The 72089-nt window shown below is 37.1% G+C and overlaps 2 protein-coding genes, 1 long non-coding RNA gene and 1 other non-coding gene across 4 annotated transcripts; 1 reads left to right on the forward strand and 3 right to left on the reverse strand.

Moving 5' to 3' along the window:
- Positions 1-27759: 27759 nt before the first annotated feature.
- On the reverse strand, positions 27760-31802 carry LOC113361892. Its single transcript, XR_003365404.1, has 3 exons — positions 31653-31802; positions 31399-31472; positions 27760-27931 (listed from the first exon to the last, which is right to left on the reverse strand). It is a non-coding gene; the product is annotated as an uncharacterized LOC113361892 (long non-coding RNA).
- A 414-nt stretch (positions 31803-32216) lies between these two features.
- Positions 32217-37301, reverse strand: LOC113358018. The gene is made up of 2 exons (XM_026601520.1): positions 34001-37301; positions 32217-32783 (listed from the first exon to the last, which is right to left on the reverse strand). The coding sequence occupies exon 1, from the start codon at positions 36519-36521 to the stop codon at positions 34008-34010; it is 2514 nt and encodes an 837-aa protein (XP_026457305.1). The 5' UTR covers positions 36522-37301; the 3' UTR covers positions 32217-32783; positions 34001-34007.
- A 12162-nt stretch (positions 37302-49463) lies between these two features.
- Positions 49464-52061, forward strand: LOC113358019 (probable L-cysteine desulfhydrase, chloroplastic). The gene is made up of 2 exons (XM_026601521.1): positions 49464-50984; positions 51728-52061. The coding sequence occupies exon 1, from the start codon at positions 49617-49619 to the stop codon at positions 50979-50981; it is 1365 nt and encodes a 454-aa protein (XP_026457306.1). The 5' UTR covers positions 49464-49616; the 3' UTR covers positions 50982-50984; positions 51728-52061.
- Positions 52062-71324: 19263 nt separating this feature from the next.
- TRNAN-AUU lies at positions 71325-71398 on the reverse strand. Its single transcript has one exon. It is a non-coding gene; the product is annotated as a tRNA-Asn (tRNA).
- Between the last annotated feature and the right edge of the window lie 691 nt (positions 71399-72089).

Below are 72089 nucleotides of genomic sequence, written 5' to 3' on the forward strand. Positions count from 1 at the left end.
AATAAACACCTGCACACAATAACTTGAATTTCTTGTGATCAATCACAACACAGAACGGAGTCTGTTAACAATGGATTATCACAAGATCGTCTTTAGAACTAACAACAGTCTAAAGACCCCTGTCGAAACTCTGTACTAGTTTGAGTGAATCTTATATCAGAAGAGAAGATTCTCAAGCATAAACAAACTAGGTGCAAACATATTTCAACCTCCGTTAGTCAATCAAATCAAACAGGAAACAAAGATAAACCGCAATTATCTAGTTTCCCACCAACGGGTCGCGCTAGAGCTTCTCAATACCAAAGAAGACTTTAAACTGAGCGGTCGTAAGAGATTTCACCTGATTAGATTACTCTCCTCTCCGATAGGTGGCTACACCAGTAACAATGACAAAAGAGTAAGTCAAATTGTTTTGTTTTTTTATCGGCAAAGAAGAAAATGTATTGATCAAAAAAGAAGAGGGTATAAAAGAGTTATACCACCCTTAGTTACAAGAAGAAAATGTCTTTAGAAACAAGGACAAAGAAAGATGGTAACAGGCTACCAATCTTAAATGGAAAAGCAAATTGTAGACCAATTTATCATAACAGTATTTCCTTCCACATACTCAAACTCTTTTATGGCTAAGGACCAAGTAAACAAGCAATAAACTGCTTTACTGATAACATCTCTAACAATGCTACTCTTGTCATTGAAAGCTCTGGCATTTCTCTCCTTCCAAAAACTCCACATAATTGCTGCAGGAATTAAGCACCAAGCAGCTGAGCTTGCTTTAATGTTTTGAGTTAGTCTCCAGGCTTGCAGCATTGTAGTTATATCAGCTGGCATAGGAAAAAACCAATTTAAATGTCGAAAGAAATCATTCCAGACCTGTCTTGCAAAGGTGCAATGAAGTAACAAATGAGCAGCAGATTCATCTTCATCACAGAACAAACAGCTTTGTGGTACTTCCATCCTTCTCCTTCTTAGAAGATCTCTTGTGGGTAATCTGTTGTAAGCTAATAACCATAAGAAGAAACCAATCTTAGGTGGACATTTAAGCTTCCAAATAAGGTTGAAAATTTGACCAGTAAGAAAAGTATCATCATTATCATTGTTTTTATCATAGACAGAACTAACAGAGAACTGCTTAGATTTTGGAAGAGTCCATTGCAGCTCATCATAAGCAGACATATTGAAACTAAAACCATTCAGATCAGCAAGCAGGAGAGAATACTCAGTTCTTGCAGCAGCATTTAGTCTTCTAGGAATATGTAGATTCCAATTGATTGTGTTACCAACAATATTCCCCATAGCAGCCACTGTGAATTTTTTTGCTCTAGAAACTGCATACAGATTTGGATAACAAGATTTGAGAGAGTGATGATATAGCCAGTTATCATCCCAAAATCTGCAAAGATTTCCATTGTTTACTTTGAACTGAATAAATTTCAGGAAATTAGGATGATACTTCATGATTGCTCTCCAAACTGACTTACCATTAGTACATTTGGGAATTTTAGAAGCCCAAATAACATCTCCAGAATCATATTTTTCTGCAACTAAAGATCTCCATAAAGATGTATCTTCAACTGCATATCTCCAGGACCATTTAGTGAGAAGAACATGATTTACATGTTTCAAATTCTTGATGCCCAGACCACCATCTTTCTTTTTTCTTGCTAGAGCATTCCATTTCACTAAGTGCAGCTTTTTCTTGCCTTTGTTGTCATACCAGAGAAAGTCTTTCATAATTCTTTCAATTTTCATCAAGATTGAGGCAGGCATCTCAAAAAAGGACATGTAGTAAATTGGCAAGCTTGCCAAAACACTATTGATAAGAGTGATTTTACCAGCTATAGATAAGAGTGGTTTTTTCCAGCCTGCAAGTTTCTGAATAAATTTTTCAGTGACCTTATCCCATTTAGCAATACCACCACATATATCACCCAAAGGAAGACCAAGATAAGTAGTGGGTAAAACACCACTATAGCAGCCCAAAATTGAAGAAAAAACTGATAAATCACCTTCATAGCCTATTCCATAAATTTGACTTTTTTCAAAGTTAATTTTCAAGCCAGTAAGCATTTCAAAAGAAAGAAGAATGAGCCTAAGACTTTTAACCTGCTCCACATCTGCATCAAGAAAAATTAAGGTGTCATCTGCAAATTGCAGGTGACTAATAAGCATTCCATTTGGTTTAACTTGAAACCCTGAAATGAGACCTTGATCTTGAGCTTTTTTGATCATGAAAGTTAGAGCTTCTCCAACCAAAAGAAAAAGAAAATGTGAGATGGGATCACCCTGTCTGATTCCTTTCTTGCTTTTATAAAAACCAGTTGCACTGCCATTAATGAGAACAGAAAATTTCACAAACTCAACACAACATCTTATCCATCTTCTCCATTTGTCACCAAAGCCCATGAGCTGAAAAGTTTCATCAATGAAGTCCCAATTAACATGATCAAATGCTTTTTCAAAATAAATTTTACAAAGAATTCCTGGCTTGCCACTTCTCAATATAGAATCAATCAATTCATTTGCAATCAATAGACCATCCAAGATTTGTCTTTTCTTAACAAAAGCAGACTGTTGTTGAGAAATAATGTGAGGAAGGACAAGCTTGAATATTTCTGCAAGAATCTTAGAAATGATCTTATACACACCATGAATTAAACTTATAGGTCTCAAATCTTTAATCTCTTCAATTGAATCTTTCTTTGGGATTAAGGCAATAAAGGTGTTCTTCAATCTCCAATCTAAAAAACCTTTAATCTGCAACTCTTTCATGACTTTGAGAAAATCTTCTTTTATGAAATCCCAACAAATAAGATAGAATTTGACAGGAAACCCATCTGGTCCTGGTGTTTTAATTGACCAAAAAGCTTTATTGCTGCCAAACATTCATCGTCATCAAAGTCTTTTTGCAAGGCTACATTCATCTCATCTGAAATTTTAGTGAAGTTCATGCCATCCATTGAAATGTTTCTTGGACTTTGGGTTTGAAAAATATTTTGAAAGTATGACACTATACCATTTTTTATTTCTGCTTCATCATTAGTCATATTACCATTTACCTTGATGGAACCAATAAAACTCCTTCTTCACTACAAAAAACCGGAGTATTGGAAACCATACCAGTTTAGTTTCCTAAATGAGATTTGTGTTGCCAAACAGAAAGGAAACTAATGGTAGTTGCGTTGCTTAAGTTGTCGTATGGGGTGTTTCCAAATGTTAAGGCAAATACCAAAATGGACTAGTTGCTATTCGCACCTATGGCAACTTAGGTTGTAGTAGCCAAGTACTTTTGTTATTAAATGCAATTGATTCGCCCCACTAATTTTTGTAGTTTCCAGTACTTGCCAAACATTCTAAGAACAAACTTCTTACTGTTGTCAGGTGGTTGTCGAACATTATAGCAACTAAGTTTATATGTTGTTGCGAAATAATTTTGCAATTAATTTGGTAGTAGCCAAATATCTTGATTCATAATTGCAATAAGCTAAAACAACTAATTTGTAGTTGGCACATTTTTGCCGAATTGTTCAACAATCAAGATTTGCAGTTGACATATAGTTCCCGAACCATTTGGCAACTAAGCTGAGAAACAACATGTTTTCGGTTGTTTTGAGAGTTGAAACTACATTTAATATTTAGTCAATTGTTTAAACCAATGGAAGTCTGGTTGGTTACTGTGTCAACCGTGTTAGAGATTAAGTGTAAAAACAACATTAATACAAACTAAATAATTAATTGGTCAAGCATTTAAACCAAGGTAAATTTAAGGGAGAAATACGGTTTAATCCAAAATCCCATTCAAATATATTATTTAGTCCTAACCCATTCAACTAGATACAAATTAGTCCTTTTTATGGAAAGTACACAAATAACCTTCTGATAGACGCATTTATGTGTCTATTTTGCTCTTAATTTTCTGTATTGTTAGACTCGATTAAGTACTTATTGTGTTATTTTGTGTTCTTGTAAGAAATTTTAGAGAAATAAGCCCTTGCGGTGAAATGGGCTCAAAAAGCAGTGTTTTACACCCCGGAGAAAATTACTAAAGGCACCCCATAAATGTACCATAGGCACCCCAGAAATGCACCGGAAGCGTCCCAGAAATATCCCGGAGGAACCCAGAAAATTACTATTTCCACCCAAAAATTACTATTTCCACCCCAATTGATATTCGCACCCAAGCACTCTGGATAAGGGGCACCTTCTTCAACAATTTGAATTTGTGTTTTTGGCGGGAAATGAAGTTTTCAACTGGCAGAATTTTGATCGTCAAAATGAATAGGTTAGAGTGCGATTCAATCGCTGAAAATTGGCAGAAAGATGTGATTTGGCATAAGGAACAAAGTTTGGGTGGTGGTTTCGATCAAATTTGGCTGGAATACGTGTTTTGATTCTCGAGTTCAAAACAGGGCAAGCATGCACTGGAGGATGATAATCACGCGTCATGGAGAGTTATGGACGTGTTCTGATGATGTGGAATGGCTCGAAAATCACTTTGGGTCGTGAAGAATCGATTTGGAGCGTGGAGGGAGGAAGTTTACGCAAGAAATTCCAAGTTTGGTAAGAAAATATTCGGAAAATATTGTTATTCACTGCCCGCATAATGAAGAATTATATTGGAGTTATTGGCGAGATTTGGAGCTGTTGTTGGGTATAAATAGGCTCTTTGGGTCTACTAGAGAGGTGGTCGAGAGTTTGGGGAAGCTTTGGAGGCTACATAGTGAAGAAAAATCGAGTTGCAGATCCACCATTTCTGCTGCTGCAACTCAAGAACACGAAGAACATTATACAACCAGAAACAGTCGTTCATGCTACAGTAACAACGATTGTCATCTGAGGCTCGTAGTATTCCGTATACTACAACACTTTTCAATTATCGTTCTTTGTAACGGTGTTTGCAACAATTATAAACGTTGCAAACACCCGATTTTCATTATTTTCTCCATTTCATCATTTGTACACCTCTTTTGAGCAATGAAAAATTCCTTTGAGCGTGTTTCCAATATGCGGAGCTAGAACCCATCACTAGGACAACGGAGGAAGCAACTTTTCATGATTGTGGTAAATGAATTAATTCTTTATATGACTTTTTGCATAGATTTAATTGTTTAATGATTTCTATTAATTATTTGTTATTTTGTCTGATGTCGCATGCTTAGTTTAAATTACTTTTGATGCGTCATGCTTACGGCTTACAGATAATGTTTTATGAAATCTAGTTTTGGCAAAGAATTAGAGTCACAACTTCTTTTGTTTGAGCTATATTGTCTAGAGTTAATGACTGAACCACAAGAATATGAAAAGTAGTGAAATTCAGCGTCCTAGTGTCTCTTCACCATTGTTAATATTTTTGTATATATATTTTTAAATCTAAAAAATTATCCTTCACAAGTCCGAGAATTTGAACCTCATTACTACAACCCCAGAAAATCCATAATCATTTTGGCGCCGCCGACACGGACCTGTGCTTAGGTAGAATTTTTTTTAGGTTTATTATTTTTTTTAGAATTGTTTGTTCCTTTTTACGTTTCTTTTTGTCTTTATTTTGCAGGTTCGAAGTGGAACACTAAGGACTTGGAGAGGAAAAAGCTTAAAGCGAAAAACGAAAAGAGAAGAAAAGAAGACAAATAAATTTTTAGGATTTAATTTTAATTTTTTAGTTTGTTTTTTTTAGATATTTTTATTTTATTTTTTAGAGTGTGTGAGGAAATCTGTAATTTTATTTTTCTTATTTTTTTTTTGAACTTTAAACACTTGGACTTTATTTTATTTTTTTAACCCTACGGAAGGGTATTAATAAAAAAAAAATATTAAATTGTGTGCAGAGAAGGAGGGTGATTACAATATCACCTCGGCCCCTCAGGTTCGCACACGGCATAGGAGTCGTGGCCCGAGTCGACGATAACGGTTCATCCCCCGTCTGGTACGGGAGGTAAGTCCAATCGAAACACTCGCGAATCCCCTGCAAGCGAGTTATTGTACTCCTTAAGGTGCTAATTGTTTGAGGACGAACCGGACTGTCTTTATTTTCCTAGTAAAGGGCAAGGCCTGGCCTAAACAGATAAGGGTTTGGATTTCATCACCGCTCCCTTCTTGCCCGCTTTAGGAGAACAAAACCTAACGCGAACCCAAGCTTTAAAATCTGATTAGAAAGAGACCTATAGGGTATCGAGCTTGTTAGGAAAAAATTTCGAAGAATATTGGTCACTTTTTAAGCAATTTCAAAGTTCATGATGACTTCTGGGAGTTGAAACAAGCCTCCTAGTAACGCCGGTGAGGCCTTGAGTATCAAAGCTCCATTGATCCTCGCCTCAGTTTCATCTCACATTAGCTCGGATTGATCCAGAGGGGTTGCTCAAACTGTAACGAATTCCCCTTCGAAAGATAGAAGCTAGTCTAGAAACAATCTAAGGGAGCCATCATGCTTTTTGTTTGCTAGATAAAATAGGCTTGTTGTGGTCGAGTCAGCCTTCTTTGTGCTTGTTTAGAATTCCTTTGCAGTTAAGATGTCAAACTGGTATTATAATAGCCATCAGAATGAATATGATTATCTAACTGAACAATATGGACATTATTATTTTTATGACCATAGTGTGAATAGTGGTTGGGAACGCCAACCTTTTGAAGGTTATGGGTCATACCATGGTGAGCCCAATTACTACCCACACGTGCATCAGTCATACGAGCAAGAAGATTATAGTACTAGTTCTTCGTCTCTATAGAATACAATCAAACTATTGAAAAGTAGTCCTTTTTATGATCCTTCAGTTCCTATTCCTTCTCTAGAAGAGTCTCTCAGGAATTTAGCAGAGTCATCACGTAAGTTAGCTGAATCGACGTATAAATTAGATGAGGTGAACAACGTAGTTATGGATGAAAGGACTGCAACAACGAGTGAGTCTTTAGAAGATATCCTAAATAGATTAACTCAAAACTTAGATCCAAAACTAAGGGAACTTTCTTTGGAAGAGACCCTTGAGAGGATAGCTGAGTCGACACGTAGACTTGAGTTAGAGACGAACGACAGTATTGCTCGAAATAACTTGAATTTCCAATATAGTGTATCCAATAATTCCTTTGAGAATGAAGATAGTTATTCACATAATCAAGATGATGAGGTTAGAATTGGTGACACTACTTTTTTAGATGAGGTTCAACAATTTTCATATTATTATGATTATGATGAGGATAGTATTGATAAAGAATCTGAAATATATAGGCATAGTGATAAGGAATTTGTTACTCCAATTGAACTTAATAATGATAATGTTTCTTGTTCAAATCCAAGTAATTTTAATAATTATTCACTTATTCAAAAGGACGAGGATTTGACTAGAGATACTCTCGTTTTAGACGATGTAGTATTTCCTTATGATTACGAAGCCAATGATAGTTTAGAGGAACGAGTTTATTCTGAGAATATTGTTTTAGAGTCTAGCGATTTAGAAACATTAGTCTTAGACAAAGAAGATGAACTCGTAGAGCTTTTAAATATGAGTGAGGATGCATCACCTAAGTATAATCTACACGAAGCAATTGACCATTTTCAGGATTCCGATGATCTAGAAATTAAGGAAATTGTAGCTAGTCTATCTATAGACACCCAAAACTCTAAGTTTGGGGGTGAGTATCATTCTCCTTGTGCCTTACCTTTAGCTCTTACAGAGATCCCTCACTTGGGACTTGATATTTGTTCCTCAAACATTGTGTCAGATAATCTTCATACTAGCTCTCCCGAACCTAATAATGTCCAGGAAGAAGTCCAGTTGTTAGAAACCCATCCTCTGGTTGATGTGGTTAACCCAGGCTCTGATACCATGATCGACTTTGTTTTCCCACCAAAAACTTTTCTTCCAAATGTGGGAACTTATGATTTTCAGATGTGTCGGTTATTAAGTTTTGAGACTGAACCTAATTACTTTAGGAGAATAGGGTCGACACATCTTCTTAAGGAAGACCACCTCTTTCATTGTGGTCAGCTATGTGAGTCAAATATGAATGACTTAGAGGATCCTAAGTTATTCAGGATTTTGTTATGCGCTTATAAGTTCTTACTTGAGTATTTCCAGACTCTTCAGCCTGATCTTCAGAATGCCTTTGAGGAAATCCAACCAATGAAAGCTTTTTATTTAGACCCTTTTATAGAGCCTGAACCTGAACCACAACTAGATGTAGTTGTCTTAAGCAAGGGTAGGTTCGGTATCTTCTTGGTACTTTGCAGTTTCCTCTTCTTGTGGGTAATACTTTTTGATTCAGATGACCCACAATTATTCCGGATACTACTATACGATTCTACGAGGTGACTAATTCTTCCAATGTCTGGCTGAAGACTTTAAACTTAGCACTTCTTGGGAGGTAACCCAATCTCATGCAACACGGTAATATCTTTCCTAAACTCTCTTGCTTGAAGCGTTAACAGTTTCTCCTTGTTCATGCTTTTAGTTTTATCTTTAGAACATCGAGGACAATGTTAGATTTAAGTTTGGGGGTATGGGAGAAACTTTTTAATTGCAATAAATAAACTCCAGAGCCTAGAAATTTATGCTAGGCACTAACCAATCTAAGTGGATGGAAACATTTTGGTTGTAGGAGTTGAGGAACCAATCTGATTAGATGGAAACATCTAGAAGAGTCTATTCATAAAAGCACAGAGCTCAGGTGTTAGGGAAACAAAACATGGTAGTTTCGCCATATCCTCGTGATGGAAACATCGAAACAATCCTGATCACTTCTTTTTGTTTTATTTTTACCATTGCTAGGGTGAAATAGAGTGACTGAGATACACAAAAAAAAAAAAAAAAAAAAAAAAAAAGAGAAAAAAAAAAGAAAGAAGAAAAAGACCAGACCACCAGACCAACCGGAATAAATACAATAAAGTCGTCCACTGGTACCCTTGTATATGCCAGCTGAGTTGACCTAGAGTTAGGATTATCGACCACTGGTTCCCTTGTATATGCCAGTGTGTTGATATTAGTCCAGACCAGTATCTCAGTACATTAGGATAGGTTCACCTTAGTCAACATCATCCATATTTTTCTCTACATCCATCTTCTTAATCTATCCATGTGATTGGTTGACTCCGGTTTATGATGTCCAGAAACTATCTGAGTAGAGCTCTGTCACTTTATATGAATTTTAGTATGCTTGAGTGCAAACTCGTGTACAACAATTGGAATTTCGCATCAGGGTACTTCCTCATGTAGTCAATGATTGTATGCCAACCAAGGAAATTCTTTAGTGCCTTCCAAGGTTCTGCGTAGATAGCTAGGGTCTGGAGTAAAGGTTTTGTGGGTACACCTCTGGTAAACCCTCCGGAGACAACACTCAACCACTAGGGCCACCTAGGGGTTCAAATGATTTTCCTTTATAGAATAAATTTGCTCGAGGACTAGCAAATAATAAGTTTGGGGTATTTGATAGACGCATTTATGTGTCTATTTTTCTCTCAATTTTCTGTATTGTTAGACTCGATTAAGTACTTATTGTGTTATTTGTGTTCTTGTAGGAAACTTTAGAGAAATAAGCCCTTGCGGTGAAATGGGCTCAAAAAGCAGTGTTTTACACCGAAGAAAATTACTAAAGGCACCCCAGAAACGCACCGGAAACGTCCCAGAAATATCCCGGAGGAACCCAGAAAAATACTATTTCCACCCAAAAATTACTATTTCCATCCCAATTGATATTCACACCCCAGCACTCTGGATAAGGGGCACCTTCTTCAACAATTTGAATTTGTGTTTTTGGCGGGAAATGAAGTTTTCAACTGGCAGAATTTTGATCGTCAAAATGAATAGGTTAGAGTGCGATTCAATCGCTGAAAATTGGCAGAAAGATGTGATTTGGCATAAGGAACAAAGTTTGGGTGGTGGTTTCGATCAAATTTGGCTGGAATACGTGTTTTGATTCTCGAGTTCAAAACAGGGCAAGCATGCACTGGAGGATGATAATCACGCGTCATGGAGAGTTATGGACGTGTTCTGATGATGTGGAATGGCTCGAAAATCACTTTGGGTCGTGAAGAATCGATTTGGAGCGTGGAGGGAGGAAGTTTACGCAAGAAATTCCAAGTTTGGTAAGAAAATATTCGGAAAATATTGTTATTCACTCCCGCATAATGAAGAATTATATTGGAGTTATTGGCGAGATTTGGAGCTGTTGTTGGGTATAAATAGGCTCTTTGGGTCTACTAGAGGTGGTCGAGGGTCGAGAGTTTGGGGAAGCTTTGGAGGTTACATAGTGAAGAAAAATCGAGTTGCAGATCCACCATTTCTGCTGCTGCAACTCAAGAACACGAAGAACATTATACAACCAGAGACAGTCGTTCATGCTACAGTAACAACGACTGTCATCTGAGGCTCGTAGTATTCCGTATACTACAACACTTTTCAATTATCGTTCTTTGTAACGGTGTTTGCAACAATTATAAACGTTGCAAACACCCGATTTTCATTATTTTCTCCATTTCATCATTTGTACACCTCTTTTGAGCAATGAAAAATTCCTTTGAGCGTGTTTCCAATATGCGAGCTAGAACCCATCACTGGGACAACGGAGGAAGCAACTTTTCATGATTGTGGTAAATGAATTAATTCTTTATATGACTTTTTGCATAGATTTAATTGTTTAATGATTTCTATTAATTATTTGTTATTTTGTCTGATGTCGCATGCTTAGTTTAAATTACTTTTGATGCGTCATGCTTACGGCTTACAGATAATGTTTTATGAAATCTAGTTTTGGCAAAGAATTAGAGTCACACTTCTTTTGTTTGAGCTATATTGTCTAGAGTTAATGACTGAACCACAAGAATATGAAAAGTAGTGAAATTCAGCGTCCTAGTGTCTCTTCACCATTGTTAATATTTTTGTATATATATTTTAAATCTAAAAATTATCCTTCACAAGTCCGAGAGTTTGAACCTCATTACTACAACCCCAGAAAATCCATAATCATTTTGGCGCCGCCGACACGGACCTGTGCTTAGGTAGAATTTTTTTAGGTTTATTATTTTTTTTAGAATTGTTTGTTCCTTTTTACGTTTCTTTTTGTCTTTATTTTGCAGGTTCGAAGTGGAACACTAAGGACTTGGAGAGGAAAACGCTTAAAGCGAAAAACGAAAAGAGAAGAAAAGAAGACAAATAAATTTTTAGGATTTAATTTTTAATTTTTTAGTTTGTTTTTTTAGATATTTTAATTTTATTTTTTAGAGTGTGTGAGGAAAACTGTAATTTTATTTTTCTTATTTTTTTTTTTGAACTTTAAACACTTGGACTTTATTTTATTTTTTTAACCCTACGGAAGAGTATTAATAAAAAAAAATATTAAATTGTGTGCAGAGAAGGAGGGTGATTACAATATCACCTCGGCCCCTCAGGTTCGCACACGGCATAGGAGTCGTGGCCCGAGTCGACGACAACGGTTCATCCCCCGTCTGGTACGGGAGGTAAGTCCAATCGAAACACTCGCGAATCCCCTGCAAGCGAGTTATTGTACTATTTAAGGTGCTAATTGTTTGAGGACGAACCGGACTGTCTTTATTTTCCTAGTAAAGGGCAAGGCCTTGCCTAAACAGATAAGGGTTTGGATTTCATCACCGCTCCCTTCTTGCCCGCTCGCTCCCTTCTTGCCCGCTTTAGGAGAACAAAACCTAACGCGAACCCAAGCTTTAAAATCTGATTAGAAAGAGACCTATAGGGTATCGAGCTTGTTAGGAAAAAATTTCGAAGAATATTGGTCACTTTTTAAGCAATTTCAAAGTTCATGATGACTTCTGGGAGTTGAAACAAGCCTCCTAGTAACGCCGGTGAGGCCTTGGGTATCAAAGCTCCATTGATCCTCGCCTCAGTTTCATCTCACATTAGCTCGGATTGATCCAGAGGGGTTGCTCAAACTGTAACGAATTCCCCTTCGAAAGATAAAGCTAGTCTAGAAACAATCTAAGGGAGCCATCATGCTTTTTGTTTGCTAGATAAAATAGGCTTGTTGTGGTCGAGTCAGCCTTCTTTGTGCTTGTTTAGAATTCCTTTGCAGTTAAGATGTCAAACTGGTATTATAATAGCCATCAGAATGAATATGATTATCTAACTGAACAATATGGACATTATTATTTTTATGACCATAGTGTGAATAGTGGTTGGGAACGCCAACCTTTTGAAGGTTATGGGTCATACCATGGTGAGCCCAATTACTACCCACACGTGCATCAGTCATACGAGCAAGAAGATTATAGTACTAGTTCTTCGTCTCTATAGAATACAATCAAACTATTGAAAAGTAGTCCTTTTTATGATCCTTCAGTTCCTATTCCTTCTCTAGAAGAGTCTCTCAGGAATTTAGCAGAGTCATCACGTAAGTTAGCTGAATCGACGTATAAATTAGATGAGGTGAACAACGTAGTTATGGATGAAAGGACTGCAACAACGAGTGAGTCTTTAGAAGATATCCTAAATAGATTAACTCAAAACTTAGATCCAAAACTAAGGGAACTTTCTTTGGAAGAGACCCTTGAGAGGATAGCTGAGTCGACACGTAGACTTGAGTTAGAGACGAACGACAGTATTGCTCGAAATAACTTGAATTTCCAATATAGTGTATCCAATAATTCCTTTGAGAATGAAGATAGTTATTCACATAATCAAGATGATGAGGTTAGAATTGGTGACACTACTTTTTTAGATGAGGTTCAACAATTTTCATATTATTATGATTATGATGAGGATAGTATTGATAAAGAATCTGAAATATATAGGCATAGTGATAAGGAATTTGTTACTCCAATTGAACTTAATAATGATAATGTTTCTTGTTCAAATCCAAGTAATTTTAATAATTATTCACTTATTCAAAAGGACGAGGATTTGACTAGAGATACTCTCGTTTTAGACGATGTAGTATTTCCTTATGATTACGAAGCCAATGATAGTTTAGAGGAACGAGTTTATTCTGAGAATATTGTTTTAGAGTCTAGCGATTTAGAAACATTAGTCTTAGACAAAGAAGATGAACACGTAGAGCTTTTAAATATGAGTGAGGATGCATCACCTAAATATAATCTACACGAAGCAATTGACCATTTTCAGGATTCCGATGATCTAGAAATTAAGGAAATTGTAGCTAGTCTATCTATAGACACCCAAAACTCTAAGTTTGGGGGTGAGTATCATTCTCCTTGTGCCTTACCTTTAGCTCTTACAGAGATCCCTCACTTGGGACTTGATATTTGTTCCTCAAACATTGTGTCAGATAATCTTCATACTAGCTCTCCCGAACCTAATAATGTCCAGGAAGAAGTCCAGTTGTTAGAAACCCATCCTCTGGTTGATGTGGTTAACCCAGGCTCTGATACCATGATCGACTTTGTTTTCCCACCAAAAACTTTTCTCCAAATGTGGGAACTTATGATTTTCAGATGTGTCGGTTATTAAGTTTTGAGACTGAACCTAATTACTTTAGGAGAATAGGGTCGACACATCTTCTTAAGGAAGACCACCTCTTTCATTGTGGTCAGCTATGTGAGTCAAATATGAATGACTTAGAGGATCCTAAGTTATTCAGGATTTTGTTATGCGCTTATAAGTTCTTACTTGAGTATTTCCAGACTCTTCAAGCCTGATCTTCAGAATGCCTTTGAGGAAATCCAACCAATGAAAGCTTTTTATTTAGACCCTTTTATAGAGCCTGAACCACCAACTAGATGTAGTTGTCTTAAGCAAGGGTAGGTTCGGTATCTTCTTGGTACTTTGCAGTTTCCTCTTCTTGTGGGTAATACTTTTTGATTCAGATGACCCACAATTATTCCGGCTACTACTATACTTCTACGAGGTGACTAATTCTTCCAATGTCTGGCTGAAGACTTTAAACTTAGCACTTCTTGGGAGGTACCCAATCTCATGCAACACGGTAATATCTTTCCTAAACTCTCTTGCTTGAAGCGTTAACAGTTTCTCCTTGTTCATGCTTTTAGTTTTATCTTTAGAACATCGAGGACAATGTTAGATTTAAGTTTGGGGGTATGGGAGAAACTTTTTAATTGCAATAAATAAACTCCAGAGCCTAGAAATTTATGCTAGGCACTAACCAATCTAAGTGGATGGAAACATTTTGGTTGTAGGAGTTGAGGAACCAATCTGATTAGATGGAAACATCTAGAAGAGTCTATTCATAAAAGCACAGAGCTCAGGTGTTAGGGAAACAAAACATGGTAGTTTCGCCATATCCTCGTGATGGAAACATCGAAACAATCCTGATCACTTCTTTTTGTTTTATTTTTACCATTGCTAGGGTGAAATAGAGTGACTGAGATACACAAAAAAAAAAGAAAAAAAAAAAAGAGAAAAAAAAAAGAAAGAAGAAAAAGACCAGACCACCAGACCAACCGGAATAAATACAATAAAGTCGTCCACTGGTACCCTTGTATATGCCAGCTGAGTTGACCTAGAGTTAGGATTATCGACCACTGGTTCCCCTGTATATGCCAGTGTGTTGATATTAGTCCAGACCAGTATCTCAGTACATTAGGATAGGTTCACCTTAGTCAACATCATCCATATTTTTCTCTACATCCATCTTCTTAATCTATCCATGTGATTGGTTGACTCCGGTTTATGATGTCCAGAAACTATCTGAGTAGAGCTCTGTCACTTTATATGAATTTTAGTATGCTTGAGTGCAAACTCGTGTACAACAATTGGAATTTCGCATCAGGGTACTTCCTCATGTAGTCAATGATTGTATGCCAACCAAGGAAATTCTTTAGTGCCTTCCAAGGTTCTGCGTAGATAGCTAGGGTCTGGAGTAAAGGTTTTGTGGGTACACCTCTGGTAAACCCTCCGGAGACAACACTCAACCACTAGGGCCACCTAGGGGTTCAAATGATTTTCCTTTATAGAATAAATTTGCTCGAGGACTAGCAAATAATAAGTTTGGGGTATTTGATAGACGCATTTATGTGTCTATTTTTCTCTCAATTTTCTGTATTGTTAGACTCGATTAAGTACTTATTGTGTTATTTTGTGTTCTTGTAGGAAACTTTAGAGAAATAAGCCCTTGCGGTGAAATGGGCTCAAAAAGCAGTGTTTTACACTCCGAAGAAAATTACTAAAGGCACCCCAGAAACGCACCGGAAACGTCCCAGAAATATCCCGGAGGAACCCAGAAAAATACTATTTCCACCCAAAAATTACTATTTCCATCCCAATTGATATTCACACCCCAGCACTCTGGATAAGGGGCACCTTCTTCAACAATTTGAATTTGTGTTTTTGGCGGGAAATGAAGTTTTCAACTGGCAGAATTTTGATCGTCAAAATGAATAGGTTAGAGTGCGATTCAATCGCTGAAAATTGGCAGAAAGATGTGATTTGGCATAAGGAACAAAGTTTGGGTGGTGGTTTCGATCAAATTTGGCTGGAATACGTGTTTTGATTCTCGAGTTCAAAACAGGGCAAGCATGCACTGGAGGATGATAATCACGCGTCATGGAGAGTTATGGACGTGTTCTGATGATGTGGAATGGCTCGAAAATCACTTTGGGTCGTGAAGAATCGATTTGGAGCGTGGAGGGAGGAAGTTTACGCAAGAAATTCCAAGTTTGGTAAGAAAATATTCGGAAAATATTGTTATTCACTTCCCGCATAATGAAGAATTATATTGGAGTTATTGGCGAGATTTGGAGCTGTTGTTGGGTATAAATAGGCTCTTTGGGTCTACTAGAGAGGTGGTCGAGAGTTTGGGGAAGCTTTGGAGGTTACATAGTGAAGAAAAATCGAGTTGCAGATCCACCATTTCTGCTGCTGCAACTCAAGAACACGAAGAACATTATACAACCAGAGACAGTCATTCATGCTACAGTAACAACGACTGTCATCTGAGGCTCGTAGTATTCCGTATACTACAACACTTTTCAATTATCGTTCTTTGTAACGGTGTTTGCAACAATTATAAACGTTGCAAACACCCGATTTTCATTATTTTCTCCATTTCATCATTTGTACACCTCTTTTGAGCAATGAAAAATTCCTTTGAGCGTGTTTCCAATATGCGGATCTAGAACCCATCACTGGGACAACGGAGGAAGCAACTTTTTATGATTGTGGTAAATGAATTAATTCTTTATATGACTTTTTGCATAGATTTAATTGTTTAATGATTTCTATTAATTATTTGTTATTTTGTCTGATGTCGCATGCTTAGTTTAAATTACTTTTGATGCGTCATGCTTACGGCTTACAGATAATGTTTTATGAAATCTAGTTTTGGCAAAGAATTAGAGTCACGACTTCTTTTGTTTGAGCTATATTGTCTAGAGTTAATGACTGAACCACAAGAATATGAAAAGTAGTGAAATTCAGCGTCCTAGTGTCTCTTCACCATTGTTAATATTTTTGTATATATATTTTTAAATCTAAAAAATTATCCTTCACAAGTCCGAGAGTTTGAACCTCATTACTACAACCCCAGAAAATCCATAATCATTTTGGCGTCGCCGACACGGACCTGTGCTTAGGTAGAATTTTTTTAGGTTTATTATTTTTTTTAGAATTGTTTGTTCCTTTTTACGTTTCTTTTTGTCTTTATTTTGCAGGTTCGAAGTGGAACACTAAGGACTTGGAGAGGAAAACGCTTAAAGCGAAAAACGAAAAGAGAAGAAAAGAAGACAAATAAATTTTTAGGATTTAATTTTTAATTTTTTAGTTTGTTTTTTTAGATATTTTAATTTTATTTTTTAGAGTGTGTGAGGAAAACTGTAATTTTATTTTTCTTATTTTTTTTTTTTTGAACTTTAAACACTTGGACTTTATTTTATTTTTTTAACCCTACGGAAGAGTATTAATAAAAAAAAATATTAAATTGTGTGCAGAGAAGGAGGGTGATTACAATATCACCTCGGCCCCTCAGGTTCGCACACGGCATAGGAGTCGTGGCCCGAGTCGACGACAACGGTTCATCCCCCGTCTGGTACGGGAGGTAAGTCCAATCGAAACACTCGCGAATCCCCTGCAAGCGAGTTATTGTACTATTTAAGGTGCTAATTGTTTGAGGACGAACCGGACTGTCTTTATTTTCCTAGTAAAGGGCAAGGCCTTGCCTAAACAGATAAGGGTTTGGATTTCATCACCGCTCCCTTCTTGCCCGCTCGCTTCCTTCTTGCCCGCTTTAGGAGAACAAAACCTAACGCGAACCCAAGCTTTAAAATCTGATTAGAAAGAGACCTATAGGGTATCGAGCTTGTTAGGAAAAAATTTCGAAGAATATTGGTCACTTTTTAAGCAATTTCAAAGTTCATGATGACTTCTGGGAGTTGAAACAAGCCTCCTAGTAACGCCGGTGAGGCCTTGGGTATCAAAGCTCCATTGATCCTCGCCTCAGTTTCATCTCACATTAGCTCGGATTGATCCAGAGGGGTTGCTAAAACTGTAACGAATTCCCCTTCGAAAGATAGAAGCTAGTCTAGAAACAATCTAAAGGAGCCATCATGCTTTTTGTTTGCTAGATAAAATAGGCTTGTTGTGGTCGAGTCAGCCTTCTTTGTGCTTGTTTAGAATTCCTTTGCAGTTAAGATGTCAAACTGGTATTATAATAGCCATCAGAATGAATATGATTATCTAACTGAACAATATGGACATTATTATTTTTATGACCATAGTGTGAATAGTGGTTGGGAACGCCAACCTTTTGAAGGTTATGGGTCATACCATGGTGAGCCCAATTACTACCCACACGTGCATCAGTCATACGAGCAAGAAGATTATAGTACTAGTTCTTCGTCTCTAGAGAATACAATCAAACTATTGAAAAGTAGTCCTTTTTATGATCCTTCAGTTCCTATTCCTTCTCTAGAAGAGTCTCTCAGGAATTTAGCAGAGTCATCACGTAAGTTAGCTGAATCGACGTATAAATTAGATGAGGTGAACAACGTAGTTATGGATGAAAGGACTGCAACAACGAGTGAGTCTTTAGAAGATATCCTAAATAGATTAACTCAAAACTTAGATCCAAAACTAAGGGAACTTTCTTTGGAAGAGACCCTTGAGAGGATAGCTGAGTCGACACGTAGACTTGAGTTAGAGACGAACGACAGTATTGCTCGAAATAACTTGAATTTCCAATATAGTGTATCCAATAATTCCTTTGAGAATGAAGATAGTTATTCACATAATCAAGATGAGAGGTTAGAATTGGTGACACTACTTTTTAGATGAGGTTCAACAATTTTCATATTATGATATTATGATGAGGATAGTATTGATAAAGAATCTGAAATATATAGGCATAGTGATAAGGAATTTGTTACTCCCCAATTGAACTTAATAATGATAATGTTTTGTTCAAATCCAAGTAATTTTAATAATTATTCACTTATTCAAAAGGACGAGGATTTGACTAGAGATACTCTCGTTTTAGACGATGTAGTATTTCCTTATGATTACGAAGCCAATGATAGTTTAGAGGAACGAGTTTATTCTGGAATATGTTTTAGAGTCTAGCGATTTAGAAACATTAGTCTTAGACAAGAAGATGAACTCGTAGAGCTTTTAAATATGAGTGAGGATGCATCACCTAAGTATAATCTACACGAAGCAATTGACCATTTTCAGGATTCCGATGATCTAGAAATTAAGGAAATTGTAGCTAGTCTATCTAGAGACACCAAAACTCTAAGTTTTGGGGTGAGTATCATTCTCCTTGTGCCTTACCTTTAGCTTTACAGAGATCCCTCACTTGGGACTTGATATTTGTGCCTCAAACATTGTGTCAGATAATCTTCATACTAGCTCTCCCGAACCTAATATGTCCAGGAAGAAGTCCAGTTGTTAAAAACCCATCCTCTGGTTGATGTGGTTAACCCAGGCTCTGATACCATGATTGACTTTGTTTTCCCACCAAAAACTTTTCTTCCAATGTGGGAACTTATGATTTTCAGATGTGTCGGTTATTAAGTTTTGAGACTGAACCTAATTACTTTAGGAGAATAGGGTCGACACATCTTCTTAAGGAAGACCACCTCTTTCATTGTGGTCAGCTATGTGAGTCAAATATGATGACTTAGAGGATCCTAAGTTATTCAGGCTTTTGTTATGCGCTTATAAGTTCTTACTTGAGTATTTCCAGACTCTTCAGCCTGATCTTCAGAATGCCTTTGAGGAAATCCAACCAATGAAAGCTTTTTATTTAGACCCTTTTATAGAGCCTGAACCTGAACCACAACTAGATGTAGTTGTCTTAAGCAAGGGTAGGTTCGGTATCTTCTTGGTACTTTGCAGTTTCCTCTTCTTGTGGGTAATACTTTTGATTCAGATGACCCACAATTATTCCGGCTACTACTATACGATTCTACGAGGTGACTAATTCTTCCAATGTCTGGCTGAAGACTTTAAACTTAGCACTTCTTGGGAGGTAACCCAATCTCATACAACACGGTAATATCTTTCCTAAACTCTCTTGCTTGAAGCGTTAACAGTTTCTCCTTGTTCATGCTTTTAGTTTTATCTTTAGAACATCGAGGACAATGTTAGATTTAAGTTTGGGGGTATGGGAGAAACTTTTTAATTGCAATAAATAAACTCCAGAGCCTAGAAATTTATGCTAGGCACTAACCAATCTAAGTGGATGGAAACATTTTGGTTGTAGGAGTTGAGGAACCAATCTGATTAGATGGAAACATCTAGAAGAGTCTATTCATAAAAGCACAGAGCTCAGGTGTTAGGGAAAAAAACATGGTAGTTTCGCCATATCCTCGTGATGGAAACATCGAAACAATCCTGATCACTTCTTTTTTTTTATTTTTACCATTGCTAGGGTGAAATAGAGTGACTGAGATACACAAAAAAAAAAAGAAAAAAAAAAAGAAAAAAAAAAAAAAGAAAGAAAAGACCAGACCACCAGACCAACCGGAATAAATACAATAAAGTCGTCCACTGGTACCCTTGTATATGCCAGAGTTGACCTAGAGTTAGGATTATCGACCACTGGTTCCCTTGTATATGCCAGTGTGTTGATATTAGTCCAGACCAGTATCTCAGTACATTAGGATAGGTTCACCTTAGTCAACATCATCCATATTTTTCTCTACATCCATCTTCTTAATCTATCCATGTGATTGGTTGACTCCGGTTTATGATGTCCAGAAACTATCTGAGTAGAGCTCTGTCACTTTATATGAATTTTAGTATGCTTGAGTGCAAACTCGTGTACAACAATTGGAATTTCGCATCAGGGTACTTCCTCATGTAGTCAATGATTGTATGCCAACCAAGGAAATTCTTTAGTGCCTTCCAAGGTTCTGCGTAGATAGCTAGGGTCTGGAGTAAAGGTTTTGTGGGTACACCTCTGGTAAACCCTCCGGAGACAACACTCAACCACTAGGGCCACCTAGGGGTTCAAATGATTTTCCTTTCTAGAATAAATTTGCTCGAGGACTAGCAAATAATAAGTTTGGGGTATTTGATAGACGCATTTATGTGTCTATTTTTCTCTCAATTTTCTGTATTGTTAGACTCGATTAAGTACTTATTGTGTTATTTTGTGTTCTTGTAGGAAATTTTAGAGAAATAAGCCCTTGCGGTGAAATGGGCTCAAAAAGCAGTGTTTTACACCCCGGAGAAAATTACTAAAGGCACCCCATAAATGTACCGTAGGCACCCCAGAAATGCACCGGAAGCGTCCCAGAAATATCCCGGAGGAACCCAGAAAAATTACTATTTCCACCCAAAAATTACTATTTCCATCCCAATTGATATTCGCACCCCAGCACTCTGGATAAGGGGCACCTTCTTCAACAATTTGAATTTGTGTTTTTGGCGGGAAATGAAGTTTTCAACTGGCAGAATTTTGATCGTCAAAATGAATAGGTTAGAGTGCGATTCAATCGCTGAAAATTGGCACAAAGATGTGATTTGGCATAAGGAACAAAGTTTGGGTGGTGGTTTCGATCAAATTTGGCTGGAATACGTGTTTTGATTCTCGAGTTCAAAACAGGGCATGCATGCACTGGAGGATGATAATCACGCGTCATGGAGAGTTATGGACGTGTTCTGATGATGTGGAATGGCTCGAAAATCACTTTGGGTCGTGAAGAATCGATTTGGAGCGTGGAGGGAGGAAGTTTACGCAAGAAATTCCAAGTTTGGTAAGAAAATATTCGGAAAAATTTTTTATTCACTGCCCGCATAATGAAGAATTATATTGGAGTTATTGGCGAGATTTGGAGCTGTTGTTGGGTATAAATAGGCTCTTTGGGTCTACTAGAGAGGTGGTCGAGAGTTTGGGGAAGCTTTGGAGGCTACATAGTGAAGAAAAATCGAGTTGCAGATCCACCATTTCTGCTGCTGCAACTCAAGAACACGAAGAACATTATACAACCAGAGACAGTCGTTCATGCTACAGTAACAACGACTGTCATCTGAGGCTCGTAGTATTCCGTATACTACAACACTTTTCAATTATCGTTCTTTGTAACGGTGTTTGCAACAATTATAAACGTTGCAAACACCCGATTTTCATTATTTTCTCCATTTCATCATTTGTACACCTCTTTTGAGCAATGAAAAATTTCTTTGAGCGTGTTTCCAATATGCGGAGCTAGAACCCATCACTGGGACAACGGAGGAAGCAACTTTTCATGATTGTGGTAAATGAATTAATTCTCTATATGACTTTTTGCATAGATTTAATTGTTTAATGATTTCTATTAATTATTTGTTATTTTGTCTGATGTCGCATGCTTAGTTTAAATTACTTTTGATGCGTCATGCTTACGGCTTACAGATAATGTTTTATGAAATCTAGTTTTGGCAAAGAATTAGAGTCACAACTTCTTTTGTTTGAGCTATATTGTCTAGAGTTAATGACTGAACCACAAGAATATGAAAAGTAGTGAAATTCAGCGTCCTAGTGTCTCTTCACCATTGTTAATATTTTTGTATATATATTTTTAAATCTAAAAAATTATCCTTCACAAGTCCGAGAGTTTGAACCTCATTACTACAACCCCAGAAAATCCATAATCATTTTGGCGCCGCCGACACGGACCTGTGCTTAGGTAGAATTTTTTTAGGTTTATTATTTTTTTTAGAATTGTTTGTTCCTTTTTACGTTTCTTTTTGTCTTTATTTTGCAGGTTCGAAGTGGAACACTAAGGACTTGGAGAGGAAAAAGCTTAAAGCGAAAAACGAAAAAAGAAGAAAAGAAGACAAATAAATTTTTAGGATTTAATTTTTAATTTTTTAGTTTGTTTTTTTTAGATATTTTTATTTTATTTTTTAGAGTGTGTGAGGAAAACTGTAATTTTATTTTTCTTATTTTTTTTTTTGAACTTTAAACACTTGGACTTTATTTTATTTTCTTAACCCTACGGAAGGGTATTAATAAAAAAAGAATATTAAATTGTGTGCAGAGAAGGAGGGTGATTACAATATCACCTCGGCCCCTCAGGTTCGCACACGGCATAGGAGTCGTGTCCCGAGTCGACGACAACGGTTCATCCCCCGTCTAGTACGGGAGGTAAGTCCAATCGAAACACTCGCGAATCCCCTGCAAGCGAGTTATTGTACTCCTTAAGGTGCTAATTGTTTGAGGACGAACCGGACTGTCTTTATTTTCCTAGTAAAGGGAAAGGCCTGGCCTAAACAGATAAGGGTTTGGATTTCATCACCGCTCCCTTCTTGCCCGCTTTAGGAGAACAAAACCTAACGCAAACCTAAGCTTTAAAATCTGATTAGAAAGAGACCTATAGGGTATCGAGCTTGTTAGGAAAAAAATTTCGAAGAATATTGGTCACTTTTTAAGCAATTTCAAAGTTCATGATGACTTCTGGGAGTTGAAACAAGCCTCCTAGTAACGCCGGTGAGGCCTTGGGTATCAAAGCTCCATTGATCCTCGCCTCAGTTTCATCTCACATTAGCTCGGATTGATCCAGAGGGGTTGCTCAAACTGTAACGAATTCCCCTTCGAAAGATAGAAGCTATTCTAGAAACAATCTAAGGGAGCCATCATGCTTTTTGTCTGCTAGATAAAATAGGCTTGTTGTGGTCGAGTCAGCCTTCTTTGTGCTTGTTTAGAATTCCTTTGCAGTTAAGATGTCAAACTGGTATTATAATAGCCATCAGAATGAATATGATTATCTAACTGAACAATATGGATATTATTATTTTTATGACCATAGTGTGAATAGTGGTTGGGAACGCCAACCTTTTGAAGGTTATGGGTCATACCATGGTGAGCCCAATTACTACCCACACGTACATCAGTCATACGAGCAAGAAGATTATAGTACTAGTTCTTCGTCTCTATAGAATACAATCAAACTATTGAAAAGTAGTCCTTTTTATGATCCTTCAGTTCCTATTCCTTATCTAGAAGAGTCTCTCGGGAATTTAGCAGAGTCATCACGTAAGTTAGCTGAATCGACGTATAAATTAGATGAGGTGAACAACGTAGTTATGGATGAAAGGACTGCAACAACGAGTGAATCTTTAGAAGATATCCTAAATAGATTAACTCAAAACTTAGATCCAAAACTAAGGGAACTTTCTTTGGAAGAGACCCTTGAGAGGATAGCTGAGTCGACACGTAGACTTGAGTTAGAGACGAACGACAGTATTGCTCGAAATAAATTGAATTTCCAATATAGTGTATCCAATAATTCCTTTGAGAATGAAGATAGTTATTCACATAATCAAGATGATGAGGTTAGAATTGGTGACACTACTTTTTTAGATGAGGTTCAACCATTTTCATATTATTATGATTATGATGAGGATAGTATTGATAAAGAATCTGAAATATATAGGCATAGTGATAAGGAATTTGTTACTCCAATTGAACTTAATAATGATAATGTTTCTTGTTCAAATCCAAGTAATTTTAATAATTATTCACTTATTCAAAAGGACGAGGATTTGACTAGAGATACTCTCGTTTTAGACGATGTAGTATTTCCTTATGATTACGAAGCCAATGATAGTTTAGAGGAACGAGTTTATTCTGAGAATATTGTTTTAGAGTCTAGCGATTTAGAAACATTAGTCTTAGACAAAGAAGATGAACTCGTAGAGCTTTTAAATATGAGTGAGGATGCATCACCTAAGTATAATCTACACGAAGCAATTGACCATTTTCAGGATTCCGATGATCTAGAAATTAAGGAAATTGTAGCTAGTCTATCTAGAGACACCCAAAACTCTAAGTTTGGGGGTGATTATCATTCTCCTTGTGCCTTACCTTTAGCTCTTACAGAGATCCCTCACTTGGGACTTGATATTTGTGCCTCAAACATTGTGTCAGATAATCTTCATACTAGCTCTCCCGAACCTAATAATGTCCAGGAAGAAGTCCAGTTGTTAGAAACCCATCCTCTGGTTGATGTGGTTAACCCAGGCTCTGATACCATGATTGACTTTGTTTTCCCACCAAAAACTTTTCTTCCAATTGTGGGAACTTATGATTTTCAGATGTTTCGGTTATTAAGTTTTGAGACTGAACCTAATTACTTTAGGAGAATAGGGTCGACACATCTTCTTAAGGAAGACCACCTCTTTCATTGTGGTCAGCTATGTGAGTCAAATATGATTGACTTAGAGGATCGTAAGTTATCCAGGCTTTTGTTATGCGCTTATAAGTTCTTACTTGAGTATTTCCAGACTCTTCAGCCTGATCTTCAGAATGCCTTTGAGGAAATCCAACCAATGAAAGCTTTTTATTTAGACCCTTTTATAGAGCCTGAACCTGAACCACAACTAGATGTAGTTGTCTTAAGCAAGGGTAGGTTCGGTATCTTCTTGGTACTTTGCAGTTTCCTCTTCTTGTGGGTAATACTTTTTGATTCAGATGACCCACAATTATTCCGGCTACTACTATACGATTCTACGAGGTGACTAATTCTTCCAATGTCTGGCTGAAGACTTTAAACTTAGCACTTCTTGGGAGGTAACCCAATCTCATGCAACACGGTAATATCTTTCCTAAACTCTCTTGCTTGAAGCGGTAACAGTTTCTCCTTGTTCATGCTTTTAGTTTTATCTTTAGAACATTGAGGACAATGTTAGATTTAAGTTTGGGGGTATGGGAGAAACTTTTTAATTGCAATAAATAAACTCCAGAACTTAGAAATTTATGCTAGGCACTAACCAATCTAAGTGGATGGAAACATTTTGGTTGTAGGAGTTGAGGAACCAATCTGATTAGATGGAAACATCTAGAAGAGTCTATTCATAAAAGCACAGAGCTCAGGTGTTAGGGAAAAAAACATGGTAGTTTCGCCATATCCTCGTGATGGAAACATCGAAAAAATCCTGATCACTTCTTTTTGTTTTATTTTTACCATTGCTAGGGTGAAATAGAGTGACTGAGATACACAAAAAAAAAAAAAAGAAAGAAAAAAGAGAAAAAAATCGAAAGAAGAAAAAGACCAGACCACCAGACCAACCGGAATAAATACAATAAAGTCGTCCACTGGTACCCTTGTATATGCCAGCTGGGTTGACCTAGAGTTAGGATTATCGACCACTGGTTCCCTTGTATATGCCAGTGTGTTGATATTAGTCCAGACCAGTATCTCGGTACATTAGGATAGGTTCACCTTAGTCAACATCATCCATATTTTTCTCTACATCCATCTTCTTAATCTATCCATGTGATTGGTTGACTCCGGTTTATGATGTCCAGAAACTATCTGAGTAGAGCTCTGTCACTTTATATGAATTTTAGTATGCTTGAGTGCAAACTCGTGTACAACAATTGGAATTTCGCATCAGGGTACTTCCTCATGTAGTCAATGATTGTATGCCAACCAATGAAATTCTTTAGTGCCTTCCAAAGTTCTGCGTAGATAGCTAGGGTCTGGAGTAAAGGTTTTGTGGGTACACCTCTGGTAAACCCTCCGGAGACAACACTCAACCACTAGGGCCACCTAGGGGTTCAAATGATTTTCCTTTATAGAATAAATTTGCTCGAGGACTAGCAAATAATAAGTTTGGGGTATTTGATAGACGCATTTATGTGTCTATTTTTCTCTCAATTTTCTGTATTGTTAGACTCGATTAAGTACTTATTGTGTTATTTTGTGTTCTTGTAGGAAATTTTAGAGAAATAAGCCCTTGCGGTGAAATGGGCTCAAAAAGCAGTGTTTTACACCCCGGAGAAAATTACTAAAGGCACCCCATAAATGTACCGTAGGCACCCCAGAAATGCACCGGAAGCGTCCCAGAAATATCCCGGAGGAACCCAGAAAAATTACTATTTCCACCCAAAAATTACTATTTCCATCCCAATTGATATTCGCACCCCAGCACTCTGGATAAGGGGCACCTTCTTCAACAATTTGAATTTGTGTTTTTGGCGGGAAATGAAGTTTTCAACTGGCAGAATTTTGATCGTCAAAATGAATAGGTTAGAGTGCGATTCAATCGCTGAAAATTGGCAGAAAGATGTGATTTGGCATAAGGAACAAAGTTTGGGTGGTGGTTTCGATCAAATTTGGCTGGAATACTTGTTTTGATTCTCGAGTTCAAAACAGGGCAAGCATGCACTGGAGGATGATAATCACGCGTCATGGAGAGTTATGGACGTGTTCTGATGATGTGGAATGGCTCGAAAATCACTTTGGGTCGTGAAGAATCGATTTGGAGCGTGGAGGGAGGAAGTTTACGCAAGAAATTCCAAGTTTGGTAAGAAAATATTCGGAAAATATTGTTATTCACTGCCCGCATAATGAAGAATTATATTGGAGTTATTGGCGAGATTTGGAGTTGTTGTTGGATATAAATAGGCTCTTTGGGTCTACTAGAGAGGTGGTCGAGAGTTTCGGGAAGCTTTGGAGGCTACATAGTGAAGAAAAATCGAGTTGCAGAGCCACCATTTCTGCTGCTGCAACTCAAAAACACGAAGAACATTATACAACCAGAGACAGTCGTTCATGCTACAGTAACAACGACTGTCATCTGAGGCTCGTAGTATTCCGTATACTACAGCACTTTTCAATTATCGTTCTTTGTAACGGTGTTGCAACAATTATAAACGTTGCAAACACCCGATTTTCATTATTTTCTCCATTTCATCATTTGTACACCTCTTTTGAGCAATGAAAAATTTCTTTGAGCGTGTTTCCAATATGCGGAGCTAGAACCCATCACTGGGACAACGGAGGAAGCAACTTTTCATGATTGTGGTAAATGAATTAATTCTTTATATGACTTTTTGCATAGATTTAATTGTTTAATGATTTCTATTAATTATTTGTTATTTTGTCTGATGTCGCATGCTTAGTTTAAATTACTTTTGATGCGTCATGCTTACGACTTACAGATAATGTTTTATGAAATCTAGTTTTGGCAAAGAATTAGAGTCACAACTTCTTTTGTTTGAGCTATATTGTCTAAAGTTAATGACTGAACCACAAGAATATGAAAAGTAGTGAAATCCAGCGTTCTAGTGTCTCTTCACCATTGTTAATATTTTTGTATATATATATTTTTAAATCTAAAAAATTATCCTTCACAAGTCCGAGAGTTTGAACCTCATTACTACAACCCCAGAAAATCCATAATCACCTTCATGTTTACAATTTAGTCCAAATATTTGTAATTTAATCCAAACTGACTCATGATGATGTCATCAATTTTAAATAATAAAAAAATAAAATAAAAATCAATTTATCTTTTGAACCGTTTGTCCAAAATTCGCAAACTTTATATATTCGGAAAGCCCTTACCGAGAGCTACAAAAAGAGTACCCATATGACTATATAATTTTCATTTTTAACTTTTTTTAATTTACATTGATGTGTACAATTATGTACACCGCTGCAAAGATCCAAAAAATCCAGAGTCTATGATAGCCAAACTGCCACCCTAATCTGCACAGACTGATAAAAGTACCAACCACGCCAAGCTCCAGTTGGATAACATCCAGATTTGTAGATGTAAGTTTAGCAGATAACCTGCATCGAGGACAAACCAATGAACATAAGAAATCGCAGCTTGAAAGAAAGTGATTATCCTTTCGCTCACATCCACATAAGAGAACAAAACAAGAAAATGATCAATATAAAAATTTACTCAGTTTATGGTCAGAGACACAATCCATGTGGGCATTACTACACAAACTTAATATAGCTTCGAAACATCCCAGTACAGTGATTCATTGCACTTTACCAAAAATGAGATTACTAACATGCACAACATATCAATCATGCTCACACCCAGACCTACTTTTTCATGAGAAGTATATTGGTGCATCAATATATTCATCCCTGTGAAACATTCCTAAAGTCGATCATTCATAGCCACAAACAAACCTACTTTTCATTGAAAATACACTGGTGCACCAATGTGTACACCCCTGTAAAACATGCATAAAATCGATCGTTCATATTCACACTCTGGCACACTTTTTCATGGGAATTACACAGGTGCACCAATGTGTACACCCCTGCAAAACATGCAGAAAGACGATCATTCATAACCACACACGAACCTACTTTTACATGGGAATTATAGAGGTGCACCAATACGTACACCGCTTCAAAACATGCATAAAGCTAATCATTCAAAACCGCACACAAACCTATTTTTTCATGGGAGTTACTTCCCACAGGTGCACTAATATGTACACCATTGTAAAACAAGGGAATTGTACTTTTTCATAAGATTTACACATATGCACCAATATGTACACCCCTATAAAACATGCACATCAAACTGATTTGGACCCTAAAATCATAAGATTTAGCCCAACAAACTGAATCATCCTCGCAGCATCATCAATTGAATATGCACCAGTAGCACAAGTTGTTACAACAACATGATTTGGACCCTAAAGTCAAACACATACTTTTAATACAAAACATTAAATTCTACTACTCATATTTACCACATACGTTCTTCTTTTCTTTTTCAAAGTGGTGACTATAGCAGTTCTTCAGTAGCCTTTCTTTCATTCACATAACCATGCATTTTCCAATGAATAAACTGAAGTCTAAAGCCAATAGTAAGATATTGTGCGCATATAAGGATCTACAGGTGTACGACTATGTGTACATTAAAAATCAGTATGTGTACAATTATGTACACATCAAGAATCAACAGGTGTGCAACACATAGTTACTCTATATGCTACATAAGACATGGACTCGATGCAAAAAAAAAAACTAAGAATTGACGTTTAATCCCAAACATGTACATGTGTACTACTTTGTACATACCTATAAAACATGCATGAAACCGCTCATTCCCACTCACGTTTGGACTTACTTTTTTCATGGAAAATACGTTGGTGCACAAATATGTACACACCTACAACATATGGATGAAATCAAGCATTCTTACCCATAAACAGGATATTTATCATAGAAAATAGACTGGTGCACCAGTTTAGACTCTCCACATAAAGGAGACAGACTCCTGATTACGACCTAGTTTTTATGCACACCCCTGCAAAACATGTGTAAAAATGATCATTCATAACCACACACAAACCTAATTTTTCATGGGAATTATACTGGTGTACCAATATGTACATCTACAAAACATGCATAAAATTGATCATTCATAATCCTGCACAAACCTATTTTTTCATTGGAATTACACAGGTACACCAATACGTATACACCTACAAAACATACATCAAATCGATCATTTATACCCATATGCAGACTTATTTTCATGAAAAATACATTGATTCACCAAGATGTACACCCCCTACAAAACATGTAACCAATCAAACGTATTCACTTACAAACAATTCTATTTCATGAGAATTATACAGGTGCACAATAAGAACACACCTGCCGATATTGTACAAAAAACATGTTATGAACCAAACAATGCTACATGTCGCAACGCGGAAAGAATTAGTAGAATTTAATACCTGTAAAATCAACATGTGTAAAACTGTGTACACGTTAAAAATTAACTTGTACAATTATGTAAAATTAACTAAGGGTTCTGAGATGTTTATTCCACTCTATATAGAACTATGGAAGAAAGACATTTAGAGAAGTCGAATCAGCACTTTAATGAACCACCTAATAGTCACCAAGAACTCCCTAATGAAGTTTAAAAATTATTAATTGTAACTGGTAGGGATCATTGACCTTCTTATTAATTTGGAAGCCTGTGTTGTCCCAATAGTAGTGTAGCATTTATTTTTGCTGATTTATACATCACAAACGTCACTATACCACGTTTGACATGAGCTCATGAAAATGATGATGAACCAAAATGTCGTCATTGTATTTCCCTGTAAAAATTCACTTAAACAGTATGATCTTAACAATTTTGAGCTACTATAATATTCCAAGGGAATAGTAGTGCCCGTTTGGCTAGCTTAACAATCTTCTCTAACCAAGCCAAAAACGTTGATTTCTCTCTAAGAGAGCACCCGAATTAAGTCAAGCTTCACAAAATTCCTAGTAATAAACATATTAATTCCTACATTGCCTTATCACTTATCACAATATTCTCACAACGCGTAACATAGCTAAACGAACAACAAACAAATGACCCCTGCCTCATATTTAACACAATCCACAAAGGAAATGTGGTTGTAAAATGACCACGTCATCCACCTAACTCCTAATGGAGTTCACTTTCCCAAATAAGAAAAAACATCTCTTTGATTCCCATGCTAACACCATGTTTGTTTACTCCTGACTCATCTGAGTTGTCTGGATCTGAATCATCTGGATCTGAGTGAAATTACCTGACTCATCTGGATCTGAGTCGATATATTTGTTTTGAGTCAGATCTGACTCATCTGACTCGGAAATAAATGAGTCAGTGGTTTGGTCCCATGAGTCAGGGGTATTTTGTTACCTGACTCAAATGAGTCCGAGTCAGGGGTTATGTCAGAGTCAGAGGTCGAGTCAGATCTGACTCAAAATGTAAAACAAACGGTCTGACTGCTGACTCGGTCCGAGTCAGGAGTTGACTCAGATTCAGACGCCGAGTCAGCTGCAAACAAACAAGTTCTAAGACGTGGAATCCATATGGTGGTGCTGACAACTAATAAACAATTAACTTTGGTAGTCAGTAGTTGATTAAGTTCGTCTTCTTTTGGTGCCTGGCTAACATTTCAGCAATACCAACAAAATGCATAACATAAACAAAACAAGTTTACAATATTCAGCTACAATTAATCAAGCCAAACAAACGCAAACAAAATACCACAATGATCTCCAAAATTTCTCCAAATCCCTACAATCTTGTTCCCTCTCTGTCTTTAAAATGAGATATAATTCAACAATACTCACAAAAGCTCATATGTTTTCACTGGAACCCATCGTTTCATATGAAATTTATACCTAATCAACAAAAAAAACGTCAAAAACCTAAATCCCTCCCAAAATTAAAATCACAGATGAGATCAAATTTACAGAAATTAAAGGAATTAGATGGATGCAATTACCGGTAGTCATCTCAAAAGAATCGCCATGAAACCAAAATTTACGGTTCCAACTCATTTTCTCCTCGACCAAAACTCTATTTCATTAAAAAGAACCTTTAGATATAAGAAAAAAATAGCATCTGGTAACTCATCAAAATAAAATGAATACCTAAAACATCGTAAAAGAAATTGTAATAAGATTGTAAATAAATATTAAAAACAAACTGCTGGTGTAAAATTTAATGAGTTTTGTTTAAGATTTGGATGAAATTTACCAGATCTGTTTGTTTAATTTGAGATCTTCTTCCATAGATTCTACGGTGTTGAGAGAAATGGGAAAGGTAGAGACGCCTAAAATAATGTAAACCGGATCATGAATCGAATTCGTGCTAAAGTTTTATCAAAATCTTATGATGTCGCCTTTAATCGGAATGGATGGAGAGCTCTGTGCAGTTTCGAAAAATGAAACCAAGAAATCAAAATCAACGATGAAGAAGAAATATTGATGGGTATTTTTGTCACAAAAAAATATCATTTTGGACTAACTCGTTCACCAAAGGACCAACTCGTTCTGAATTGTGTAAATTTGGACCTCCTAGTACTAGGCCTGAGAGGAGAGGACTAGAGTGTCCAAAGCCCAACAACTTTGGGATTAAACGTTAATTTCTACAACCTGAATAGCATCCTGGTGGCAGCAAGACCACGGAACGGACCACATATTATGTGGGGAAACAAATGAAAAGACCGGCCAAAGAACAGCAGGATCTTCAGATTAATCTTTCTGAAACTACAAAGTAATAGAACAAATTCTTCCCACTTTTCTTATCTATAATCACATATCTGAAATACGCAATCACCAAAATTTCAGTACAAGTATAAAAACAAAGGAATTTCCAAACGTAAAGGCAGAATATTCACTAACCTAGAGTAGAGTATGGGAAAATCCCACTAAAACCTAGAAATTCTGTAATTAAAGCATCTTTTGGAGATCATCCACGAAATAGAGAAGAAGCGCACATTTAACAACACAGTTTAGATGCTTGTGCTACTCATAAGCTCAACACTTATTTATAAAAGCGAGGTCCGCAACACTATTAACACATTAAAAGGCACAGAGGTTTACAACTTCACATACAGTCTACTGAAATGGAGATACTTCCCTAAGACTGCTAGCTACACCATCACTATGAAGCTAGTCTGACATTCCTTTTTTCTTTTCTTTTTTCCCTTCTCTCTAGAAACTGATTTCTGGGTATTTTCATCAACCTAGCAGCAGCAACAACAGAGGCAGCCACATCACCAGGATGCGTTACAAGATTAGGGTTGTCTCTCATTTCTGCACCCACCACCCCTTCTGCATCTCTAGGCGTAGCTTCCTTCTCTGCTGGCAACTTCAAAGCCGCATCCTAGCACAAAAGACAGAACCAGTATCAGATCTGTGAACAAAACCATTATTAAACCCCATAGTTTATCAGAGAGAGAGAGATCAATCTGAATAGCACATACTGATTAGAAATTAAAGATCAAAAACACCATAAAGATCAAAACTTTCTCTAGTGATAACCACACAGAATCATGAAATTATGATGAAATACAACAAACCCATGCTGTTGAATCACTTGAATTGAGGATTGAACAAAGCATTAGTCAGTATATATCCATACCTACAGATGTTGCTAACTGAGTTGATAAATATCAAACTAATAACACACATATATAAAGCTCATTCGTTGGGAATTCGCTTCGCTTACACGGCAGTCAGTCTAGCGAATAATTTGGGAATAACGTTTGCAATATGTCTTACATAATTCATATAACTATTAAAAGAACACTGTCTACTTTTTCTCTTCTACTAACAAGAATATCAAGAAAGTTGGCGGTGGAAAGAAAAAAATGAAGAAATTACTGAGAGTGCGAAAAACACAGCATCAGCAACTTATACCACCAAAGTTCCAACTCCAAAACTGTGAGGTTATAAACAATCCTGTTATCAGAACATTTTCATGCTGAAACCAACTGAAACCATCAAACAGACCAATGGTCAACAGAACCAGCCACACAAGCAGCACATAAACAAACAACTATCACCACCTCTACAACAAAAGTAAAATTCAATATGAACCATTGTAGCAAGTACCTCCAAATTGGACTGTTCATCCTAAATTCACAATATCCCTACCCAACACACCAAATTGAGATAAGAATAAACCACCCACTTACACAAAGTAGTTGCTTCCCCAAGTGATAACAGTTCCTGGAGAGATACCAAAACCTAAGAAACTCTCACATGAGCACCAAATAGGAATAGTACGCTGATCAAAACCTAATTACACTTTCGGTTTTTATAACGAATTTTAGCACTGAAAAGGTCTTTGGAGCGAGACTACACTTCTAAACAAAGATTAGAGTGATTAATCAAGGGTGTTGGCGTGACTAGATAAATTCAAAGATCAGCGAAACATAGCCATAGACTCTTAGCAGGTCATTGAACTGATAATTTCATGACACATTTTCTGTTTCGTCTCAACTTATAATGTAATAGTATTGGTTTTAGAATTATTACCACTGCAAAAAAAAAAAAAAAAAAAAAAAAAAAAAAAAAAAAAGGAGATAAACTACATACCAAAATATTAAGAAGGAGGCTCGACCCAGTTGAGCTCTCGAGGAGTGAACTTCGACCAATTAGGTTCAATCCATGTGCAGTTTGCACGCCAGCCCGCTGTCTCATATAAATTCTTAGAAGTATGCCGACCCCCAAAAGAGTCATACCTACCGGTTTCAAGAGAATAGAACAGAATCCCATCTCCATTCAAACAAAGTCTAGGGAGATATATTTTGTTCTCCATTTGACTGTTCGGAGCAATGGCTGAGAAACAAGAGGTGTGGCTGATGAACAGCATATGCTTCCCCAAATTTTCAACTTCAACCCAGTCATTGACGGGGAAATCAAATTTTAGGACTGTAACCAGCTTTTCTTGACATCCTAATTTCACCAATAACAGATCTTCGCCACTCTTCACCAGGAAACCTGGATACGTATATGTATCACTGTATCTTTCACGCGGAATCCCATGAACTTTCCAGGTTTTACCCTCCAAGTTAAATGCCCCTAAAAGCCCATTATAGTCCACACAGTAGAAAGCCCCTTGATGCAAAATTGGAGGATTACACAATGGCCTATACTGAATAGCATTATCGAAGTTGAAAATATCCCAGACCTGTTTCCCTCTGGTAATAAAATAGAGGGTGATTGTTCCTTGCTCACTTTGATCAATGGAAAAAACTGTACAGTCTGCGGAAGTCGGCAACGAACAAAAACAGATGCTAGAAGAGAAATGATGCCCCACGTCCGGAAGATTAATGGTTTCCCTTGTGAATGGATTGTAGAAGAATAGGATTTCCTCTCTTGACATTAATAGCCAACCATCCTTCTGGAAACAGATAGTAGCACCAAGTAGCAACTCGGAAAACTTCAAGAGATAGTACTCATTACGCACAGGGATTACGAAATAGTAGATGATGTCATTGCTATCTCCACAAACCACCAGCCATGGAAATAAATTTGAGGTCTTCGTGATACTAGTTGTTGCAAACGTCCGCTTTGATACAGGCATCATCGCTCGAATTGTTTTACAGACTGAACGAAAATGCACGTAATCCAACGGATGAAGATAACTTGCAACCAACTCTCTGGAATCGGCATCAAGAACATCCCAAGGACTTGTTTCTTCAAACCCGTTCTCGTTCTCATTCTTTTCATAGGCAATTGTGCTTAATCCATTTTCCACTGCCTCTCTCATGCAATCTTCTTCTTCTTCCTCATGTTGCCGTCCATCAAGAATCTTAGTCCATGGGAAACACGACAAACATGGCAAAATAACAGCATTAAGAATATCCCAAGAACTTGTTACTTCAAATCCACCATCCTTCTTATTCTCATTCTTTTCACAGGCCATTACACTTGATTCGTTTTTGACTGCCTTTCCCATGCTATCTCCTACTTCTTCCTCTTGTTGCTTCCCATCAAGAATCATGATCCAATCAGATGAGAACCATGGCCTTGGTAGCTTTAAACACGGCAAAATAACAGAGTTCCCGCTACCGTGTACTTCAAATTTATATAAAGCCTGATCATCTGGAAGTGTGTAATACAGACGACAACCTGTAAGTCCCAATTTGGACGCCGAGCAACAAGCTCTAGTGTTTTTTCCGATAAACAGAACATTATCTCCCAAACAAGTCACCTCCTCCGACTCCTTTGAAGCGAAATCCAACATCCAGACAACAACTGAGTTGAACACCTTCATGTCTTGTCTCCTATTGAAATATATTTCAACCTTGAAGAGTTCAACAGAAGATTCCACGTAAAAAGCAATGCTATCAATATGGTCACTCCCACACCAAGGGTATTCAGTGATGTTGGTTATCTCGAATGGCCTTAAAGTGAGGGAATCATCATCAATATCCCAAAGCTTTCCCTTATCAATCTCTAGGTGTTGATCATATCCACACATAAGATATAACTTATCTTTAAAACAACAAAGAGAAGTAATGAGGTATTCATCTGTCCTAGTATCTTGAGACAAGACCCATTTTGTTTTCCATTGTTTGTCTCCAGGGTGAGAAAATACCAAAACCATATCACTGTCGCAATCATCTCTTCCACGAAGAAGAAAAAGCAATAAAACCATTGGCTCATCATCATCAGCATTATCAGGATAAGCAATTGTATTAGTACTAGTTCTAGGAGGGGATGACAAAACACAGTCTATCAGAGAATATTCATCCGGTTTATGATAGAAAGGTAATAAATTAGGTAACTGAATGTTCTTTAATGATGCAGGATTCCACAGAAAACAATCACCAAAATCCCAGTTCGGGGCATGGTTGTATGCTGGATCATCACAAATAACAATTAGCCAGCCTTGATGAGAATGCTTTTGCCAATAAGATTTTCCACTCAACTCAGGTATGTGTTTTCTGTAGCTTCTGTTATTGGGTTCACAAATATTATAGAGAGCTTGAATTTGTTCGTTACCTTTTACATTAAACGGAAAGACAAGCCAGGGAGATGGCTTCGGTCCTGGCGGACGATTGCATTCACATCTTGATGATGATACTACTTTGGCACCTTCTTCACCCATAACCCACGATTGATTGATTGACTGATCTATTGATAAATAAAGTGTTGCAGACTTTAAATTTCAATCAAAGTTTAAACCTGTATGATGAAGATATCCTTAAAACAAAAGGAAACAAAACAGAAAAATACTGCCTTTTTTAAGAGTTCGTGAAGAAGATTTGGAAAAAAGTGTGGTGGAGAAGGCTGGAAATCTGAAATTAAAAGGAGAGAACAATCTACAGAACCATGGATTGCAACCAAGATTTTTGTATTTATAAGTAATTGTTGATCCGAAAAAGGAAAAAAAAAAAGAGCTGCCTTTTTTGGAGTTTGAGAAGGGAGGAGACTGTGAATCAATGGTTTCATAAAGGGTATTCTTCTTCTAATTGGAAAAGGAAATTGCAAGAGAATCGGGAGAGGAAGCCAAGGAGTTTAATGGCACAGAGGATGAATCAATAATATAAACAGAAAGAAATGAAAAAATACCTATCGGCGGTCTAGATTTTTTCTTTGTGCTCAAATGGACGGTGTAAATTTAGACCTGGCTCCATACAACTTTTTTTTCGTGAAGAGAAGACGGGCTAAAGAAGCCTGAAATTTATTTGATTTTTGTTAAGAGCAAAACGAGATGGTAGTTAACTCGCTTAGAGCATCTCCAGTACTAAAGGTGGAAGCCTGAAATTTTACATTTTACCTCCAATGCTAAAGTCACCCTTCACTAAAATCAATTTTGGAAATGGGTCATCATTTTGGGGGGAAAAACATCTTTGAAGTTATCACCCAATAACAATATTTTCTAATTAAAATAAATCAATTTTGGAATAAAATATTGGTGATGTGTCAATAGACCCAGGGTCATGAAGAAGGTGAAGATATGATCTTCTTCTTTACCCCTTCTTATGAGATGGCATCCTTGTCATGATTTTCATTAACCTTGACCTTAGCATTGGAGATTAATTTTTAGTTAAGAAAGTGTTAAATCCTAGATGTCATGTCTTTTTAAGATCTTCACCCCTAACATTGGAGATGCTCTTAGTAAGACTGGTTTTATATATTTACATGGAAAAAAATGCCCTAATTAACCACACGTGTTGTATGTATACACAAATCAAAATGATTTGACCTAACAATCACCTTGTTCTTCAATTCTTCCCATCACCGTTTTGATGATGCCATAAATTTTGGAACAATAATAATCAATTCGTTTAACTCCGTGTGAAATAAATTTTTTGATAACTAAAATCACTACACGATTTATCTCAATTTCCAGCAAGAATGGATATCTTGTAGAACAGAAGGAAAACAACATCGACATGATCACTAATAGGTTGATGACCAGATACCAATGAAAACATTAGCAGGACTCCGAGTATTGATGGAACATCATTTATTTAACTTTTTTAATCGATAATATGATATCTTTTCTTATAGGAAAAAACCATGAAAAGTGATTTGTTTTCTCTAACAAATTTTAATTTACTCAAGAGTCTGTATCCGGATTTAGGAGTTAGTTATACGGTACCGTGGACACCCATGATGATCAGAAGTATCCAATCTGTAAACTAATTAAGCTGCATTTGTTCTTAATTCCGCGACGTGTAAGTTAGTTTCTAAAAAAAGTTTCGTGTATCCATTGCTTATCAAAGAAAATAGATGTCGCGTTCGCGGAATAGAACGAATAATTAAACGACGAGAGGATTCGGTCGAATCAAGTTTGAAACCATTAGTGTCGGAGGTATAGAACGGAAGTGGGAGGAAGAAGAGGATGAGTGAGTTAGGTTAAATCATTCTTAGTGTAACGTGTGGGAAGAATGTGTGTGGTTAATAAGGGTAATTTAGTCTAACTCGGGTAAGATTATGAAACCATCCCGACTCGCCGAGTCAACTACGGTTTTCGCTCTCCTCGAATCTATTTTTGCTCTCCCTCGTTTTTGTTTTTTTTATAAGAGAAATTTAATGAATACATTCAATCATTTAGAGTTATTACAAAGAGAGCAAAACAAAGAAAAACAGTAAACTGTAGAACCACCGTCATCAAAAGGGACATGATGCGATGTTGGACACACATATGTTGCCTCATTAAAAACCTTGCCTAGGAAATTGGCGAAGGAAAAGAGTACAACGCGATAAGTCCTAAGAGATATAAAAGACATAGCATACAGTACCAACCAATGCAATTGTAGAATTTCAGAGATCTAGGAATGTCTCGTGCTCTATTGGTACCCAAAGAATTGTCTTCTGATACTGGAAATATGTTAGATTCCACAAACAAGTTGTTGGAAATAAGCACCTATGCTCGAGATAGAACTATCAAGATGGACTCCTGAGCCCTTCTAGCAAGACTGCTTGAAGTGTCACGTCGGCCTATCCAGGAGGGGGTCCTGCTAATCCAGAGTTCAATTAGTGAAAGTTGAGGTTGTATCTTCGAAAAAACACCGCCTTTGGGATCACCAGCCCAAGAAGAAACTAGAATAACATAGCCAGCATTGATTTCAACATCATAATGGTTCAAAAGAGCCTTCATTTTTATATTCAAATAAGAAACACAAAAATAGATTAAGTTACACATTAACCTTATGCAAAACATGATGGATAGAAACACTACCATTACACTAGTTAGATGCAAAATATAAAACGACGGAAGTAGTAATACAAAATTAAACCTAGATAATCCGAAACTAAAAAACTATTAACTTCAATTATAATTTTCAGAAAAATGAAGAATGATTCTATGAATCAAAATGATAAAACACTTAACTGTTGATTTTGATAAGTAGTCTAACGTTCGTTATAAAACCATACTAGTGAACTTGATAAGTGGTCATCAGATATATCTAATAGTATAAGCAACTAAAATTGTAAAGCGATTCAAGAAATAAAAGAAAAAAATTGGCCCTTGTACAGCCAAGCAGCCTTCCCAATATTCTGCCGAGGCCTGATTCTCCTTTGCTTGCAGCCTGGTGTAGCCTAATTATACCAACCAAACTGTGATAGTCCCCTAATCAGCACGGCCTCAAACGGAGGTTGTAAGAGATACAATTCCCGTGGAGATTGATATTGGTACAGACGGTGCTGAGGTTTATACTGTTGGGAACTAGATAGGTACACGAGTAAATGAAGATAGGTACAAGAGTCTTCATTCACAGGATGCCACTGGAACCACCTGAGAATCTGAAGTTCCCGTACAAGTTTAAACATAAACAGTTTTCGACCCTTTTGTGTTTTGTCTTTACAATCAACAAGGCGCAAGAGCAGACGATCGAAAACACTGGTATTTTTTTCCCTGAACATGTGTTCAGTCATGGTCAGCTATACGTTTCTCTCCCGAGAGGAATGTCAAGTAGCAACACGAAAGTGTTAGTGTCTAAAGTCACCATTGCAAAGAAAAAGTGAACATACACAAAGAATGTTGTGTGTAAAGAAGTCTTTTTGTCTTAGAAAAATACGAGTTACAAATACAAATTATAGATGTAAAAAGACATTTATGATTCAAAAATTATTATTATTAAATGAAAAAATCAAATTTAGTTGTGATTACTTTTGCACATTAATATGAAATGAGTTTTCACCACTTGGCGTTGACCGAATGTTGACTTAGACCGTTTATTACTATAAAAATAACAGAATTACAAAATGAATGTACCGGCAGGAGCATTGCGCATGCATGTTATACTAGGAAGCCCAAGGCTTATTCAACAGTCTAAACATTAAGGAATCGTTAATTGGTAGTATTTGGTGGTGAATTTTTCGATTTGGTAATGATATAGTAGTTTGTGAAAATTGCTTCATTAGTTATGCAATGCCATGATGCGTACATGTAACCTGTTTTTTTGTTTTTCAAAGACTTAAACCCAGCTGATTTTTGTAAGAAATACCGCTGCAACACAATGAATGCAATACCATGATACTTACTAGGATACCTTTGCCATGCTAATCTATGTACCTATGTTTGTATTCTCTGATGGTTCTACAGGTTAATGGTAACTTCCTCAAAAACACATACATTCACAACTCTAAAACTCTTTTCATACTTCTTTTTGGGTACATAATACATTTTTTATCTTCTTTTTCTTTTTACCGAATTTTAGAATGTATCTGAAATTTAAAATATGTTAGTTAAACTTAATGGTGACAAGTCATTGTTATAACTGCAATACACAACATTTATGGCAAATGTAAAACTAACTTTTATTCTAGAAGTGTATCCATGTGTCATAGGAATGCAGTTTGCCAGTAACAAAAGACCTGCAGTAGATGGACCTATCGAAAAGGGAACAATATAGAGTATTATGATGAATTGTTCATCAATTCCAAATGTTTTTAATCATGCTCCAGAATTCGGATGAATTTTCATAAGTAATATGTAATAGTTATAACATTATGATTGTTATGTTATTGGGTTTTTCTGAACTATGATGAGATTCTAAGATATTTTGGCCAATATCGTAGGAAATATGGGTTTGGATGGCGCCCCAAATCCATTTATGAATGGTGAACATAAATTGAGTTTATTCCCAAAGGATATATCCCAATAGTGGTGTCTTAACGCTTTGAATTGAAACTGTTTTCTCAACCGTCGTGTCTTTTGAAATGTTATAAAAACTTTGTTTTACAACAATGGAAAGACACAAAAAATTCTTAGTCGCTTGTATAAAAATAAAATTTGCTTTTGAAAGTCTTCATAGAGAGAGTTTGGTGCTGCTTCATGCGTTCGATTGATTGGTGTTATTCATGTGCAAAGTTAACATCAATAGGTATAGTTGTATCTTGGCTAAACTTACTTCTGGATTCGTCATTTGCACCATTAATAAACGGGAAGTTAAAGTTTTCAGGAAAGAGGATTACCTCGCCTCTATACACCACTTTCCTTCATTGTTTTTACTATATGCATCTTGTTTTTAACATGTCTGTGTTCTTAGAGAATTCTACCATTGTTTCTGCTTTCAAAGATATACTTACGATGGGTTCCAGACAAGTGTTTGTGATTTTTTCACAAACAAGACTTGTGCTAATCGGAACAACCAATACATGGGTATTGAGTTTGGGTACTGATATTATCCATTGTGTGGTTTATAACCCAGATTTTCCAACAATCTGAAAACTTTAAGTTTTTGTATTTTAGTATTTGGGTTATATTTGAGTTTCCCTTCATTGGACTATTCTTTGATTGCATATTGATTTCTCTAGAACCATGAAAGAAACTACTGTGAACCATTTCCAATGATTAAGTTGTGATGCAACTTTGGATTAATAGTAAGAATCATAGGTTGGGTGAAAATTGAATCACAACCTTGATTGTTAATGTTTTACATTCTTGGTATGTTGGTGATATACAGTGTGATGGTTGTATGTGAACTTCAGTTGGTATTTACCATTTCCATTGTTTATTGCAGTAAACAATGACGAACGGAAGCAACACCAACAGTGAGAAAATCACCAACCCTCGCAACGGTTCTAACAATGGTTCTATGAATGATGCTGGTCCTTCCAAGGCAGTTACTTCCTCTCACTCTCATACTGAAAATACTGAGAAGTTCAATGGTTTTGATTTCAAAAGGTGGAAGTCAAAGATGCTCTTCTACCTGACAACATTAGGCTTGGCTGCATATCTCACGGAAAGTCCACCAACTGCGAAGGATGGTGATACTCTTCAAGTCTCGACAACGCAAGCTTGGATGCACTACGATTTTCTCTGTAAGAATTATATCTTGAATTATCTGGAAGATTCCCTATACAGGGTTTCTTATCCAATGAATACTGCGAAAGAAGTATGGGAGTCTCTGGATAAGAAATATAAGACTGAATCGGTGGGAGTGAAGAAATTTATAGTTTCTCGATTCCTGGGCTTTAAGATGATGGACAACAAGTCTGTTATGACGCAAATTCAAGAATTCCATATGATTTTTCACGAATTGAAGGCTGAGAAGATGACTTCAACTGAATCCTTTCAAGTCGGTGGTTTAATTGAGAAATTGCCTCCTTCATGGAAGAAGTTTAAAAATTATCTCATACACAAAACCAAGGAGATGACCTTGGAGAACTTGATATGCAGACTGCAAGTTGAGGAAGAAAACCGAACTGCCGAAAATAAAAATGAGAAAGCTATTAATGATGTCAAAATCAATATGATAGATGATGGGACTAGTAGCAAGAAAATAAAAAGGACGAACCATGGAGGAAACAAAGACAACGATAAAGGAAAGAAAAAGAAATTTAATGGCGAATGTTATAATTGTGGTAAGAAAGGTCATTATGCAAAGGATTGTAAATCAGGGAACAAAAAGAAGAAGAAAGCCAAAGCGTCGGGAAGTGAAGATGAATCTGAAATAAACATGGTGGCAGTGCTCACCCATGGATTTCCAGGCTCAAAGGTATGTCTCAGTCCGCCCCCATTTAAGGTCTTAGTTGTTTCAGAAGTTAACTTGATTAATAATACCAACGAGTGGTGGGTGGATACCGGGGAAACGAAGCATGTTTGTTCCGATCGAAGTATGTTTGCATCTTATAAGGAGATGAAAAACGCAGAGCATGTGTTCATGGGAAATGCTGCAACTGCGGAGGTTAAAGGGAAGGGTACTGTAATTCTGAAATTTACTTCTGGAAAGAAACTCACCCTTACCAATGTCCTGCATGTGCCAGATATTAAGAAAAATCTGATCTCCGGCAGTCTTCTCATAAAGAATGGCTTTAAGTTAACATTTGTGTCAAATAATTTTCTCATCTCCAAGAACGATGTATACTTGGGGAAGGGTTACCTCAGTGGAGGTCTGTTTAAGGCTAACATAGTGATTGTCAAGTCCTAAAGAATAAAGATGTTTTCAGTTAGCATCCCACTGGATTGCACAGTGTTTTTATGATTAATATCTATTATGTATTACATAAATCATTAGTCTGTTGAAGTTTGTGTGTTAAGGAACTAATATATGTGTCTGAAATTGGTTCCTAGAACTTGTTTCGTAATAAAAGTTCATTTGGTTTCTGAATTCAAGTAAATTATTGTGGTTTAATGTTTACCATTTGAATTTGGATTTTGTCTTGGTGATAAAACAAACTTGTGTTTGTCAATTGGCTTAGTTAAGAATGTTAATTTATAAGTTGCAAGTTTCCAATCGACCAAATGAAAACAAGGGAACTCTGATTGTATCCTTTGCAGGTTTATGTATCAAGTTTGGAAATAAATTTGATCTATAAACTATGGATTTTTACAGAGGGTTAGTGTTCTTTTATAACGATGACAGTGGAACATAAATCTAGGGAATCAATGAAGAATGATTTCACTTCTGTGTTCGTTTTCAAGACGCACCACGCTATCAACATAAGTTTTTCTTCTTGACATTTCAAATCTCCATTAACATCTTCATGGCATAGTGATTTCTTTGTTATTAGTGGATACTGACTGGCTTCATAGTAAGTTAGAATCAAACTAATGAAGAAATGTATCACATGCATATCGAGCATATTCAATGCATCACATGCATAAAATATGCACTTTCCAAATAACTTGGTTATTTCACCTAGCATACGCTACCTTTTGTGGGTCCCACGATCCACTCGAGACATTAATCATGTCACAAACTGGGGGATACAAACTGGGGTATTGGTCTGGCGGTTTACAGCGTGCAACACGCCATCACAAGAACGTTTCAGGAATACATGAGCGGTTAGTGATGATGGGAGAAGTGGGCAAGATTGGTCGTGTGACACTAACGCACCACTCCACTCCTCCATCACTCCACTTCCTCCACTTCCCACGAGAGACTGAATAAGGCTTAATGACTTGTATAAATAGGTTCTCCTCCCTATTTTCCAACAACAGCACAGAAATTCGTGTTAATACACCCAGAGCCTGCTTGCATTATTCGTAAGCATGCTCACCTTTCTATCACAAGTCATAAAACATCCATCACCTTCACACTCTCAACACCTTCTTCGCTTCTCTCCCTAAGATCAACCTCACTTTCTTCACCTTATGACCGAAGCAAGTCTGGAACGGCCATATCTTTGGTTTAGGCCATAATTGTATGAATTAATCTCTCGATATCAGAAAGCACTCATGTGCAGTGCATTTGTTTAAAGTTTAAATTCACTTCCCATTCACACACACCGCAAAATTACCTAAACCTGCAGAAGTATTTTTCACCCACAAACAGTTGTATGATTTTAGTGGATTTAATATTTCAAAGAAGATATTTTGAGTTAAAGATTGTCTTGGTTAAAATCTTGATATATGGTTCAAGAAATGGATGTTCATAGATCCTTATCAATAATTTATCGTTTACAAACTATTTTTGTTCACGTCATTTGGAAATTTCCCAAGCAACAATACATACCCGTTGAGCATGACTGCGTAAACTTCCAATTGTCTATCGCTACTGATAATGTTTCAAATTTAACTACGAGCAATATAAAACTTCTTTGCACAAGGTATACACACTTTTATGTATTACCTAGTCATTTTAGATTCCACGAACTGAAGAGGTTCTTTACATCTGAGTTCGGTAATAGGAGAAGATTTCAAACCCAAATGACCCGACTTCACGAACTGGAGGCGTAGGTTTTCAAACCCGGTTTACAAACCCGTTGATCATGACTGCGTGAACTTCCAGTAGTTTGCAAATCTATTTGTTTCTAGTTTGGAAGAATCTCATGAATTGTCTAACATGACTATGCTCGCTTTTGCTACAACTCTCATAGATACTTATAAGACAACTTTATTCGCAAAATCACTTTGGACTTGTGGATTATTATTTACTCTTGAATATTACTGAACATTGTTACTGCTTATAAGTTCAAAGGCTTACTTATCCACTATGGACTATCATGGTGCATGGTTCCTGAACTACTCGTACCATGGTGCACATTCTTCTATGTAATTGCAAGGAGGAATTTTTACATGCTTACATTAATTCTTAACTAGGAATTTCATCTAAACTAGGAAGGTGTTTTGCTTGAATATCAAGCAACCTTAACTTGAATTCAAAGTTATCTATAGCCTTAAAATCTCTAAATATGAAAACTCTTGCAACATGATTTCTTAATCCTTGGGACTCTTGCGTCCTAGTTGCAAAGATATAGTCATCTTCTATAAACTAGGTTTATTTACAAAATTGTTTCTAGGTTACGATTTCGAAGACTTCATTTAGAGATTTGTGAAGCCCAACCAGACTATTTTTTACCTGATGATTCTTGTATCCGGATCATGTTTTACTAGTTATTGAAGTTCACGAACTTGAGATCACGAACAAGCAAGATAGATGAAAATCACAAAGTTCTATTTATCTCAGACTTTGTGATTCCTCATGATATATATGTAAACTCTTGTTTGATATGCTTGGATTTCTCTTGAGAGGTGGTTAGTGATATATGCATATCTTTAATAAGAGTGTAAGTATTTTGCATTTATGAGGTTTTTCGGACTTTTTCTACTACAACCAAATTTCCAAAGCTAGATTGAAACATATGAAAATGGAAATCAAATAGGCTTGTCTGTTAGAGGAAGATAGGTATCAAAAGTCTTCAGTGCGGTTGAAGCAACTCTTAGGTTATAAGGGACTTCAGCTAAGGGAATCAAGTACTTAGAATCTTATTTTTAGAGCATATCTTGGTCAACCTCGCATGCGTTGCTATATCAAGCATGTTTGTCAATGTTAGTGATCAAAACTATAAGTCTTGATTTCTATCCTATTTATCTAAGTCTCGGACTAAGGTAGGAAAGTAAAGTTGAGCTCAAGGACTTCATGGCGATTCAACGACAACGACGAAGATCTACACCAAGGAACCATGGAACTTCATCAACAAAAAGGTATGTGAAGACTTGAACTTATCTATCACTCGAAAGTCTATCTATTCTATCGCCTACTTCTTGAGGCGCAAGTCATATGCTTAATATATAGACTAGATCAAACACATTTGGTATTTCGAGCCAAGTATTCAACGCTTATCTAGTTCTCGAAATATATGTGTTGGTAAAGTTTATCGCTTTGATCAGGTTTATCTTCATCTTTCAATCACTAAGTTGAGAATTGCTCTGATATGAATACAATCTGTGAATAACGGTTGGGTAGCATCCTCTGAGAAAGTCTCAATGATTAGAACGAGAGTTTAGATAACATAACCATGAATACCTTGATCCGGAGTTTCACAACTCTGTTGAGCAAGAGAATTCGGTGAATTGTGGAATTGGCTTGACAAGTACGCGAACCCAGTCCGCGAACTTAGTCCGCGCACTGTCGAGAGTTCTCGACCGAAAAAATCTGCTGGATTTTCCAAAGACTCGTCTGCTGCTTTAGTCCGCGAACTGGCGGAAGTTCTAGATCGAGAATTTCTGCTGATTCTGGAAACTCAATAGATAGACCTTAAGTTCGTGAACTTGTTTGTGAACTTAAGAGGTTATGATCCAAAGATGTGCTCTGAACATAAACAATAAATTACTAAGTAATGCTTAATGCAAACCGTGGTTATAATATCCATTGAGTCGGTTCAATCGAATCGATAGAATCTTGTTTCAATTATGTCTTGTGTATGTGCATAAGATCTCATAGCAATTGGATGACTCTCTAACTAGTTCGTTTGAGTCAAGTGGACTAGTTATGATGGATGAGGAACCAGGTCAATATGAGAAGCTCATATGGTTACCTTTTGGGTTACTGTATTAAACCAATACAGGTGTACACGTTTGTGCCGGTTCTCACGAACTTGGAAAACGTTCACAAGTGTGTTTGAAAAGCTTTATCTTTTAATCTAACGGTTGAGAGATATTGGATTGAATCTAAATCAGGTTTCATCTAACGGTGAGTAAGGATTACTTAGTAACTAAGGCAAAAACCTGATTTGAAAGGATATATATATATATATGAGACTTCTAGCTAGAGAAAAACTTAATCCCCATACACCTTTCCTGTGTGATACTAGTGCGCTCGCTAGAATCGATCTCCATTAACCCTTGAGTTTCTTCTTCAAATTGGGTTTAACGACTTAAAGACTTCATTGGGATTGTGAAGCCAGGCCGATACTACTTTTATCACAGTGGTGTGATCTGATCTTACTTTTCTATCGTTAGGAGTACAATCGTTTCTGATTGGCTCGAGAACTTGTTTCTCCGATAGGTAAGATAAAGAAGTCACGATTATCTTCGTCTCACTGATCGTGATTCCTCGTTAGTCTTCTTGTGTATTCATGAATTAAGTATTGAGAGGTGATTGATTTATCTAGGGTGTTCATAGGGAATATAAGACCGGATTAATCAATTGGTTCATGTGCTACCTTGATTTATATCAAAAAACGAAACAAAACCTAGGGTTTATCTGTGGGAGACAGATTTATCCTTTGATAGATTTTTCTGTGTGAGACAGATTTGTTTATTATCAAGCCTGCGATTTTGGGTCGTAGCAACTCTTTGCTGTTGGTCAGATCAGCAAAGGGAATCAAATGCGTAGTATCCTGCTGGGATCAAAGGCGTAGGGGTGCAACTGTACCTTGTATCAGTGGGAGACTGGTAGGAGTTCAATTATAGATCAGTCCGAAGTTAATTGGTAGTAGGCTAGTGTCTTTAGCGGCTTAATAAAGTGTGTATATAATCTGGACTAGGTCCCGGGGGTTTTCTGCATTTGCGGTTTCCTCGTTAACAAAACTTTTGGTGTTTGTGTTATTTCTTTTCCGCATTATATTTGTTTATATAATTAAAATAATACAGGTTGTGCGTTGAAGTTTAATCAACTGGAGATCCAATCTTGTGATTGTTGATTTCGTTGATTAACACTTGGACATTGGTCTTTGGTACCGTCCAAGTTATCTCTCTTTGATTTGATTCGCATATTTCTATTTGCTTGAGTAACAATCAAATTGAGAGATAGAGATAATAACTCCTTGAGACACTATATTCTAGATTGAGTCTGACTGTCTAGTTGATTCTCTAATAGAGTGTTTCGGAGTTTGTCCATACAGATTGCTATGCGAAATATTGGGTGGTGTTGTTAGACCCCCGCTTTTTCACTTATGAGGTTCAAGAGACGTAAGGAATACGACTACAACTGAATTTTATTTTTAGGGTTAATTTGGTCTTAAATACATTCCAGTATGAAGTCTGATAGTAGACTAGTATTTTTATCGGTTTAATACGGCGTGTTCAAAGTTAGACGAGGTCTCGTGGTTTTTCTGTTAGTGCAGTTTTCCTCGTTAACAAAATTATAGTTTTTTATGTTTTTCCTTTTCCGAATTATATTGGTTATCTTTATTATAACAGGAGTAATACGTAAATCAATCTTGATAGTTTAAGTCCCTATGGGTTGAGATCAAACCAAAACTCGTTTTTGTTGAGTTCATATCTTGAACGATAGATTGTAAGTTTTATACTTGCTAGAAACCGGATCTTGTGCAATTAGCATACAAACTAGATCTATCTTGGATATCGATTTTGAGATCGTCCAAAAATCTTCCACACAGTCAGGTACTCTGAAAAATTTTGTGTTGTAATTTTTCTTTTCCTTTCGAGTTTCTTTTTCACAATTTTTATACAGTTCTTGTGAGATTGAAATATTGTTGGATAAAAATCTATTGTTCATTACAAACAAATGAAATGAAGAAATATTTCTTTCTTTTCATTCCTTTTTGCTCAAGTTTCGAGTCTTCTTTTTCATTGTTTTTTTAACATTCTTATTTAGATGTTTCAGGACCATATTACTTGAGTCTTCTAATTTATTACAGATAATCTAAGTTCGAAATTTATGAGTTGTAGGTTAAGTTGTTGCTGCTGCCTCTAATCAAACCAGCAATGGCGCCGTATCATACTAGCAAATCTGATAGGGTGTTTTGTTGAGATGCAAAAAGGCATACCTATTGGAGATGCACCAACGGCATACCGGTGCCTAAAAAGTATATTCGTGCCTTTTGAAATCATACGTGGAAAGAATTAAACATAGTAGTACCCCACTTACACGCTGAAAAGCGTACATTATCCAACTACAAAACAATCGTAATAAAATACGCCCCCTGATCTGCGTTACTCACTGGTTAGTAAATGACAAAATCTCTTCCCTCTTTATTCAATTCCAAACCCTAATTTCTCATTGATTAAAGAAAACCCTAACTATTATTTCGAATCCTAAACCTCAATCCCTCCATGGACGAAGAAGAAGAACACCATAAACTGAACGGAGACGACAACCACAATCACGTCTCAAAGAAACAAAAACTCCTCCAAAAATTCATCACGGATTCTGAAATCTTAAATGAATTCTCACATCACCAATCCGGAATCGCGAGAATCAACAACGGAAGTTTCGGTTGTTGTCCGGCAAGTATCATTGCGGCACAAAAACAATGGCAGCTGAAATACCTACAACAACCTGATGATTTCTATTTCAATCATCTCCGTAAAGGAATACTCGAATCGAGAACAGTTATTAAGAATCTAATCAACGCCGATGATGTTGATGAGGTTTCAATCGTTGATAACGCTACCACGGCTGCGGCAATCGTACTCCAACATATTGCCCGTGAATTCGTTGAAGGCAGGTACCAAAAAGGGGATGCAGCTGTGATGCTGCATTACGCGTACGGGGCCGTGAAGAAATCGATACAAGCCTATGTTACGCGGGCTGGTGGGTATGTTATTGAAGCACACTTACCATTTCCTGTTAGTTCAAATGATGAGATTATATGCAAGTTTAGAAAGGCTTTAGAGAAAGGAAGGGAGAATGGTAGGAGAGTTAGATTAGCTGTTATTGATCATATAACCTCGATGCCTAGTGTTGTGGTGCCAGTTAAAGAATTGGTCAAGATATGTAGAGAAGAAGGTGTTGATCAAGTATTTGTTGATGCAGCTCATGCTATTGGTAATGTGGATATTAATATGAAGGACATTGGTGCTGATTTTTATACAAGTAATTTGCACAAGTGGTTTTTCTGTCCACCATCTATCGCATTTTTGTATTGTAGGAAAAGAACGGGTTTTCGTGAAGATGTGCATCATCCTGTTGTTTCGCATGAGTATGGAAATGGGTTAGCTATTGAGAGTTCTTGGATTGGGACTAGAGATTACAGTTCACAACTTGTTGTTCCGGATGTTATCGAGTTTGTTAATAGGTTTGAAGGTGGAATTGATGGGATTAGGAAGAGGAATCACAAAGTTGTTATTGAAATGGGGGAAATGTTAGCGAAAGCTTGGGGTATGAAACTTGGGTGTCCTCCTGATATGTGTTCGAGTATGGTTATGATTGGTTTGCCTTCTTGTCTGGGGATTTCAAGTGAGGCTGATACCTTGAACTTAAGGACACATTTGCGGGATAAATTCAAAATTGAGGTTCCAATACATTTTCAGGCACTAAAAGATGGAGAAAACATGGATAATGATTGTGGTGTAACAGGGTACGTTAGGATTTCACATCAAATTTACAATAAGGTCGATGATTATTACCGGTTGAGGGATGGGATTAATCTGCTTATCCGGGATGGGTTCACATGCAAGATGCTACATTCCAACTGAAAGGTACACTTCTTAGCCATGTGTATATCATTCAGAGCTAGTTTTTCTGAGTACTTGTAGTCTTTGAATTGATACCCATAAAATAACTTTCAGTGCTCATTAGAAATATGCCATGGGTTAGAGGTTGAGTGGCTGGTTATGTGCATATGACTGCTGATGTATTTTACCATAGTTAGTCAATCATCATTTTATTTTTGTGAAAACATCTCTAACCAGTCATCTGTGTCAAAGGCACGTATGATCAGCAATGCAAGTCCCCATGTTGACGAGATGATATTGGGTTGTCCTTTCTTCCACTTTAGTTACCCACTGTTTATTCTAAGAATGTTAGTTTGCTAAAGGGAGCAAACTAACAGTCTGGTAGTTGATTTTATTTCTCTATAAATAAGACTATGGGGCTAGTAAGTTGGTCTTAGTGGACTTGTGGTTGTGTGTTTGTGCTAACATGTTAAGTTTGTCTTTTAACATGGTGGGGTTAGTGATGTGATGGTGGTTGAGGTGTGTGGTGGTTTTGCCACGATGACGGTGCTGGTGGTGTAGAGATTGTGATGTTGACAAATTAGGGGTAATATGGTAGTAATAGTGGTGGAATGGTGGACAGGGTGGTAGTGGTGCTATCGTAAGGGTTCATTCGGTTGCATGGGCATGTAGTGCCTTAAATGATTTTAAAGCATGTTTTCCTGTTCTTTGTTTTTATTAGGAAACAACTGTTCTTTTCAGCTGTAATTATTCTACTTAACTTGCAGGTTAAAGTAAACATGGTGTCCTTGGGAATCTGGGTTATTGTCCTTTCGCTAGACTTGTTTCTTGGCTCGTGAGAGTGGTATCTAGGTTGGAACTCCCCCAAGAAGGCAATTCTGGAGCAGTCAAGTTGAACTAGTAAAACAATTTTTTAGCTTTAATGTCTCACTACATACATCTGAAGGGTCAGTATTGGCCTCTTGAATCTGCAACTTTTTTCTCTCTTTTTTTTTTGTTGCAATTGATTTTGAACAATAAGCATGTGAATGCTCTTTAGCAATTCAAAATAACTTGTAGTAGAATGACCAGTTCAAAGTTCTAACCTTTCTTTTAACTGTATTTTGTTTGAGGTTTGCTTTGGTTTAATTAATATTCTTAATAACCAAGTCTTGGAGCAGTGGATCTGATCGTGCTGATCTAACATTAATAAACAACCGTGAAACTAGTCATATATGGAGTATTGTTCTCTATCTGTATGAAAATAGACTAACTTATCTAGAAAACGGGTCTTAAGGCATTGTTTATTTAACTAACATATCTACAGAACAAGTCTTTATTTCTACAGCTACTCTCTGTCAGCATTATCTTTTATCACCGTGCAAGCTGAAATAGTCAAGTTGTGTCAATCAGTTGATAGGTTAGGGTGGGTAGACGCATCTTAGGCAGAATCATAGATGACTTCTTCTGTTTTAGTTGTTGGTCTTTGTTCTGCAGAAGAAGCAATTCTTAACAGGCCTGTGAGTCTGTGGCCATGCCCAATGCCTCTTCTGTGAAAGCTTGACTGACAAAAGTTTGACTTAGTCGAGCTGTGTTTCATCATCTCAGGCAGTTTCTTTTTCTCTTGTTTCCTGTCTCTCTTAATGACTTGCAGCATGTTTATTTTTACATCTACTTGGACAGTGGTCGCCAAATAGAGGTCTGCCACTACTTCTTGAAAGTGCCACAACCTTATTGCCTCTTTACTCTTTACTTGGATGTTTGTCGTTTTACTTTTCCAGCGGTATTAACTATTAAGATTTTGTTCAAAGCGTAATACAGAAAGTACATTTCCCATCTGACCCTCTTAAAGATTTAAAGATTTAAAAAATCCACCTCTGCTCCTGTGCGAACATTGCATCAGGTTTAATCCGGTTCCTATAGGGTATGGCATGCCATCGTGGCATGGCAAATCTGTTTTTCCACTATGGAAAGGAAAGATGTGTAATGCTAGACACACCGTGCATTTCTCCACCGAGAATGCACCGGTAGAAACAGAACCCCCGGGACCACAAGGAGAAAAATAGGGGGTGGGGTTTTAAACATAGTAGGATCCACAACAATTGCGTCTCTCGGTGTGATTTACGAGATTTGAATCCCGGTGAACCTACACTTGTTGTGGAAAGACCGGCAAATATTAGGTAAAACTGACAAATATTAGATAAAATAATAATATATTTGTATGATAAATGGGACTTTTATCAATAAAAATATTATTTGTGTGTAGGTGGGGTATATAAAGAATTTAATTTATTTATTGGGACCCGTTGGAGTAAAAGTAAGTATCAAAATGAGCAAAAAAAATTGTTAGATGGAGAGCAAAAACGGATGGATTCTAAGAGTACAAAAATCGTTGTTGACTCACATTCTAATAAACTTGTACGAGTCGGACAAAATTACCCATAAACAGAATCCTCTTTCAATAGTTACAACTACAGTTTTATTTTTCTAAACCTAATTTTTGCTTCTCGGTTTTCTTTTTTCTGATGGCGTTAACAGTCGACACAAATCAGGCTAACTAGGAAATATATAAGTTGACGTAGGAAAAAGAGTGTCACTTTTCCGTTTTTTGGAAGAACAAACCAAACAAGAAGAATTAGGGGATCGTCCTATTGTTTTGATATCTAATTAGGTTTTGGATACTTCGTTTTCATAATTTTAATTTTGTCCAACTTTATTTGTCACCACATCCAATAATTTCTGATAATTTTCATTACCCTTCTGTGAATTGAAATCTTCCGAGACTGTGATCAATTGTATAAATTCGATGGTTGTAACCAGATACCACCAGAAACAAAAACCCGATAAAAAACAAGGGTTGCAAATATTTTATACTAACAGGCAAATAAATCTTTGGTTGATTAAACAAAATCATCATTAGATTCTTATCTCCCCCTTTTAAGGTAAGCAAGCTTTATTGAAATCCTTAACTCCTTTTTTGGTTCACCAAACGGAAAATGGTTCACCAAACGGTATAGGGACTAAAATGTTAACAAAATAGGGACTGTTTAGTTAAGGAATATAAATAAGGACAAAAATGTTTAACAGAATAGGGACTTAAAATAATAATATATGGAGTTTATTTACAGAAATGCCATTTTTATAAAGATAAAGATAAATATTTTAAAACTTCGTATCTTCTAAATGGTGCATCGGATTTTCGTGAATTTTATATATTTGGAAAGCTCTTTCAATCACCTACGCAACGAGTATAAATAACCATATCAAACTTTTATTTTTAATATATTTATAATTCTACGAAAAAATATCTATAATTTAAAGGTAAATTGAAAGAGCTTACGTAATTTTTATATGTTACATATATAATGCTCAAATACTTCACTTGATATACTATAAAATTACTTAGAAGAGACTATAGATTTTATCTTCGATACGAAAGATTACCTATGTTTCATTAAAGTGATACTTTAAAAAAAAAAATCTTTCCATTTTTACTTAACATTAGGAATAAATAAAAAAGTAAAATGAAGGTACCATATTTCAGAAATGGAATGAAAAATTAATGTTTCCGATGTGCATCGCACGTGCTCACTGCTTATTTTTATAATTACTTAGATTTGAATGAAGAAACAAAAGATCCAAGAAGTATTTCTATGATTCCAATGGCAAGAAAAATATGTATCGCATCCATAGCAGTTTAAGTTCTGGTCCGAGATGCTGGTAACCGGTAAGTGCTAAGGCGAGGTTAATTTTGACCGACTCATGCAAATATATGAGAACGGTCCAAATTAGTAAGTCAACAACGATTTTTGTACTCCTCAAATTTCTTTTTGCTCTTCCTCTAACAAAAACTACTTAACAGATAATGGTGGAGTCTCAACCACTGGCGGTCTAAACTAGATCGCCCGGTCAAAACTCCACTGTTCGGTAGGGACTCGACCTGGCCTAGCTAAGTGGCAAATTTTCCACTTAGACAGGCATGTTTGCTAGTTAGCCAGCTCCATAGTGGGTGCAATATTGGCAAACTCTCATGCCCATAGAAACCGTCCTTATAAGAAAGTTATTGATGATAAAGTATTGATTCTGATAAATTAAGGAATGGTGGTCGAAATGAATCAATCACAAGTTTATGTAATTTTATTCAACAATTTAGCTCGAATAAAAAAACTTTGTTCTTTTTATTGGGGGCGAAGGTGGTGGTACTGGGAGTTTGGAAGTTGTGTTGGAGTAGATTGAGAGTCCATAACTAGTGATCAAGGCTTGAATCAAAAACTTTTTTCTGTTTATTGGCGGCTGAAGTGGTGGCACCGGGAGTTTGGAAGTGCGATCTTGAGTATCCATAATTGGTTTTTGAGTAAAGAGGTAATAGTGGGGTTTAGTTCCGAAGAAGGTAAAGGTGGTGCTGGTGGGGGTTGAAGAAGATTAAAACTGAAAAGAAGAGAAGGGCGTGATAAAGGTATTTGAAGCAATTTTGCATTGGATAAATAGTTTCAATTTTGAAGTTAGATCATAGGTAATTTTGATATTTTACGCATAGATAGAGGTATGAGTCAAAGATACAGGTTACTGCTATTTCAATTACTCTACAAAGGTAGATATTTGCCTCTATCTTTTTAGAGGTAGTGGAAAAAACAAACATCAAAATTAATCGGACCCATCGCTACAGAGAGGCCGGTAGAGGTTAGCTTCCAAGTAGAGGAAAAAATACATACATACTATTAATCTGCGTTCGTTTTTCCTAGTTGTTAAAACCCCATAGTCTACCCTAATAGCATCCTCGTCCTCGTCAGCTTCCACATGCATAAAAGAATCATAAATATGCTCCAAAAGCAACTCAAAAAACAGAAAGGGTCGAAAATAAATCTCAGCCTACTTTGTTACTTTGTCATTGTTTTTTCACCTTACTGGATAATTTTTTTATAGGGGCGTCTTTTATGGCAACATGGGGGACAGATGATATGTTAACATGTGATTTTTTTGTTAATTGTTTTCGACATATTTTTTATCCAAAAATATAAAAGAAATGTATTTTGGAGGAAAAATTGTGAAGATTTTATACCACAACAGAGGTTGAAAAATCAAAATATTCTAGGTCGTTAAACTTAAAGAGTCAAGACCGCACAACGAGAATTAGGGGGGGAATAACTTAATCCCATAATCTGTCCTCAGACCAAAAAGTAAGATCTTAAAGTCAAAAAGCAGATCGAAATTCTAGAAATTTGAATTTACCCAAATTTAAATACAAATTCCAGGTGAAAACTAGAGCATGAAAGCTTGAAGCTTAACTAACAACCCAATCAAATTAATAAACCAGTACGATATAAATCTCAACTTAGAATACTGATACAAATTCGGAATCTAAAACTAAATTTTTTCCCCAATTAAAAAAAAGGGATGGGGGAGGGGGAAGGGGGAGGTGTCTCCACAACAGGCTGAACCTATGAGGAGGCAGTTGCGGTCACATAACTAGATCTCGGCGGAGCAGCCAAAGGAGACTCCTGAAAGGGAGCTTGCTGAACAACATCTAGAGAATGAGAAGGAAAAACCTCTGATAAAAGAATATGTTTCTAAATATTTTCAAAATTAATGTTGAAGATTTCAACTTGTTTGGTGAAAAGCACATTCTTAGCCTTAACATTACTACACTGATAAATGACATCTTCCCTATCTTCAAGTCACTTTTCAAAAAGTTCTGCAAGATTATTGTTGGCCTCTCTCTCAGAATTCAATTTAGACTTCTGGAGAGAATATTGAGCCTTCAAATGAACTAAAATAGATCTCATCCTTCTAATTGGAACAACATGTGTCTAGTACGAAGACTACCACTGGGGAATTTGTCCATCACCCGTAAAAGAAAAGTTAGCTAATATACTGAAACTCTGTCTAAAAAAAGGTATAAATATTTACCCCGGCTAACTGTTTGGATGGTAAAATGTTTTCACCTCCAAACACGAATCAGGTGATGATGTTGATATTGATCGAACAACTACCTTTCTCTTCACGTGAACAGTGTTTGGGGCGGGGGAGGGGGGTACCTGTACAAAAAAAAACTCTAATTCTTAAGTTGGCTAGAGGTTTTCGCATGAGTTTTAGTAAGGAATATTGCATACCTTTAAAGGTTGTGAACCCCTGTTTTTATATGTTGTGAATTAGGGTCTTACCCTCATTTCGAGGTAAGCATGAATCCTATTAACTTGCCCTGCATGCCTCCTGGCATAAATCATATTAATTTTCCATGCATGCCTCCTGGCATAAATCATATTAATTTTCCATGCATGCCTCCTGGCATAAATTGCATGCATTAATTTTCCTTGCATGCCTTTTGGAATATTCCAGAAACTTCCACTAGGGTTATGGAATTAGCTAAGCAAAAGGATACAAAAGACCAAGACCATGAGTTGGTACAATTGGCTAAGCACATGGTGTGGGGTGGAAATATCCACATGCCAAATAATCAGGGATGAAAAATCCAACAGCGTTGGCTCGGCTCGGGTGAACCGACTTTCCTTGGCTCGGCTAGGCGGAAACATCTTGTAGAACAAATGAATGGGGGGGATAAATCCAAGAACTATGGAAATAAACCAATTCGCGAAGTACAAGAGTACCACCACTGTCGTCGGTCGTGATTCAGTTTGGCCACCGGAAAAGTCATCCGGCTATGGCCCCCGGGTAGGCCGCCAGACTGGTTGAAATCATCATCGGAGAAGAAGACCGGCGTTGGAGAAGATGACCATCTGATGACACTATGCTTGTGTCACTACGCTGGCGTCATAATGACGATGTCATGTTGACCTCCTGATGTTGTTGCTGACGGCGTTATAATGCTGTTACCTACGGAAGATGTGATTGGATTATGTTGTAACGACGTTATAACGGTTATGACGGCGTTAAGTTTGCTGACGTCACTGCCACGACTGACTTCTGACTGTGCATATTCAGCTGACGTAGCAGACGATGTTTCGAGATGCCTACTGACGTGGCACCGCTGACGTGACAACGCTGATGTGGCACCTCCATATCTTGACTTGGACTTTTCCTCATGGGCTTTCATGTATAGTTTTAGTGAGTCCTAGTTGGCCATTTTTTGACTAATAAGAGGAGCATATTAGTCTCAAGTAAGCCTATCTCTAGTGAAAAATATTAGGGTACAAACATTGCCCCCTCTTAATCCATAACTTGTTATGGGTTAAGAAGTTCGGATTTTCCAATTATGTCTGCGACTGAACTTCGCATTGTTCTGGAGTGTTGCATAACTCGCCCCCAAGCGCGTTATGGAGTATTATGCAACTCGCCCCAAGTTATTATTTTGTTTGTGAGATGAGTGTTATATACCTCGCCCCCAAGTGATTGGGGTGATATAAAACTTGCCCCAGTATGTAATTGTGTCATGCTGCTCAATGCTCGCGCAAGGGTGCACTTCCTTACTGCATTTTTCTCACGCATGGAACGAGAGTTTGTGTTCTTCTGCTATTTTAAATTCGCGCAGGGGGGCAATCCTAATATTCAAGATGCACGCAGAGTTGAGATGTGTACATTTTCCCATGTCTGGATAGGATAAAATGTTCGCCATTTAGGACCGACTGCGGATTCGAACCATATGCAACAGCTTATAATTAAACACGAGCAATTTTGATAGAATGTGGAAACCAAAATAATATTGAATTAAATATCTGAATATGAATAACAAGGTAAGTACCTACTGCCCAACAACAACTGCCTCGTTTAAACCTTTGCGTGGAAAGCCCTGTGGGATAAAACCACCATAAATGAAAAAAAGGACAGCGCATCAGGATTTGCACGCAACTACTCCTATGTGAATTTAGCTAATGATAGAACTTCTTCAAGTGAAACGAAATACATGGATTCCATGGTTTTGAATCTTGAGTATCATCGAAGTTCTTTAGGTAGTAGGGTCCACGAGATGCGGGTATGTCTACTATCTATGAACCTTCCCAATTTACTCCGAACTTTCCACAGTTTGGCTCCATTGTGACTGTACGAGTTTTCTTCAACACATACTCCCCCGGGTTAAATGCTCGTTCTTTGACCTTTCGGTCGTAACTCATCTTGATTGCATGTTGATATCGAACCAAATGCTTCACGGTTGTTTCTTTTTTTTCTTCCAGCAACTCTTTATCTAAAGCCAATATGCTTTCACTGTCTCCATATTCGACAACACGGGTCTTGGTAGTCTTAAGGTATACCTCAGTGGGTATGACCGCCTCTATTCCATAAGTCAGTGTGAGTGGGAAGAATCATGTGGAACTTTTTGGGGTCGTCCGGTAAGACCATAAGACTCCAGGGAACTCTTTTGTCCACTTTTCCTTCGTCGTTTCTAGCTTTTTCTTGAGGTTTTCCATAATAACACGACTTGTTAATTCTGCCTGACCATTGCATTGAGAATAACATGGAGCATAAAAGTTGTGGTGAATGCTCAGATTCTTGCAGAATTCTTTGATCGCTCCGCAATCGAACTGCTTTCTATTGTATGACACCAACTCGTGTGGGATTCCAAATCTGCAGACGATGTTCTCCCATATAAACCTTTTTACTTCGTATATGGTAACATATACCAATGCCACTGCCTCAACCCATTTTATAAAATAATCAGTAGCGGCCAGTACGTGGTCCGAAGACGTTTAGTCCCACTTAGCGAACGACCAGAGACTTAAAATTGTATGCAATTTGTTGGCGGTCTTTTTAGGAATTGGAGTGTGCTCTTGGCATGACACACATTTTTGCGCGTATTATTTTGCATCTTTATGCATGTATGGCCAGAAGTACCCCTAGGTAAGTAACCTTTGCGCGAGACTGCGTCCTCCAGAATGGTTGCCACATATTCCTTCATGAGCCTCCGCCAGTATCTGTTGTCCTCCTTCAGCATATATGCATCGCAAAAATGGCTCAAAAGCTAAAAGTTTGTGGTATAACTGTCCCTCGATCATTGAATATCTCCATGCATTTTTTTTCACTTTTGAAGAGAGTTGCTCATCTTCTGGGAGTTCTCTGGTTATCAAATACCGGATATAAGGTTGACGCCAGTCTGAAGCGTTTTCAGCAGGATTTCCTGAATCCTCTATCATTGAACTGCAAATATTCATATAGTTGTCAATGTTTTCGATATCTTCCTGTGATGATATAGTTACCCTTGCTCCCCCACTAGCGTGTTCGAGATCCAGAACAAAGTAGTTGTCGGAGATACTATGTAACTCTTGGAAATCCACTACAACAAAACGGGCGGTATCAGTATCGACTGCGGAATACAGATAGGCTAAAGTGTTCGCGTGTATGTTTTCCCAACCGTGGTCGCTTCCAAATATAAAATTGGTCGAATTCATTTACCATCTCTCTCATACGATCCAAATATAAGGCCAGTCTGTCTTCATTGGCTCTGTAGGTCCCCATAAACTCGTTAACTTCTAACATAAAACCAATTACCAGCTTCATGTTCTTCGCATCTAACTGTTTGACAACTTATAAACCGATAAATGTTGTTTCATATTCAGATTCATTGTTTTATGCTCGAAAGCCTAATCTAATCGCTTTCTCGATCCTTGAAACTTCGGGAGTAAGGATTACACATCCAACTCTAGCTCCACCAATATTTGATGACCCATCAGTAAACATTGTCCATAGAGGCTCATGTGTATCAACCTCTATTGCGGACTCACCCCCAGTCTGATTTTTGGTTGACTCTATGGGTTTGTTCAAAAGCTCTTCTTCTTCTTCGATAATCGTTTCTTTGTCGTCCACAGGAAAATCTGCTAATAGTGTATCCAGATTTTGTCCCTTCTCTGAATTTTTGGTTTCGTACTTGATTTTATACGCCCCCAAGAAATTTGACCATGGCTAGTCTGCTGGAATCATCAGTACGTTCCAGGATTCTCTTCGGCGGATATTTAGAGTAGACTACGATCTGTCTCCCTTGGAAATATGGTTTGAGGCGACGAGATGCATGCAAAAATGAAAGTATTATCTTCTCAACTCTTTTGTACCATGTTGCCGGCCCCGTCAGAGATTTACTGACGAAGTAAACAGGCTTTTCATGTGAATCCGTAACAGATAACACTACACTTACAACATTCTCCGTTGCAGCCAGATAAAATCCGAAAGGTTTTCCAGTTTTTGGACTCACCAATATTAGGTGAGTTGACAAATATTGTTTGATATCATCGAATGCTCTTTCGCACTCATCCATCTAACCAAAATTCTCTACTTTCTTCAAAACATCAAAGAATGGTTCGAATCGATCCGACGAGTGTGAAATAAAACGATTTAAATCTGTTAATCACCCTGCTAGATTCTGGACCTCCTTCTTCGTTCTTGGGGATGACATCTCTCTGATGGGTCTGATTTGCTCCCGATTCGCCTCGATTCCTTTGTGCGTTATCAAGTATCCAAGGAACTTTCCCGAGGATAGCCCGAATGAACATTTTGCTAGATTGAGCTTCATATTGTATCTCCTCAAGATATCGAACGTCTTCTGTTGATTGAGAAGATGCGACTCATATCGTCTTCCCAATCAAATCTTTGAACATACGGTATACCAAATGCTGGTATGTCGCCCCTACGTTCTTTAGCCCGAATGGCATTACAGTATAGCAGTAAAATCCTATGTCAGTCACAAAGGAAGTATGCTCTTGATCTCCCTCAAACAAAGGTATTTGGTTATACTCCGAAAAACCGTCCATGAATGGCAATCTCCCGTACCCTGAGGTTACATCCACCAAATATCTGATCCGTAGAAGTTAGTACGAATCACTAGGACGTGCTTTATTTATATTAGTATAGTCGATACATACACGAATTTTACCATTCTTATTTGGAACGAGAATGACATTGGAAATCCAGCGAGGATACTGTACTGGTCAAATAAAGCCTGCTTCCAACAACCTCTTGATTTCTACAACAACTCCATCTTTTTTTCTTTGTGCCATATTCGTAATTTTCTGACTAACTGGATGAAACTTCTCATCTATATTTAGCTTGTGGAAGGCTATGTTCGGATCTATCTCAGGAATTTCAGTAAAACTCCATGCGAAAACGTCAACGTTTGCCCTTAATAATGTAATATAACCATCGCGTTCGTGCACGAGTATATTTTCCCCGACGAACGTGGTTTTGTGCTTCTCATCCCCAACCTGGACCCTAATAAGTTCCTTGATTGTTGGGGGTTCATCCGCGTCTTATCCTGTATATAATTCTGGGAGGAGAGGATTCTGTAATTGCTATTTTTGTTCGACTCGCAGGTTATGGTTCCCGCTAACTTCTGTTTTCATGTATTCATTCATAGCATTCTCGTGACACTTGTGGGAGGCCATCTGGTCGCTTCTAACCTTCACGACCCCTTCAGGGGTAATAAACTTAAAGCATCTATGAAACGAGGATGTGATTGCACCGAACGCATGCATCCAGTCTCGTCATATGATTGCATTATAGGGAGCTCGACAATCCAGCAACAAGAAATTGCCTAGAACGGACTTGTCAGCCACTGTTATATGCATCTTTACTTTCCCAATCGCCTTTGTAACTTCGCCACTGAAGTCGATAATTGGATTTTCGTCCTCCTCGATCAAGTCTTGCGAGAGATTCATACATAAATAGGCTCTTGAAAACAGCATGCTCACTGAGCTTGCCGTATCCACTAGAATACGGTGTTCATGGAACATGCCAATCCAAGCTATTATACTGATAACATCATTGTGGGGAGCATATTTACCTATCATGTCTGCTTTAGAGAACTTGATCTTTGTGCATCCAATCTCCAGAATTTCTTCTCCATTTCCATTGACAAAATCGATGTGATTTGTCACGTACCGTTCCTTTAATTGCCTGAGCTTTTTCCTGGTCTCATATTCTGATGCCCATATGGTCATTGAATGGATCCTAGCATGATTGACGTTAATCACATGTGTTGTGCCAAATTATACCGAACCTTTCCCAAAATCCTTTTTCATGTACTCTTGTAGCTTTCCAGCCTTTATCATTCGCTGAACTTCGATATGTATGGAGCGACAATTCTCAGTCTTGTGACCAATGTCTTTATGATAATTGCAGTATTTTCTTTTATCATGTGTATCATGTGTCTCCGCTGGCAAAGGCCGAGGGGGGCACAAATCCTTGCTTATTTTCTTATGCAACTCTGTAAGTCGTATGTTCAATGGTGTCAGCTTCATATCATGATGTTTCTGATATCCAGTTTTCGTTCGTTTCCCATGGGTTTTCTCTCAAACTTCACCTCGATCATTATGCTGCCCACTCGAATGGTTCTTCGACTTCTTTTTCTTCCCATCATTTAGATGATTGGATGCGATGCATTGTTCCTTTTGGGAATCATCCAAAGTATTTGGTGGTCCTTGACCAAGGAACCGTACACACCTCTTTGATCATACTGGTATGCCTGTTTGTAAGATGCGATGATGAATTGATCGTTGGCACCATCCACGTCGGCTAATGTTGTAGTATTTTTCAAGTGGTAGTAAAAGTTCGTTGCTCGGACTTGTAAAGATTTAAAAACCAAAATATATGTCACAGGATCAAGAGATACTAGGACTCAGGATTCCACCAAATTTCATTCATGTGACTCAAATAATAATTCCAATCAATTATAGTTCAAATATGGACTCTTGTACTTTGCCAAAATAGATTTTTGAAAAGCAATGACTGTAAATCACAAGCATGATGTATCAAAAATACATAGACCAAGTATACATCATCAAACGAAGTCACACCCATTCAATAAAAATCATAAATCAATTAAATATCAATGCAAATAGTCATAAAAGAATTATTAGAATTATCACATGCGTGAAATAGGGCTTCCTCCGTCATCCCAGTGTTGGGGTTTAGCTCATCATATTAACAACTTGCTCAAGATACAAGATTATAGCCAAAAAGTTAATTAAAAGATAAAGAAGAACTAAAACGAATCTGCGACCCACAGAAGGCGTCCAGAGAACAACGATACTTTACCACTGCTGTAACAGAAACAACGATACTTAGCTTCCACTGTCGCTGCTGTTTTAAGACTGCTGGAAACGAACGGTTTTGGTAAGTGTGTTCTTCGTGTTCTTCAGGCGTGTTAATGGCAGCAGCAGCAGCAGGTAACTTCTCTGCAACTCCTCCTGCGCCTCTCTGCTCGCCTCCAAACCTCCCCAAAACTCTTGATAACCCTTTTTCGTGACCTAAGCTTCCTATTTATACATAATAGGTCGGCTAAATCTTCCCATAAATTCTCGTTTATCTCCACAGCAATTTACGTGAGTTTCTTTCCCTGCCAAACTTTGTTTACGCGTAGAGAGCTGATTTCCTTCTCCTTTTTCGCTCAAAATACCTAGTATAGGTATATCTAGGATATTGCAGTGTCCAAAAATACTCAAACTCGTTATAATTTCCGTAGTTTCCAAAAACAAGAGACCCGACACAAACTCGACTCTGTTTAGCTCTCCCGGATTTTCCAGCCACTTCTGGCCCTTCAACTCACCCCCATTAGCTTCCTATAAGTACTAGTAACAGGCCCAATCAATTCTAGCCCTTTAGTCGCACTACAACTCCTTCAAAAATCTGATCAAAAAAACTGGCAGTTAACAAACTCACTTTCCCGCCAAATTCAATATTTGAATTTAAGAAGATGACCTCCCCTTATCTGTGACTGGTCTCCCTTTAGCAGCTGCCTGGAAATAGGTCACCCCTTAGTAATTAGGTTACCCCTTATCCAAAATCGAGGATCCGTATAATGATTTCTCTGGGACATTTTAGGCACTTTTTTGGGGTTCCTCCGGGGTATTTCTGGGGTACTTCCAGTACACTCCTGGGGCGCTTCCGGTACTCTATCAACGGAGGTCCAAACGCCGCATTTTCAGCCAATTTCGCCGCAAATCCTTATTCTTCTAAAAACACCTACAAATAAATAAAATAACCAAATAAGTACAAAATCGAGCACTAACACTATATACAATTGAGCTATATTAGACACATAAATGCGTCTATCAGCTAACTCTTGTTTGAAGCATCGAGTAAACTGTCTGATGCTTTCCTCCCTTCGAATTCCCAAAATGAACAATGCATCGCATCCCTTCCGATCACGTATGTTATATTTGTGGCGAGAGTCGAATTCGTCAACCAGCTCGTGGTAAGTCCCGATCAACTGTGTTCGAAGATGATTGAACCACATTATTGCTCCACCAGTCAGTGACTGTGGAAACATCTTGCACATCAACTCATCGATGTATTCCCACAAAGTCATGGTAGGTTCATAGTGTAATACATGCTGATCTAGATCATCTTCTTTATCATCAAATTTTGGCAGCTTGGGAATTTGAAAATTCACTGGTGGTCGAGATTATGTGATATTCAGTTTGAAGGGAGCTCCAACAGATCGATGCAACCTGTCTATCCTTTCCTCTCTGGAGCGCTTTTTCGACATTACTTTCTCGATCATCTTGCATAGGTGAGCATCCGTTATTGCGTTTACATCGCCATCAGAGGAACTGTCTTCCAACTCACAGTCCCGATCCACTGCAATATCAACTTTAGATTATTTTTTTTCCTTTGGGGTCCAGTGGACTCTCTTCCAACTCTGCCTTGCTCCGAACGAGCACAGTAATCATGCGAAAATTATCTCTCATCGTGCCGATCTGGAACCTCACCTTCGTTATTCCTGAGAAGATTTGAGCGGGTGGTGGTTCTGGCCGTGCTCAGGTTCCTGCTCACCAAGATCGTACTCTCCTTCGTCTAGGTAGATCTCCAGTGACCAACATATTTTTATGTGGTCTATCAAGATCGATAATTTTTCTGCTTTGGTCTGCATCTTGCGGGCTAATTCGACTTCCAAGACGCTCCCATACAGACCGACCCTTCTGGTTTTTCTGACTACCAGTCATAATTGGTCGAGACTGGTACTCACGTTCTAATCTCAGGAGAGCATTTTCTTTCTGCACCTCCTTCAACTGATAACGCAACAGTTCTTCCTCCGTACTAGAAGTCGCGGTTCTTCCATCTCGCAGGTCATGTCGATCGTGGTTCCTCCTTAACGGGCTGCCGAGTACATGCCCTCTATTTAATCGAACTCGTGGGTTTTCTCCATCAGGTATGGAGTCAACATCCATTCCCCCGTCTTCAATCATCGGTCATTTTTTGCTTCTCCGATTATTCAGATATGGGGTTTTGTCACGAAAACGATCTCGATCTCGACCGTGATCTGGGGTTCTGTCACGATTATGATCTCGGACCTGTCTATTTCCGGTAGGCACTGCAGGTGATGATTGGACTAGGTATCGAGGATTGCTATCAGGAACGATCTTCCGTGCAGTCTGTCTTACTTTTTCCATAATCTCGATTCGGGAAAAACAAGATCTCTTTTCTTGAATCCCCTTGCAGCGGCGCAAATGTTTGGATGGTAAAATATTTTCACCTCCAAACATGAATCTGATGATGACATTGATATTGATCGAAATGCTACCTTTCTCTCCACGTTAACAGTGTTGGGGGGGGGGGGGGTACCTGCAAAAAGTATTCATATGGATAACTTCGGTTAACTGTTATTGAGACAAATCAATATACACGTTTACCCATATCTAAATATAAGTATATTAAATTTGTGTGTAACAAGATTACACCATCTAATGGTGAAGATTGATTGTTTAATTCTAAGCAGACTAAATCAGGAGTTCATATAACAGTGAATATTGAATGCTTTGTTACTAAGATATATTAGCTTTGATTGTAAGCAACCCTGATTTGAAAGGCTATATAAGGGAGAACTCTAGCAACTGGAAAACCTAATCCGATACTTTCTTGTGTCCTAGTTTCAAACTAGAGTCGATTCTCCTTTGACGTAGGCTTTCCAAAAACCATTATTAGGTTAACGACTTGAAGACTTCATTTGGGATTCGTGAAGCCAGATCCAACTATTTTCTCTGTAGTTACGTATTTTGTTCTTACTTGTTCTATCGTATTGAGTTCTATCTTCTCTAAGAGTACAAATCCACAATAGATAAACACCTATATTGGGGAGGTGAGTACAAATCCACATGGTTATTTAGGATAAATACAAATCCTAAGGGGACAAATACATATCTAGGTGGTTATTGGGATAACTACAAATCATCAACTAGATTTGCCTTCATCCTATAAATAATGGCTGAAATCCAACTCAAAAGGTACATAATTTTTATTCCTTTCTCCAAACTCACTTGTTTAGAGCTCTCTCTGATTTTAGCATCACGGTGTCTTTTGAAGTTCATCTACAATTTCTATAGACTTGAAGTAACATAAGTGACCTAGTTAGGGGTAAATATTTTTTCAAAGTTATATGTGTTATTGATATTATTCAGACTTGACGTAACCGGTTTGCAAACGGCCGGACAAGAACAATTTATTTTTCGGAACCAAATCATGTTTCAAGTTTATCAATTGATAATATCTTAGAACAATGATATGTGTCATTGATATTATTCAAGAATGTTTTAAATTAATTAAGAGAAATATAAAACTACTATATCCGGAATACAAGACAGTGTTATCGGAGTGTGTTGGGGTAAATATTTTCGCAAAGATTCAATATATCTATGCACATCTGGAAGAGTGTTGGGGTAAACATTTTCACACCAATAGAAGTTACATACGTGGCCTAGTTAGGAAAATCTATTAAAGTCTTTCATTTTATTGTTAGTTCTTGTTATACTCCTCTAAGATATATTGTTGTATATATTTTATTCCTTATATTGCAAGGTTTAGATCACTTCTCGGACGAACTCGCAAGCGTTGTCATCTCAAGCTTGTTATGAAGTTTAGTTGGTCAAAATTACAAGTCTTGATTTCTAGTCTACTTACAACTATGTCTCGGATTATGATAGAACGTGTAGTTGAGCTTTAAGCTTCATGGCGTTCATCGATTGAAGAAGAAGAAGATCTACTGAGGAGAGCTTGGAGGAACTTCATCAACAAAAGGTATATGGATACTAAAACTTATTTATCACTCAAAAGTCTATTTTATTATATTCACTAATGAAGCTAAGTCGTATAGTTATATATATATATATACATATATATATATATATATATATATATTATACAATTTGATATTTCGAGCTTAGTTTAACTCGCTTATATATTTCTCGAAATATGTGTCGGAAGCTTTTTGCTTTAGCTTTGTTCATCATTATTCTTGATGAGTTTAGTTGGAAACAATTTATTTGTTGAAAACTAAATAATAAGTCAAAATATGATCATGTGAAAATTGCCTTGAAACAACTTATATGATTTGTGCGAGACAGTCATTTCATGTCGACTTGGAAAGTTTCGTATTGATCATTCGATCACTTAAAAATTACAGCTAATGGTTAGTGTGAGGCAACCATTGTTGTCTTTGAAGGATACAACACAGTATGCGTACCTAGTACGCAAATTGTTTTGGTATGATTCAAGTCTGGGAACCTTGTTTGCATACCTAGTATGCAAATGGTTTTAACTGTTAAAGTATGGGAACTTTGTTTTCATACCTAGTATGCGAATGGTTCTACCTGAGTTAGGTCCGGAACGACTATTTGCATAGCAAACGGCTGGACAAGACCAAAGTCCGGAACCTATAGTTTGCGTACCAGTTTGCAAACTTAGCGGTTAAAGTTCTAAAATTGGTTAACTATGTTTCTCGTACGCATGAACAAATACATTTATGAATTAAGGAATGCAATCTTTGCAAACCGTGGTTAATGTTCATGAGTTGATTCTTACATAAGTACTTTGCCCGATTACAAATCAATCCGACTTTGTTTCAATTGGTTCATATATATTTATATGAGATAGTTAACAATTGAACAACTCTATTTTTAACACAATTAGATTCATTTGATTATCTTTCAAAATTGATTGTTTATCATATTTGATCTAAAAGTGTAAGATGAATGTGGTTAAGAACAAAAGTGTTCATATGGATAACTTCGGTTAACTGTTATTGAGACAAATGAATATACACGTTTAGGTACAGTTACCCATATCTAAATGAAGGTATATTTCATTTGTGTGCAACAAGCTAATACCATCTAATAATGGAGCAAACTTAACATGAATCTTAAATCAGGTTTTCATCTAACAATGAACATTGAATGCTTTGTTACTAACCTATCTTAGATTTGATTGTAAGCAAACCATGATTTGAAAGAATATATAAGGGAGAACTCTAGCAACTGCAAAACCAAATCCGAACACTTTCCATCATCCTAGTTGCGACTAGAGTTGATTCTCCTTTAACCTAGGTTTTTCCAAAACCATTATAGGTTAACGACTTGAAGACTTCATTTGGGATTCGTGAAGCCAGATCCAACTATTTTCTCTGTAGTTGCGTATTTTGATTTTACTTTATCGTATTGAGTACTATCTTCTCTAAGATTTGCTCGAGATTTATCTCCGATAGGTAGGATATAAAAAGTAATCACAAATTTCTTTGTCTCATTCTTTGTGATTCCACAATAACTTCTTCTACTACCATATAATTAAGTTATTGTGAGGTGATTGATATTTCTAGACTGCTCTTTGGGAGTATAAGTAAGGATTTAATAAAATACGGAACACAATAACTTCTTCTACTACCATATAATTAAGTTATTGTGAGGTGATTGATATCTGTAGGCTGCTCTTTGGGAGTATAAGTACGGATTTAATAAAATACGGAACAAAACTTCATAGGTATTTCTGTGGGAGACATATTTATCTATCAGAATAGACTTATCTGTGGGAAACATATTTGTTTATAAGTCTTCGACTTTGGGTCGTAGAAACTCTTAGTTGTGGGTGAGATCAGCTACGAGAATTAAGTGCGCAGTTGCCGGCGTGGTTCCAGAGGCGTAAGGAACGCGACTGTACCTTAATTGGCGTGAAACTTGGTTAAGGCTCAACTACATTCCAGTCTGAAGTTAACTTGTAGTATACTATTATTTGTAGCGGCTTAATACAGTGTGGTGTTCAAATCTGGACTAGGTCCCGGGTTTTTTCTACATTTGCGGTTTCCTCGTTAACAAAACTGTTAGTGTATGTGTTCTTTCTTTTTCGCGTTATATTTTTATATAATTGAAATATCACAGGTTGTGCGTAGTTCAATCAATTGGTAAATCCAACCTTGTTTGTTGGATATAGATTGATTGGCACGAGCATTGGTTTTTGGTACCGTTCAAGTATTTCTCATATCGATCAGGCTCATAGATTTCTATCTATTTAATTTGCTGATTGATTTGAGAAAAAAAGATATAGCTCTTTGATATCTTTCTTGGTTGAGATAGCTTTATAAGTTGGTGCTCTCGGTATGGTTGAGCTCGCTTTATAAGATGGTGCTCTCGGAATAATATTGGAATACTGGTAATTCTTCTTTCCAATAGATGAAAAGTTTCCTCGCCCCCCTCACTAATTTATCATCCACATAATTGCCAGATCTATAGGTGAATTTGAACGCCAAAAAGTTGTTGTATTCTGCCAGCATCTTCATGGATTTCTCCACTAACTTTTGATTCTTCCAGTGTATCATTGTATTTTTGCTTTCAATGTACCTCACCATTCTTTTACAGTCGCCCTCTATCCAAATATTTTCAACACCTTCTTACCAAAAACTTTTATTATGGTGGTAGATGAGTTCTATTACTTTACTTAGATTTCAGCCCTAGATCCCCATTTATTTTAAACTTACACATCTTTCGAAGCCACCTGCCACATTTTTAGTTTATTACCTTGATGTTCAGACCTTGGTGAACCGTCTAAATGCCTTTTTTTTGCCTCATTAGAATATTTTTGCACCTATAATCTTCCTATCTATAAATATTCATCTGATTCTGAAGAAAACAAAGTGAGTCATGTTATTGTGAGTGAAGGAAGGAATGGATTTTAAGAGGGAAATAATTAAACCTAATTCAGGTCAATGTTTGGTCAAAGAAAACATGATTAAATCAATATATCTTTGTTAGATACCATTCTTACAATCACTAACTTATTGTGCTTAATCCGTTACTTGCCTGGTTATCTTCTTCCAAAAGCCCAAGTTCCTCCGACTATAATTACCATCTAAATTTATTTATTTTCAGTTCCGTAACTTTTCACTAATTATTAATTTTGAATGAAAAACTCAAGTTCTAAAATCATAAAGTCTTCGTCATATATATAATTCTTAATAAGATCAAAATCACTAGTGGATTTGATGACGATTTGGTTACTTGCACTTGCCGCTTCACTTTTTACTCTGTAATTTAAGTAACGTTGATAAGAAACTTCAAAGCATTCAACCTTTATAGGTTAGTCCTTTAGATATTCGTTTTGGACGCTTATCTGTCTTTTGAAGAGTCAATCTCTCCCCTAAAAATTCAATTCAAGTTGGTGGATAGCTACAAGTTGGGCATAAAAAATCGCTAGAAACAAGAATTGAACCTGTGACCTTGTGATTAATAGCCACACGCTCTAACCAGCTAAGCTATTCCAGCTTTGTTAGAATACATTTTCCTTTATTGTCTTCGTGTTCATAGAATAGGGATGGTCATTCATAAAAAGTGTTCGAGCTCCAGCTTCAGCTTGTGGCAAGATTCCATCCATCCTCGTATTTTATGATGAAGTTAACATTACTTAATTAAAAACAAAAGTAAAAAAATTAGCCACCGAGTTAGCAATTTAACACAACAAAAATTAGCAACCACTATTCAAGCACTTTCTACTTAATGCGTGATCTAGTGAGGGGAAAATATTAAATATCACCCCGATTTTGCAACAAACGGATACTATGGGTTTGACTCAAATAAAATATGCAACTAGGAATCCTATTAAATACGTAAGAAACTGAAAATCACCTTCAAAGTTGATCCTATCTAGCTTTTCGGTTCACCTGCTCGTGCCAAGTCTAACCATAACCATAGGAGTATGAGAAGGGATTGTAGCGTGAGCACTTTAATGCTGGACTCGGGTTTGGGCTAAAAGGTTTTGACCAATAAAAATTAGGGAAACAAAATAAAATAAAAAGAAATTCAGACAAAACCCCCTTCACTCTTCTCCTCTAGGTTTTCCGTCTTTCTCCCTTCTTTTTATCTCTCCCACTATCTCCATTGGTCGTCGCTGCAACAGCTTATTAGGGCACAGATTTCTGGTAAGCTTGGTATCTATCCCTCGTCTCATCTGTAATTG

The sequence above is a fragment of the Papaver somniferum genome, chromosome 3 (genome assembly GCF_003573695.1).
Source record: "Papaver somniferum cultivar HN1 chromosome 3, ASM357369v1, whole genome shotgun sequence".
Taxonomy (NCBI): Eukaryota; Viridiplantae; Streptophyta; class Magnoliopsida; order Ranunculales; family Papaveraceae; genus Papaver; species Papaver somniferum.

Coding starts and splice junctions, on each gene's coding strand:
- LOC113358019 (XM_026601521.1), top strand. CDS start 49,617: ATGGACGAAGAAGAAGAACACCATAAACTGAACGGAGACGACAACCAC.
- LOC113358018 (XM_026601520.1), bottom strand. CDS start 36,521: ATGGGTGAAGAAGGTGCCAAAGTAGTATCATCATCAAGATGTGAATGC.